The 72,089-nt window shown below is 39.2% G+C and overlaps 1 protein-coding gene across 1 annotated transcript; it reads left to right on the top strand.

The window, feature by feature from the left end:
* Positions 1 to 35,733: 35,733 nt before the first annotated feature.
* Positions 35,734 to 59,963, top strand: LOC131682048 (LIM domain-containing protein A-like). The gene is made up of 2 exons (XM_058963221.1): positions 35,734 to 36,014; positions 57,570 to 59,963. Exons 1-2 carry the CDS (start codon positions 35,988 to 35,990, stop codon positions 59,601 to 59,603), a joined length of 2,061 nt encoding a protein of 686 aa, XP_058819204.1. The 5' UTR covers positions 35,734 to 35,987; the 3' UTR covers positions 59,604 to 59,963.
* Positions 59,964 to 72,089: the final 12,126 nt, after the last annotated feature.

The raw sequence follows: 72,089 nt of genomic DNA, 5'->3' as shown, positions 1-72,089 counted from the left end.
AACTGAAGTGTGATTTCACACTTCAGGGCGGCTCAAAAATTTTTTTTTGCTTCTAACACTTGGATACCACCAAAAAGTCTTGAATTTGTAGAATGCGAGTCATTCCACGTCAGATTTACAACTACAATTTTAGTTCCCTCCCAGTTTTTTGCATTCTTTAGCTAAAAGTTATTGACACGAATTTCAGGCTTTGGCTGAATTTGATATGTTTTTCAAGTTATAAGTTTAGGAACTTTATAAAATATTTAATTAAATTTCATAAATTTAATAAAATTGAACATTTTTCAATCCTTGATAACTTAGAACCTATTAGATTAGTGGAAAAAAGCATTAAATACTAAAAGCTGCGTTTTCGCATGATCTCACCGGAATTTTTTTTAATATTTGTTTTTATGTAATTTAAATGTTAGAAGCAAAAAAATTTTATGGGCATCGCCGAAGAAATTTTTTTTTGGGCTTTTCAAATAATTTATGATTATATCGAGAAGATTGTGTGAAAATTTAAGAATGGAACTCGAAGTATTTTACGAGATATTTCAATTATAACAGGCCTATCACTGGGCGTTTAGTGTAAATTTACCTTGTTTTAAGTTCACAATTTCAATATCTCGCAAAGTATTTTGATATCCACTCCCAAATTTTTATATATTCTTTTTAACATGATTCTTAATATTGGTTAATAAGGGCACAGAGAAGAAGAGACGAAGTCGAAACGCAAACGCAAGTAATAAGAAGGATTTGTGCCCTTCAAGTGCAAAGACTGGTTTTTACCAAAAATTTTCGTCCTGGTGAGAAATTTTGTGTTTACCCAATTTTTCTCCTTAGGCTGAAATATAGCATAATGAATAATTCATGTTTTTATAGGATTATTAATGTTTTCGAAACCAGCATAGCGTAAAATCCAACCAAAACTCTTGTTTGAAATTTTTTCCATTTTTTTATTCCCACATCGGTATTTTTTATTTTGTTAAAATTTTATTGATCTATTTTTTCAAGTTGTAGATTGTATTTGTATTTCTACAATTGTATGATTCTGCCTTTTTATCTATTTGCATACTTTTATTTTATCCATCTTTTTACGTTCCTTACTTTTGCTTTTTTTCGATTGCTATCACTATAACTTACTTTAATTTATAGTTTTTTCTCTGTTATTAATTTTTATTCGAAATTTTTCGAAAAAAATCTGCTTTCTTTATTGTATTTTTCTTATTATTTCATATTTTAATACCCTGCTTTTTTATTTGTTTCTTTTGTCATTCCATCTAATTTTTAGAATTTGTCTATTTACTACATTTATTCTTGTCATAGCCTTTTTCTATTTCCTTTTTTTTATTTTTCATATTTTTGGATTTCCAAAGGCAATTTTACTTATTCAAATTCATTCAAATTTGTCTTATTGTTTAATTTTTTACCTTTCTCCTATTTTCTTCCTCATTTTGTAGTTTTTAGCTTTCCGTTTTTCCTAGTTTTATTTATTGCCATTGTTCATTTAATATAATTTTATTTATTTTTTATACTTTTTTCTTAAGATTTATTTTCGTTATTGTTATTTCTTCGTGTTTTCCATTTAACCTATTTTGAAAGTACTTTTTCTGTTGACCATCTTCTTGTACATTGAGTTTTTTTTATTTCCCTAAAAATATTTAATTTATCTTTTCTTTACACTATGCGCACTTTTTCTTAACTTTACATTTAGTTCGTTTTTTGAATTTTTTTTTTTCAAATTTCGTTTCTTGTGCTATTTGTATTCTTTAAATAATATCCATTTTATTAATTTTTTTCATGTTAATTTCTCCATTTTTGTTGGCTTTTCTAGTATTTTTTGTTTTCCATTTTGTTTGTTCCGTTTTTGTTCAATACTTCCAATTTTCTTTACTTTTTCGTCTTTTCACCATTTCAATTTTCTAGTTTTTCGAAATTTTCTAGTTCGTTCATTTTTTTTAATTTCTCTATGGTTATTTTATTCTTGTCCTTTATATATACTCCTCTAGTTTTATGTATTCTTAACGTTATACTTATTTTTTCTATCGCTTTGAATATGTGTTGTTTTTAATGTTAAATAAATTTTATTATTCTTGATTTATCAAGTTTTTCAGTTTTATGATTTTTTTTATATTATTTTATGTTTGTATTCTTTTTAGTAGTTTTTTTTCATTTTCATTGATTTTTAAATTTTTTCCTATTTTCTTATCGATTTTTCATTATTTTCAGCATTTGTTCAATAATGTTCGACTTTTTTAATTTTTGCAATATGTTTTACTAGTTTCCTGTTTTCCTTTCTCAATTTTGTATAGGTTTTGCTTTGGTTTTTCTCGATTAAACATTTTTGACAATTGACATTAATTTGTTTATTTGGTTGATTTTGTTATTTTTAGCACTTTTGTACATTCTTTTAATATTTAGTTTGCCTATTGTTTTTTATCTTTTGTTGTTGATCGCCGCTTAGATATTTATAATTTTTGTAATGACTACATTTTTAATCTTGCCATTTCCTTACTTTTATAAATACTATTGACAAAAATGGCACTTTTCAAAGTCACCAAAACTGTCGAAGAGGTAAAAACTCCCAAAGTATAAAAAAACTCTACGTTTTTTCTTCATTGGCACTACAAACAACTGGAGCAAAAAACTGGTACATAAACATAAAATTTCAGTGTACTATACATAATATCAGTGAACTCCAATGGATTTCAAACATTGACTTTTTTGTACTCAGACAATAGACAGTGGTGGGGGCCCGTACGTTGGACTGCAACTGGCACTGAGTTGTACTGAATATCCCAATATACATTTTTCATGTTCAATGTGACTAAATACATATTTATTTGCGAAAAATACGACTTGTAATTTCAAGAATGTGTCAAAAACAGTCCAGGGACTCTTTCAATGGTTTTGTGACCTTTTTTACCATATTCCTTAGGGAAAACTACACTTGCACTGGCTTGCTAAGTTTAATCAAAGGTTCGATTCCATTATAAACACTCAAAATCAGAACTTCTGCTGAATAAATAAATAAGTGAATATTGATGGTCCCACCTCACCCCCCACAAAGGTGTGAGCTGAACAATTTATCTATAAGATAATTAATATTTTAACCAGATAACAAAAAAAACTAACTGGTTCAATATTCAGACATAGCTTTTCGTTCAAAAGAACGTAGATACATTTCGAATATTCTGCCAACAACCAGGGTTCATCAAGAAAATTTCCTTTCCTGGAAGATACTTGGTAGAATCGGGAATTGAACCCAATAGGTTCCATTTCCGATAATTCTCTGTAAGACTTCTCCCGCCTGACCAAGACATCGGTACTATCTCCTGCTAAGGTGAGAAGTGACGAACCTAGTGGCAGTGCACAGTCCGAGTCCTATCCGAGAACATCCTAGATTAATCAGGAATTGTGACGTTACAATGCAGTTAAAACTGAAGCCACGCAGTAGACTGCATCCAGCTTACTGGATAAATGAGTCGTTCAGTACGCTGCACGTTGCTTGTCTAAGAGCCAGAAGGTAAGATCTTGTCTAAGAGCCAGAGAGTAAGATCGGAGAGTGAGAGAGAAGGGCAAGGCGACGTTTCGGGAAACTAGGGCAGCTTCGTAACGAGAGACTAAGCTTAGCAAGCCAGTTTGCCATAAGAAGCTATGCAGAGAAGTAGACGTCAATCACTGTAGGACGCGTACCGAGTCTTGTTGACGAAGATGAGAACTCGTCGGCGTCAAATGAAAGATAATCGTTCAGGTTCTCTTCCCGCTGCACGATCCAACTACTTGTTCACCAACACCGTACGACGAAGAAGAAGGAGCATACACAATAGTCGCTATCGAGAACTGGATGAACGAGGTCAAGCTACAGATAACCCACCAAAAGACGGAGAAGTTGTTGGTCAGAAACTGTAAAGCGGTTCAGTAAATGCAGATCGACATCGGAGGGCTCGTGATTGCATCGAAGCGTTCACTGAAGCAATTGGGAATGATAATCGATGACCGGTTGAGCTTCAACAACCACGTCGACTACGCCTGCGAAAAATTGGCGAAGGAAACGAACGCAATAGCGAAGATCATTCCAAACGTCGAAGGTCCGAGAAGCAGCACGAGACGTCTGCTATCTAGTGTTTCGTCGTCGATACTGCGATATGAATTCTTGCCTGGGGCGCGGCGCTGAAAATCCAGCGGAACTGCGAGAAGCTGAACAGGACGTTCCAGCAGATGGCAGCACGAGCGCCGAGCGCGTACAGAACAATACCGTTGGAGGTAGTATGCGTTATTGCCGAGATAATCACCATCTGCATTACCCTAGCGGAGGATATCAAGTGCTACAGTCGGAGAAACGTCAGAAACGTGAGGAAGATGGTGGGAGCAGGAATAAGACAATACGGAGAAGGGAAGGTGGAGCTATCAGCTCATCCCAGACCTGTCGACGTGGGTCAATAGAAAGCACGAAGAAGTGCACTTCATCATGACATAGCTCCTGTCGGGCCACTGCTGATTCAGGACGTCTCTTCATCGGTTCGGACACGCAACGTCACCATTGTGCCCGGAGTGTGAGAACGTCGAGGAGATACCGGAGCATGTGGTTTTTAAATGTCCGAAGCTCGAAGCGACGTGCGGGGAGCTACTTGAAACGGTAGGACCGGGCATCAACCCGGATAATATCGCCTACAGAATGACAAGCAATGGTGATGCAGATCATGACTGCCTTACAGCGGATATAGCGCGATGATCAGCGAGCAGCGCTTTCGGGAGAGCAATCACCGCCGGGAAACTCTCCGCAGGAGTAGGCTATATGCACCGCCGAGGATTTGTCGGATAGTCTGCGACAGACTACCGAGTATGGGTCGTCGGGACGCCAGCGAATAACAAGCCACGCTCCATTCGGAATCGAGGAATCGACTACGGCACCCTGCCGGTTCGCCCGATAGAAATATGGTGATAACTAAAAAAGAATCAGTATCGGAAGAAAAACGGGGAACTCTCCGTCAGCGTACTCTAGATTCAACACCGGGGACTAGACTGAATAGACCGCGATGAGACACCACCAGTCGCGGGTCGTCAGAGCACCAACCCTGCTCCACCGGAATCGCCGACCTCGGCATCTAGCTGATTGGTTCGGTTCCGGGAGAATTTCTCTCGCCGAGGGATTCTCCGTCGGAGTAGGCTAGGTCCACCGTCTGGGACTAGACCGAGTAGTTCGCGAACAAGTCGGGAGCTGAACGAGTAAGTGGTGCTGAATGGTGCGTGAAGGAAGTTGCGGTACTAAATGGCACAAGGGAGCTGACTCGTAACGCTGAATGGCACAAGGGAACCGATGGGAAATTAGACAATTTGAAGTTGGACGCCCAATTTGTCTTCGTAGGGGGAGAGCACTAAGTCTCGACCCACAGTCAGCTTTCCGACTGCCATGCAGAAATTGCCAGTCTGTGTGGATGGTGGAGAACTGGTGGTGTGTTGAGGAGTGGTGCTGTAACCTTACTTAAGGAACTAACTACTCCCCAAAGCAATGCCGTACAGGAGTGTCGGCGAGAAATCAGTTTCAGGGCAAGAGCAGTGGTTTTAGCGGGTCAGGTGGTGGCAGCCCAAACCCGTTCTCTGAGTAGCGTTTTGTACTTTTTTTCCTGAATTCGCAGGTCTCAAACTTACTCTAATACATAATATGGCTAAATTGTTTAGTTTCAGTAAAAACCTAACATTCGTGCTTAATTTGCATTCTAGATCACTGTGAAATGTTAAAAGGTTTAAAAAAGGCATTCGCCGAGTAAACGGATTCAGTTGTAGCCTGATAGATAGGCCAGTCCAATATTATGACATTCGTTTGATTCAACATTTGACGTACAAATGTATAGAATGAATCTGATTATCATTGATTCAATTGCCAACCCTTCATTTTTATTAAAATTCATTGAAAATATCTTCTCAAGGTTTCGCACAACCTTGCGATCACGCAACAAGCTAACAAAGAGAACATCAACGATCGTCATTTGATATTCCCATCGTCCACCCACTAGCAAACAACTTTATTGGAGTGAAAGCTCACCGTCCAGCGGCACGATGAGTTCAGAGCTTCCATCGTCTCGCCGCCGTCGATGCTCCATATCACGTACGCGTGAATCATAAAATTGCTTCGGCCACTCTACCTCTTTCAGCCCATTCTCCTATAAAATAGTGCTCAACGAAAAACACTGCTTCACAGCAACAACCATCGGCGCGCATCTGCCGACCCCGACTCTTCCATTCAGTTTGAACTGGACCGGCGTGTGCTTTCAGCCTTGGCCTTGGCCAGTGACTGTAGTGTGATCGCATTTCCGCTATGACATAACAGATATTGTTTACTACCAGCAAATATGAAACCAGCAAAAAGAGAGGAGGAAAAAACCGATCGTCTATAGGTAGCATGAGATAACAAGTTGATTCCACTTTTCCTTTTTATCGTTTATTCGATCGCGTCTTGCCCCCATCTACATCTGGAATCTGAGCGCATGTTTGGCGAATACACAATAACAATCAAAAGCAAAAGTGTAACGGTTGCTATCGGAAACCCGCTAGCCGGCTGCGCTGATTCGTCCTACTTTACTAAAACGGTTAGGTGGGAGGGAACACTGCCGAAGACCGTCTCAGCATTTAATTAACCCTTTTCGTACCACACTTTTTCATAGAAATAACTGTTTATATATCCTAAATTACTTTATTACCCATGGGAACCCAACGAATTAGGATCTGGCAGTCATTAAATCGACGTACCGAAAAATGTTTATTTTTACCATCATTTACCATTTTTTGCATCATTTATGGAATAGTAGCTCAAACCATTCTAATAACATTCAACGGCTATTGAACAATTCGGGAGGATTTCCGAATTAAATATAGATTTCCAGGTGACTCGACCTTGCGCCAAGCACAAGCATACTATTTAATTAGTTTCTGATAAAGCTCAATGCATAGGGTACTAAAACGAAATCCGGTCCAGATAATTTGTCTGAGTACTGCAAGGCAATATCTGCTCGAATTAACTCCGTTTATAGCAGTATATACTTACGAAAATGTATAGTAAATTGCGTTATCGACCAATATCGTTACGCTACATGCTGCACCGATGCATGCAGTATAATGTTAGGCGCATTAATGTTTCATTAGTACACTACAAACGAAAACGGCTAAGCTCGAATAAAAATTACCAATCTACACCCTATAAGATAGATCAAAATTATACATAACGACAGATTTTTGTAAAAAAGTACAGATTGGTACAAATTTTTTTAAATGACAGCAGGATAAAATAATTTAACCCTGCGATGCATTCCAGCATTCAGCAGGTAAACGTTGAGTTAGACCGCTGACAGTGTGATGGTGAGGTGGAGCTGGTACTGACTGAGCTTGAATTGAAGCTGACACTAGAATGCTGTATGCGAGATTACCAGCCCCATCTCGGCTTCTCGCCGCCACTCTGTAAGCGGACTTAGGTTGCAAACTAGAGATGGGCATTTTGGCCCTCTCTTGTATATTGAATCTTATTTCTAGTCTTAAGATAGCTGTAAACTTTTGTAAAAAAAAATATTTCAACATTGTAACCTCCTAGTTTTAAGATATCCAAAATGTAAAAACATAAGCATTTGGCACCGCCAAGCTAACGCATTTGTGCCTATCAAATAAACGAAATGAATAAAAAAAATAGAGATGGGCGGGTATGGAATTTTTCGTACCCGGACCCGACCAAAACCCGAACATTATTTTTGTAAGCATACCCGAACCCGACCCGTACCCGGATTTTATTAAAACACAAAACCCGAACTCGACCCGTACCCGGGTCTGTAAAAAAATCCGAACCGTACCCGACCCGAATCCGACCCGCACCCAAATTAAAATAAATTAAAAACAGTGTACGACCCGAACGCGATTTTCAATAAATAAAGAGTAGGGAAGACCGGTGCTAGTTGACGGAATTTTCATTTTTCATTTCATTTATTTAAGTAGATTGTGTACTATTGAAAAATATTATCATTCACGTAATAGAATAAAACTCACCGGAAATCACACAAACTCCACAAAATGGAATTTCGTTTATTACGTTCGAAAACGGTAACCCAAGATTTTTACAAAACAAAATCAAATGCAACATATGAAAACATATTTTGCATAATTTGTGGTAAAAACGAGAGATGTCTAATACAAACGAAGCCAAAGGAACTCTGCCGACTTACGCCTTCCGCAAACTTGGCCTGGGCTCTCTTATTACACTAGTTTACCAATTTTGGGGTGGTTGCAGTAAGCTAAGAAAAAAGGCGTTTTCTATGTCAATTTTGGGTCGCTGAGCGCGGAAATCATATCCATTTTCTTTTTCGTAGAATCGTTTTTGAGCTTTTTGAAAAACGTGTTTTTGGCACTTTTTGCAGTCGACCCACCATTCGAAAGGTGTTGAAGCGCCCATAACAAAGATATATAATATGTTCGGATTAAATATCAACAATTTGGGGTTAAGAGCGAACAAAGTAAAAAAAACCTGTTTTAATCCACCTAGCGGTGTAATTGTGCCTTTCTCATTTCTCTAAACTATGGCACGGAGGCTTTTTATGTTCAACATAGTTGTGGAAATGTCCATTACATTCTTAGTACCCTTTGCATTTATACACAATGGCTTGCCAGCCACGAACTTGATGAGTTACGTGTCGACGGTGAAACACTTGAAACAAAAAAATATCGTACTTCATTAGCCTAATCAGTATTAGATCAATGTTATCTGCTTCCTACTCATTTTGTCATGCGGGGATGGGTATGTGAGGAGGGCGAAAGTTCCATGAACGAACGACTCCCCAGCTTAAATTGGTATGCTTTGTGATATAGTGGTGGTTTAAAGATGATGGGGTTGAAGGGGAGGGGTATGAGGGCTGAGGGGTGATTTAAGGAGATTTTAAGAGAGGGGAGTGAACGGTAGAGGGGGGGGGGGTGTAACACCTCTCCTTAAACCATCAACTACGCCCCTGTTAAAATCCAGAAACCTTATGCGAGTCAAAAAAAAAAAATTGGCCCTCCGCCGGGATTATGTTGACGTTTATCAGAGTGATTGCCTAACCTTTCTATATGAGAAAGGCAAAAATGTGCCAAAATCCAAAAAAGTGAATAGTCGTCAATTTTTTTCGAGTTTGCATCAAATCTCGACGTTTCATGCACCTTGCAGACATTTAGCATCAAAAATAAAAATTCTATTTTTAATTTTTCCTATAGTTTAAATGAGAAATTTCTGTGTGGCCGCACTCTGAAACCCGTAATTCCGGAACCAGAATTCCGATCGATCCAAAATTCAATAGCAGCCGATGGGAAGGTTGCACCTTTCATTTGAGACTAAGTTTGGGCAAATCGGTCCAGCCATCTCTGAGAAAAATGAGTGACATTATTGGACACATACGCACATACATACACACACACATACACACACATACATACACACATACACACACACATACAGACTTTTTCGGATCTAGACGAACTGAGTCGAATGGGATATGACACTCGGCCCTCCGGGCCGGGATTAGGTTGACGTTTTTCAGAGTGATTGCATAACCTTTGTATATGGCCTGTGTTAAGCCAGACCGGACTGAGCGCCAAAAACATACTTTTCAGATATTTCATGTCAAAGTTCATCAGAATGCCAGGGATCAACTATGGTTGGAATCGAATTGAAAATAAGTTTTTAACTAAAACACTTCATATATTCAGAAAATTCAGTTCTGTTCTTGTATAAAAATAAATAGTTAAAAAGACGTGTTTGCGCTCAGTCCACTCTGGCTGAATTCATTTTCTAATATTGGAGTTCTAAGTGAAAACATGTTTGAAATTACACTTAATTGAAGGAAATTTTCTATCAATCACCGTCACTGTTGTTATAATAGTCGACATCTGCACAGTTTTCGCCGGATTTTAGAAATTTGTAAAATTCGTGATGAACAGGGGGTACGTACTTCAAAAAAGGTCAGCATACTTTGCGGATGAAATTGGGTGTCCTTCAAGATACAGTAACTGAAGAGGGACACTAAATGATGGTGGAGCTCCTCCCAATCTCTTTCAGAGGTCCAGTTCCATAAAGGATGCATCACTGTCGTGCGAGTATTTGAACATCAGTATACCTGGTTTTGATTTCTCAACACGAATCACTCTCATATTGAGCCAGTTGATTTTCTCCCTGCAAACGTCTTTTTTCGATTTGTAATCAATACCTCCAGTGGTTTCGTTGATATAAATTTGTTGGTATCCATTTTCGTGACGATGACCTTTTTTATTCTGTTTGCAATATCGAACTATATCGCAAAACTCATCATACGTGTACATATTGCTGATCTTTCGCATTTTGTTATCAATTTTACTAAAGTCACGATCGTTAGGAAGGTAGCTATGTCCACTATTGCAAAATTAATGCTCAATCACTTCAACTTGATATTCATCTGAAGCATCAAGAAGCATCATAATCAAGGCAAATTTTATGTTACGGTTCTGTCCACCACACGCGTCTGACCAAAAACCAGTATATTCGAGGACACATTCTCTTTCACTTGTTTCAATAGACAAGATCCTACTTCTTGAGCTACACGTAACACTAATCCTTCATGCCAGATGTACATAAACCCTTGTTGTGTAGATAGAGCATGTATGCCCAAATTAAATACCGGTAGTTGTCGTTTGTAATAGGCTTCGTTTGTCGTTAACTTTGGAAGCGGAAACGTTTTTTTGGAGGTCAAAAGATAGAACTTGACATTGCTTACTGTCTTTAGAACGTTGGGTTTTGGCTAGCTCGACTAAACTGTGGTGATGATCGATGGTATTCTTAAGTTCAGAAATTGTATCTTCATTCCTTTCTCCACTCGGTTTAGCATTCACAACACCAACTAAAAGTTTCAAGCTTTCCCCTCTGATCAGTAAATGTGCCAGACTCAGCCTTTTTCAGCGCACGATGAATCCTTGCACTGCTTAAACACAAGGTTTTCATAAACATAGCCATGCAAACCTGAACATCCAGAGACGACGTTTTAAGATAATATTCCCTGGAGTAGTATTTCTTCCACTTGTCAGGATCAGATATACTTCTCCGCTGCACAGTTTTAACCTTAACGGTGTTTGAAATAATGGTTGTTTGAGTCTCCCAAGAGTTATTATAGAACCTGCTCTCTTCGTTGTTCCAATGAAATGCGTTCTCGGCAATTGAAGCTACACTTGCAGCTGTAATTTTGGAACTTTTTGGATGGCACAATACATCCTTTGATGTTAATATAGCACTCTCCAGCATTCCTTCGATGCTTGTGGATATTTTTCTTCCACTTACTAGGTTCAGCATGCTTCCTCTTTTTAGGACGCTCACTAGGTCCAAACACTTCTTTTGAGTCACCCAGACCATCTTGATATTCTTCAGTTTCCCGATCGCAGTCAGACACATCATCATCACTGCTACAAGATTCAATCATAAAATATGTTTTGCATTTCGATTGTTAAATATACCAACAATAAGCGATATTTTTCGTTTTTCTTATTTTGCGATCAGCCAAAGTGAACTAAGAACCAAAAAGATCTTTGGTTCTATTATTTTCAACATAGCCCATAATCAAGTGCGGCTTTATGTATTTTGTCAAAACAAATCCATAAACGTTTGATTTTCACAGTTAAATGGAAGAGTACACCGTAATGAACTTATGAAATCATAATAAAATTTCTGATGGCTCTTGGTTCACTTTGTCTGAACTAAAAATGCAAAACATATAGAATGTTGAAGCACTTGTTTATATACTCATTTCAATTTTTCTGCCGCTCTAATACTTACAATCGTACTCTTCATCCGATGATGAGAGAATCCACGAACTTTCCGACACTGTAAAATCGGAAATGTCATCGGATATATCGCAGGATTCATTTTCCGAAAAATCGGAATAACTTTTGGCGTCCATGATAATTGGCGTTCGGTCCGGTTTGGTTGTTTTCAAATCAGTCACTCTCGTCATCTGCCAAACAAGAATTTCTTGTGTGTGTTTAAATTCTATCCAAATGCTTTTTAATGTATGTATGTGCGTGTTATTTGTGCACGATTTGATGCGATTGCGTCATTTTCACAGTTTTTCAAAAAATGGCGCTTGGTCCACTTTGGTTTAACACAGGCCATATGAGAAAGGCAAAAAAGTAATTTATTGTAAATTATTTATTTTTAGTAACAATTAAGAAATTTTTTTTTGACGTAGGACTACGTCTTTGTTTTCGATATGGGGGTGCACTCTGCAAATTCTACAAAAATGGTATGTAACGAAAAGTGGTCCAATTTTAAACGCATATAATTCAGCCATCTCACGATAAATTTTCAATTTTTTTGCACAAATCGCCCTGAAATACTTCTAAGAATAGCTTCCAATAGATAAACCCAGAGATTTTTGATATCATAGCATTAAAAAATTAAATAATATACAACCTTGTCAAGATATCGCGCATTAACACACAGAAGATAGCGCTTCCCAAGCCCTGTACGACGGATTGGTATACCTAGCGCGCAACGCTTCTATGAATGACGTCATCATCGACTATTTAAAGAACGGGCTTGGCCAGACACGCTCAGTTCCCTGTTGAACGGCTGGCGAAGCAGATCACTGCGCTCTGTTTTTTACAACCAGTGTAGCTGAGCTGGAAGTCCGTTACACTGGCTGCGGAGGGACGCTGCCCTGTGTCGTCCAACAGGCGACCGCTCCAACTGCTTCCTAAATGCCGCTGTAATGTTGCCAGTAAATTTTTGGTTTAATTAGCACATGTATTTGCTATTTGCGCTTGAAATTAAGTAATGTAGTGGTAGTAATAAGCTTCCCATTTTGGTTCAAACGCAAGGACAGTTTTTAAAACAGGATTTGATTAATTAGTTTAGCTCATCTAAGTAATTTTAAGCAATTTTTTCTGTAATTTAAAAGGAATTTTACGGAACTTGGTGAATTTGGCCCCACTTGCAACTGGTATAATCAACCTGCACAAAGTGTTGCATAACGCAGGGTTGTTTTTTGGAACAAAATTATGTGTTATCATTCAGCCCTTCGCTATGCAAAATCACGATATTATGACAGCTGGGCTAAGCGTGGCCGTTCCTTTCAATCGGGAAAGGCCGCGTAGAATTTTGGTGAAATGCGCTCATAGTGGTGGTACTAGTTGTCTCTTTTGTTCTACCCATCATCATCAGCGTTGACTCATTTTGCATTGTACGCTTGGGTTCAATGTTTGGGGCGAATGTGTTGGTAGGTAGGGGAACTGGCGGTAAAATGAACACGTTAAGCAAAGTCATTATTTTCTAACTAATAAGTGAATGAGATATTACAATCACCTTATGTTTCTTGTTAGACATGTTTTGTACATATCTGGTAAAAATACTTCGTCATAAACACATTTTTTCAAACATGATTCTTGATTTCTAAACCTGTCCAAAAATGAGACATGTTTATAGCGAGTGGGTAAAATGAACATGTGGCGGTGGTAAAATGAACAGCTTCTGGTGACCTGGAAAATGTCCTGTATGTATGCAATGCGCAGCGTTGGAAAGCATTTTCCGATCAATGTTAATATCCCAACAAATCATGACACATACACATGCAGGCAAAAAAAATTGTCACGGAAGAATTGAATTTTCATGACGTAATATTAACCATTTTACAATCCTGTGGCATCGAAACACATCTACAAACTTGGGGTTATCCATGGGTGTTTGAACTTTTAGGATCTGTTTGAGACCAACTAGAAAGCTTGTTCTACACATGAGATATGATTATATTGTCTAAAATTTGATTTTTCTTCACCGGTCCGGGTGTTTTTTCCCACACACTAAGTACTAAGAAAATAAATATTTTACATTAAGTAGTATAGTCCTACGTCTACAGTTCGTGCAACCCCATAGGGCTGCCCCTAGTAGTTTTTAAATCTTATGTGACAGAGAAACTCCTCACATAAATTTTAAGTCTAATACTACATTCACTCTACGAGTTAAAACGTGTTTTAATGCTATCTTGATGACATTTTTATTGTTGCTAATTATTATAACGTGTTTAAACTCTGTAGAGTGAACATAGTATAATATTAGCCTTTATATAAAATATTTCAGCCAATAATTCTCGAGATCATTTCACATTCAATGATGGAATGATGACATGTTTTGGTCGACAAAGGTATTCGAAGGGTCAGACCAAACGAACCTCAGGTATTATCAGGAATGCTGAAAACGCCCCGCCACACTTTGGCACGACGAGTGACAAAACCCCAAAAATTAATGTCTTGTAATTCTTTTGCAAATATTTATTTTGTTTTTCTCTCAGTTTGAATAAAAGTATCTCAAAATTTTACCAAAATCGGATGGGAACTGAATTTTTAACATGTCGTTGAAGTAGGTGTTGTCGAGGATTTCTGTTCAGAATTGTCCGTACCTTCAAACTTCAAATAGCGATATCCCTAGAACTATAGGGTCGATTGGAGTAGTTTTGAGTTCTTTGGAAAGAAGAATAAATATGCTTAACTATAAATGTAAGGTTTTTGTGCAGAAATGATTTATGTTTGTTTGTTAGCAGTAATTTATATTTATGCGTCTTCCAGTTTTTGAGATGGTCTCCCATGAGTCACTTATCATCAATCTGACTCAAAATTTAATGTAGTTGTATATATATATATATATATATATATATATATATATATATATATATATATATATATATATATATATATATATATATATATATATATATATATATATATATATATATATATATATATATATATATATATATATATATATATATATATATATATATATATATGCCCCATTTTGCGCATTTTTTGCGCCGAAGTTGTTATATCAATGTTTTTGAAAATATCCTTGTGGAGGAGCCCATTAGTTCATAAATCTTCTTACAAATTGGTTGCCTAAACCAGCCTAAACATCACAATACTGAAAAATTAGTGATTTGTACTAGTTTTGTCAACCATTTCTGCTATCCGATGTAATTGGCTACTATTATTAACGTGTATATTAACCCTTTAACAACCAACGCCTTCAAATGGGTTTACGTAAAAGTAGTCAAAGAAAACAATCTTGGAATTTCAAAACTGATAGCACAAATGGATTCAGTGACCCAAAATTAGTTAAAAACACAATTTTTAGTCACATAAACCAATTTTTATAATTTTGTCACAACTGGTAAATTTCGTGCGCAGGATTCGATGAACACGAGTTGAGATTGATTTCTATTTCCGTATATTTTTTACAAATATATTGATAACATCCTCGACTTTGTTAACCTTCTAAAACTCGCGTCATTATATCTAATAGAACACCCTTAAAAGCTCCAGCAAAATCACGTTTGAGCATCAGCGGCTGCTTTTTTTGGGAAGAAGGTTGAGCTTGTGCGTCAAGCCAATAGACGATTTGAAAAATGTTTTTTCAACATCGTTTTTAACGATGCTGAAGCAAAAGCTTTTTGATGGCTTTTCGTGACGTTGTGCATGGCTTTCTGAGATTATTCAATGCAACACATACGAAAACGTTCAAAAGGAAAAGCTTATTTTCAACCGAAAGTGTGATTGGGTGAAAATCACAAAGATCCTATGTTTACTTAGTGTCTTATAAAATTCGTGATGTGAGAACATTTTTTCCGAAACTATTTTACCGTAAAATCGGGGTTTATTTGAGCTTATATGAAACTTGCATTAGTTAATTTTCGATGAGATCATTTCTTCCACAAATCATCTAAACAAACATCAATTTTATTCTAAACACGTTCAACACCTGTCCGTCACGATTATTTTGTAATTTAGTGAGTGATCTTGCAATTAAGAAAGGTACAATTTATCAGCATATTTTGGATTAATTGGAATAATCTCGTGTACGCATATACATGTGAACATTGCTTCTCAATTAAACTTATCAATAAATTATGTAGTCATGCCAAATATTTTTGTCAATAAAGCCATAAAAAATCTACAATTTTTGGTGTTTGGTGGTTAATTTAGACTATTTTCCTTGAACAGAAGTTATTCACTACTTTCCCATGCACTTGTTTTTCTTTTTGAATGGTGGAAAGATGAAGGAAATTTACAGCATTTATATTTCAAAAATTCTGTAGAAACTTCACAAAAAGCGATAATTGTTTCTCTTTTTTATAGTACAGCAAAATTTTTCAAGCGAAATTTTCCAAATGATAAACTTCCAGCTCAATATCTATGGATTTTCGCTGGAAGTGCATCATTTCACTCGATACACGCTCCCCTATAGGACGGATGTATGTCAAAATGGAAAATTATAGCTGTTTTAATATTTTCTATGATCGCAACTCCGCCCAATAAAGATCGGAATCCCATAGAAAACGAGACAAATAGTAAATAGTAGTAGATTATTAAGATAGATTAAGATATTCACCACTGACCCACGTTTTTATCGCCTGCATAACGGTTAAGCACATCAAAATGAAGCTTGTTTGCATTCGACAAGTTTCAGGTCGTGTTAACAACATTGGCTCGTAGCAATGTGAATGTTGCTTAAAGCGCGTTCACTGTCATTTTTAACAACTATCCGAGCCAGGAAGCCAGCTTTTGTTGGCTTCACTCATTTTTCAAAGAAACGTCAAAACATTCACCCTCTTGGTTTGATGCAAACAAAAGAAATGTATAATATATCAATATATTCGTTTTTTAATTGCGAAACCAGCTGTGTAGGTAAAAGTACGGAATTTGTTGGATCAATCATATATGAATTGATTCGAACAAAAAAATGAAAAATCTTTTTTGACAAGAATTACTATAACTTATCGAATTTTCAACCGGTTTGAAAAAAATCAAATGATTCTAAAAGTCGAAAGAATGGTTTAGCATAAAATAAAATTTTGATATTTTTGTATAAATGCAATTATTTGGAAGAGTGGAATTTGAAAAATTGGCTTTTGGAAATCGGATTGAAAAAAAAATTTCTGACCATTAATACATTGGTAACACATCCCGCTGCGGTATAACCTGGACCGACTGAGGGAAACCAACGTCGCGACGACGTACGCGCAGTATCTTGAAGCAGCGCTGCCACCGGAGGAGGAGCTCATCGATGCTTCCCTTAAGGACTGCTGAACCAGGACTAAAGCAGTCATAAGCAGCACTGCGGAGAGCATCCTGGGATACGTACAGAGGAATCGACGGAACGATTGGTTCGATGGCGAGTGCCAAGAGATATTTGACGGCAGCACGCGTAGCGATGTTGCTTCAAGCCACTCGTCAGGCCGTGGAGTCATATCGACGGAAGCGAAAACAGCAGGACAAAAAGCGCCACCTGAAAGAGTCTGAGAGAGAGGAAATGGAGCTGCCCTATCGCTCTCAGGAAACGCGGGTGTTCTTCAAGAAGCTGAATGACTCTCGCAACGGTTTTGTGCCGTGGGCCGAAATGTGTAGAGATAAGGAAGGTGACATCTTGACGGACGAACGTGAGGTGGTCGAAAGGTGGAGGCAGTACTATAATGAACATCTGAATGGTGCGTTGGCGGACAATCGGGCGTTCGATGAGGAGGATTATGTCAGTGTCGCAGCTGACGGGAATGTACCGGCGCCCACTATGAATGGGATTAACGAGGCTATTCAACAGCTCAAGAACAACAAGGCAGCTGGTAAGGATGGTCTAGGAGCGGAACTCTTCAAGGTAGGTCCGGAGAAACTGGCGGAATGCATACACTGAATAATCGAAAGAATCTGGGACAGGGAACAGCTACCGGAGGAGTGGAAGGAGTGGATATACAAGAAAGGCGACAAATTGGACTGTGAAAACTACAGAGCGATCACAGTGACAAATGCTGCTTACAAAGTGCCATCCCAGATTCTGTTCCGGCGCCTATCACCGCTGGTAAATTGATTTGTCGGGAGTTATCAGGCCGGTTTCATCAACGGCAGATCAACAAACGACCAAATCTTTACTATACGGCAATTCCTCCAAAAATGCCGTGAATACCAGGTCCCGACACATCACCTGTTCACCCTTAAATGCATACTGTTGCTATTTGGCGACATACCGAATTCCATGATATAAAGCCTTAACAAGAGGTATATAACGTATCCATCCAGAAAAAATGAGTACCAAAGAGAAATGAGTTTCATACATTTAAGGGTTAAAGCCGCATATGACACGGTGGACCGTGTAGAGCTACGGAAAATGATGGACGAGAACGGCTTCCCTGGGAAGTTGACAAGACTGATTAAGGCTACGATGGATGGTGTAAGGTGTTGTGTCAAAATTTTGGGCGGCCTCTCGGGTCCGTTAGAAACATGCAGGGGGCTAAGACAAGGCGATGGGCTGTCATGCCTGCTGTCGAATATAGCGCTGGAATGTGTAATGCGAAGAGCAGGGTTCAACATGCGGGGCACGATTTTCACGAGGTCTGGACAGTTCGTGTGCTTCGCTGACGACGTGAACATAATCGGTAGAAACAAGAAGACGGTAGCAGATCTGTATACCCGACTGAAGCGAGAAGCAGCACGAGTAGGACTGAAGATAAATGTGTCTAAGACAAAGTACATGCCGGCTGGCGAACGCGATAGGGAACGCTTGGGCAGTAGTATTACGATCGACGGTGACGAGTTCGAGGTGGTTGACGAGTTCATCTATTTAGGCTCATTGGTGACTACGGACAATAACACCAGCCGGGAGATCAGAAGGCGTATTATCTGTGGAAGACGTGCTTACTATGGGCTCTACAAAACTTTGAGATCCAGGAAGCTTCACCACCGCACGAAATGCGCCATGTACAACACACTGATTAGACCGGTGGTTCTCTACGGGCACGAAACGTGGACAATGCTTGAGGAGGATCTACAAGCACTCGAAGTTTTCGAAAGAAGGGTGCTGAGAACGATCTTCGGTGGTGTGCAGGAGGATGGCGTGTGGAGAAGAAGGATAAACCACGAACTTGTGCGACTCTATGGTGAGCCAAGCATCCGGAAAGTAGCCCAAGCTGGAAGGGTACGGTGGGCGGGGCATGTTGTGAGGATGCCGGACAACAACCCCACCAAGTTGGTTTTCACCTCCAACCCGGCAGGTACAAGACGGAGCGGAGCGCAGCGTTCCCGGTGGCTGGACCAAGTGGAGCAGAACCTGGCGAGTATCGGGCACCTGAGAGGTTGAAGACAAGCAGCAACTGACCGAGTGACGTGGCGGAATATTGTCGAACAGATTAAATCATGATAATATGATGTAGAATAAGAAAATAATAATAATAATAACATTGGTAACACGCAACGCCACTGTTACAGCAGTTACTATGCGCATATTACACTTGCAAGTCATTATTATTCTATAACATAAAAAATATAAAATAAAAAATTTGAAACGGCGCAAATGAAAACGAGGTTCAAACATACCCCACGCCAACTTTGACTCCTGCTTCCACGAAGGCCAAATGCAAACTGGCTTTTCCTACTTTTACTATGAACTCTAAATTGAATTATGAATAGGGTCCCAGGTCAGTAAATACCGAATGCTGGTTTTCACACGGCTTCAAAGATGGCGTGGGGTACATTTGTACCGCAGCGCACTCCGTCCCAGTGACCTTGAGAATAGCATTCACAAATACCTTCCAAAGTTTCAGCACTTGCCCAGTTTGTAGTGTTTCTTTATGACTAACCGTCGGAGCGGAATCAAATAATTGCTCAATTCATACACTTATATTAACTACCACCAAATTGGTAATTGGCGCAACAGAAAATGTTCAATGAGATTTTACGCGAACTTCACTGTTTAAGTTTACTTTGTTTGTCACAATTAGTGTGCATGCTCACAATCATAAATGCAGAAATCGAAACAAAAATAAAAAAGAAAATAAAACTAACAATTGAAAGACCTTATCTTACTAATTAAAAAACTGTAAGTTACTCAATGCTTTTCGACCGGATAACACATCAACCGCAATGTTGACTAAAATATGTTGTTATGTAATCTCGTACACATGGGATGGTAGAAGCCGCAATGTGTACAGTTCACATTACTAGTAGTTGCCTTTAATTTGCTCGCGGCTCAATTCCACCACTTTTCACTGTTCATAAAGTCGCCATAAAGCATAGTACATTAAATATGGGGAAATGAGCGAAAACCATCATTTTCGCACTACTTTTTGTTCCTTCTTCCAACCTACTCGCCCGATAGACGAAGAAACTGCAACAATATCGAACAAAACACCCCCCATGCAAGCGACAGTCAGTGGTGAAGGGGCAGGTGTTCAACGAAATGGTGGTACCACAGGGTAGCGTATCCTGCTCAACCCGATCGTGTATGCTTGCTCATCATTATGCTGCCACGCGATACCGAGCGTCAGATTTTGACTGGACCGATGTCCGCACAGGGGCTGTAGATACTCGAAACGACGTAACCGATTGAACAAAGGCGGATGTTGTTTGGGAATAGTGAAGGCTAATTGAAAACGACGCGTGTGAGCAAAGCTCAGTTATTTTAAGAGGAAACACGGGTGTAAACTAAATATTAGGTATGGAAATTAGGGCATTTCTGCCAAATTATTTTGATTTTAATTTTCATCAATTCCAAAGACCAGAGGTTAATCGAAACAAAAGTTTGCATAATAAGACCACAGGTACTAAAACGTTCCTGCTTATCAGGATCATGATAAGTAAAAGCGTCACAACTTTTATCACCTGCTAAAGACACATTCGAACTGATTATTTGTTAGAGCCAACTCCACGAACGAAGCACTGAAAACCGGCAACCGGATCTTCCTGATTTCACTAATCACAAAGAACAGAACAGTCATAAAAGTTGCTTTTAACCGGAGGTCTGCAATAAAAATAAAATGTAAACACCATAAAGCTACAGTAGTGCATCGCAGCATGTAAATACGTAAATTAAATTTCCTTCTTTGTAATTAAATGCGGAAAATTACAGCACTGACTGACTTTCGTGTTTCTTTTATGCGTTTCGCGTTTCAGAGCTTTTCAATGTGGGTCCGATTGGGAGCACCCGGGTGTAATATAGTGATTTCTTTGTTGATTTATTTATTTCTACACCTTTCCGGTCGAAGCAAGCTGATATTATGCGATTGGTGGGATTATGGTTAATGAAGGGACATTTGCATTTTTACTACACATTAATTTCCGAGTGTAGCCTTTCATTCGTATCCCGTTATTGGACTTACTAAAGATTATAAGCCTTGCCATTAACTCATTTGGGTTTATATTGGATGGATGGTAAACTTGAACGGATGTTCTCCCCGGACAGGAAAGAGTCTATTTCATTTTTGGTATTGCTCAATGTTATATGAAATTATAACAAGTTTCTGGCAAAATGATGGGCAGATGTGAAAGAATCAACAACAATAAATTTTAATACATAAGTTTATTTTATTATCAATGTTATATGAACATTGCTCTAAATCTGCATTTCAGGTGTTCACGCTTTTTAGACGAATATTTGGCAATTCCATAATAAATTTTAATTAATGGCTAATACTATTCAAATTCAAGGCAGTCCGCAAAGTGAGTCACGTAAGTTTGAGAATAAATTGAAATAAATTTCAGACAAATTCTAAACATGTACTGACATTGTTGTACTGCAAATCCGAAATAAAGTAATGCGTGGCCTGGATTCCGATTTTGCTCGATAGGCATGTTTGACTTCATTGTTTGTGTAACTGTTCTATATAAACTGCGATTGTTTGCATAAAGTTGCAAACATTCGAATCATAGCTTATCCCACATCTTACCTATGGGAAGTAGGATAATAAGCCTATTTTAGCCCTTTATGAAAAGTTTTTCGTTGATTAATCGACTTTCAATTAATTTAGTTCCCAAGAAGTTGTTCTTGTTCCTCGGGAAAAACGGACCTACGAGAACAACCCTACCCCTGCGACAGTCGTGAGAGATGCCCCCCCCCCCCCACTATCATCACTCGACGGGCCTGCTCGGAACAGGGTTCTGGGCGGCGTTGACTCTCTTATTGACTAAATTTCTTTATAGCAGTGTTTTTCAACCAGGGGTGAATTCACCCCCAAGGGAAAATTGGACTGTTGAAGGGGGTGAATTATGCGGGATAAATTTTACATTGATATTATATATTTTTAGATTCCCGATGGATATTCCTCTTTGTAGGGTTTCAGTGTGTCAAGAATTGAGATGCTAACTGAGAAGGTTTTAAATTGGAAAATTATGCCATAATTTATAATTATCCCATTATGTGCCCCCCCTATCTTCTAGTGTTAGTTGATCAATCCATTCAAATCTGTAATCCTGGCCGTTAATTCCTGATGCCGGAAACTGAAAGTTTATATCTCCCCCCCCCCCCCCCTTCAGCCTTGTCCACCCACCCTCCCATGTCTCTGATACACAGATGTATGACTTCACCCCCTTCTCCCCTTGAATATCTTCCCAAAATTTATGTGCCCCCCTATCTTCTAGTTTTAGTTGAACAATATTTAATCTCGTTAAGAAATGCGCAACAGTACCACTACTTTAAAATAGTCCTAATTAATTCCCCTTAATCTTGAACCACTCTTTCTAGTTATCTCTAGTTAATAAGCTTGTAAAATGTTCCGCTTAGTTAATAATTATTTTTTCTACAATCTCCCTTCTAAAAATCATAAAGTGAATTACTATACAAAGAACACACAAATGACCCGTCCCCCAAATCTTACGAATATTATATTATACCCTCTTTTATATGTATAAGTTAGCTGTAGTTTTTTTTTAGTTTTATTATATAAAACAAAATAATATTGAAATGTGTATCCCCCTAGTTTTAAGAAATTCAAAATGTAAAACAATGAAAAAATGGCACCTTTAAGCTAACGCATACGTGCCTTATCAAATAAACAAATTGAAAAAAAAAAAATAATTATCCCATGTTCTGAAAATTAGATTTGAGCAACGCGTAACGGGCTTCTAGCTTACATCCTACAAACACAAATGCAAATACAAATACAAATATAAATATAAATATAAATATAAATATAAATATAAATATAAATATAAATATAAATATAAATATAAATATAAATATAAATATAAATATAAATATAAATATAAATATAAATATAAATATAAATATAAATATAAATATAAATATAAATATAAATATAAATATAAATATAAATATAAATATAAATATAAATATAAATATAAATATAAATATAAATATAAATATAAATATAAATATAAATATAAATATAAATATAAATATAAATATAAATATAAATATAAATATAAATATAAATATAAATATAAATATAAATATAAATATAAATATAAATATAAATATAAATATAAATATAAATATAAATATAAATATAAATATAAATATAAATATAAATATAAATATAAATATGAATATAAATATAAATATAAATATAAATATAAATATAAATATAAATATAAATATAAATATAAATATAAATATAAATATAAATATAAATATAAATATAAATATAAATATAAATATAAATATAAATATAAATATAAATATAAATATAAATATAAATATAAATATAAATATAAATATAAATATAAATATAAATATAAATATAAATATAAATACAAATGCATATACAAATACAAATGCAAATTCAAATCCAACTACAACTACAACTACAACTATAACTACAACTACAACTACAACTACAACTACAACTACAACTACAACTACAACTACAACTACAACTACAACTACAACTACAACTACAACTACAACTACAACTACAACTACAACTACAACTACAACTACAACTACAACTACAACTACAACTACAACTACAACTACAACTACAACTACAACTACAACTACAACTACAACTACAACTACAACTACAACTACAACTACAACTACAACTACAACTACAACTACAACTACAACTACAACTACAACTACAACTACAACTACAACTACAACTACAACTACAACTACAACTACAACTACAACTACAACTACAACTACAACTACAACTACAACTACAACTACAACTACAACTACAACTACAACTACAACTACAACTACAACTACAACTACAACTACAACTACAACTACAACTACAACTACAACTACAACTACAACTACAACTACAACTACAACTACAACTACAACTACAACTACAACTACAACTACAACTACAACTACAACTACAACTACAACTACAACTACAACTACAACTACAACTACAACTACAACTACAACTACAACTACAACTACAACTACAACTACAACTACAACTACAACTACAACTACAACTACAACTACAACTACAACTACAACTACAACTACAACTACAACTACAACTACAACTACAACTACAACTACAACTACAACTACAACTACAACTACAACTACAACTACAACTACAACTACAACTACAACTACAACTACAACTACAACTACAACTACAACTACAACTACAACTACAACTACAACTACAACTACAACTACAACTACAACTACAACTACAACTACAACTACAACTACAACTACAACTACAACTACAACTACAACTACAACTACAACTACAACTACAACTACAACTACAACTACAACTACAACTACAACTACAACTACAACTACAACTACAACTACAACTACAACTACAACTACAACTACAACTACAACTACAACTACAACTACAACTACAACTACAACCACAACTGCAACTACAACTACAACTACAACTACAACTACAAGTACAACAACTACAACTACAACTACAACTACAACAACTACAACTACAACTACAACAACTACAACTACAACTACATCAACTACAACTACAACAACTACAACTACAACAACTACAACTACAACAACTACAACTACAAATACAAATGAACAATATAATTCACATGCTATCTAAGGTAATCTCAATTTTGTATCTCGATACAGTACATTCCTGTAGCCTTCATATTTTCAACAAAATTGACATTTTCAACAACTTTGCTGAACACGCCAAGTCCCTTACTATTTTTGAGGAGTTAAATTTCCATAATTACTTCTGAGAGATTTAATCACCAAAATTATTACATCAAAAATGCTGGAAAGTTTCCTCGAGGTTGTCGAAACCCCAAAGTTGATGTTTTCGAAATTATGTGATCCTTACGGTTAGAAAAGCTTCCGAACATTTATTCCACTTTCAAAGTGCACTTTGTATTTTCACACCTCGACTTAAATGACATATTATAAAAGAAATTATAAAATGCATCTGCTAGGCTAATTTTGTTTCTGAGCATATTTAAACCTCAAACTTACATGAAATTGAAGCATTTTGTAAAAATCTTTCAATTAAACATAAGCAGCACTCCCGACTATCGGCTGTCCAGAGCTGAAATTGCTTTTTTTACAAATCGAGCATTTCAAAATTAAACACTTTAACTGATGTCTTCCGTTTTAATTTCACTATGATGAACAAAATGCAGAAATGCACTTTACTGTTACAGATACGTATTTAGGCTACGACTTGCAGCCTTCTTCAGTGTATTGTATCAGAATCCTGATCCTGAATTTAATGTAACATTCCTTTAAGTCGCTCAAAAACAGTGCTTTTGTTAAAAATTTCAAAATTAATTCGACAATTTATAAATCTATCATAAATTTTCGGCAATTGGATACCCAGAGCTATAAACATATGATAATACTTGTGAGAGTTATATAGATCGTATTATTTGTCAAGATAAATCCAAATTTGGGTAACTCTTTACACCTTTCCTACTAACGAAAACTCTTTCCCGTTGTGTACGTGAAGATGCAGAGGTATACACGGTCTGCACAACAACATTTGTTACACTAACATTCCTTTCCTTCCTCGAAGATTGTAAAGACGTGGCCGGCGCCGTTATTGGCATTTCAAAGTATAAAACTCTTGAAACGTGCACATTGAGGATGGATAGCTACTCTCATGCCCCATTGTTGATTCTCTGTGCAATTTCGCTTGATCTGATCAATCACGGAGTAGCAACTACGAATTGTATAGTCGCCATGCTCACGCTCAAGCTCATGCTCAATATTTATTCTCAAAAAAATAGTTACTACGAGAGTGCATCTAACTTTTGTAAATATTTTCCGTAAATATCGCGAACAAAAATAGCATAACCATTCTAGTACTATGTAATGGTGAGTACTTTGAAATAAAATCGATTTTGCATTTTAGTTAAAACAAATCGATGTTGTCCGAAAAGATAGGATAATATGTAGAAGTACGAAAACCTGTGTTCGTTTAATGTACGAAAAATAAATTCGTCCTTTCCAAAAATTTTGCGAACTATATACAAACAATTATTGAAAGAACGAATCATTTCGTTTCACTCATGAAAAATAGTTCGTCGTCGACGACAATTTCCATCGTCATGTTTTACCGCCGACACCGGTAGTTATGTTATGCTATGATGATTTATGTTCTTGTTTAACGACCATGCGGTAGACTTGGGTAGAACGCCCAACTCCTACCAGCAGAAGGCAAAGGATTCTTTCGATCTTGTTCATATGAGCTTGCCTAGTCCTAGCTTTCCGTTTTTAACTGATTCGCTCTAGAATACCTACCCTCTTTCGATTTCATTGCTTTAGTTTCTCTCAGTCTTAAATTTACCGAAGATAGCCAACAAAATTGATGCGGTAGAATCTTGCGGCAATTAAAACATAGTAGCAACTTATTGTTTAATGACCCAATTGTCACGAGGTTACAAAGTTTGCCATAAATTGTGCTTGTGTAGTTCAATAAGCTCAAACATTGAACGAACCCAATTTGGCAAATTCTCCAAATACGTTAATTTGAAGGTTGATGAAAAAATATTTGGTCAGACAGCATTTGTGCGGTTCTAGCGCCTCACCAAATTGTCGAGCTGATTGCTGAACATTGTCTGGATATCAGCTGCGCTCTAGTAACTTATTTACATCGATTAAATGCCGGCGAAATTACAGAGGGAAACGCAAAATTGGGTAACGATGAGCACTAATTGTACATGTAGTTCCAATCAAAACACGCATTCGGTGCATACGCATCGATTTTAGCCTTGTGTAGCTACATACCTACATACCTATGGGTAGTTTAATGTGGCCACCATTCGATCTGCTGTGATGTGCAAATGGGCGCTGCTTCAGCGAGGACAACCTGATGCCTTATGATCTATTCTAATTATACAAGAGCTGGCAAATTTACAATACACTCCATATTTATGCGTACGTAACTTATTTGATCGAATTTTTTCGCCTTATTTTCCGCTCGCTGCACCTAAACATGTGCCGAAAGGCATATTTATTTAATAGTTTTTTATGTTAAATTCGTTCAAACGTAGGCAAAATAGAATCAGTCGGCTAGTTATATCATAGTTAATCCATTCAATGAGCATTTAGTGGATTGCTCGAAGCGATAGTTCAAGTTTACAGAACACTCACTGGAAGATTTCATCGGAAAATCGACCTCATTTAGAAAATCAAACTGCTGTTTTGGGTTGGTAATCCATCTACGAGTCACGGTAGGATATAGTGACCTGATGACTAGAGTATCAACTCGGGAGGCTTATTTGTTTAAATAAATTGGCAAAAGTTTTTGTGACATTTACTGTTGATATATCCACACCAAAGTAATGCAATATAAAAGAGTTGTTTGTAATAAAAATATTTGTCATTACTTACTATTTTATATAGAAGTGCAACATAGTTTGTTAGAGATCATTGATGAATTTGAATCTATCCTGCAATTTTGATTTCATCGTATTAACTCTCATTTCGGATTTTTCTATTTTTTTATAATAGGTTTTAACCTTAAGGTCATTCGCCTCTTCGGGTTAGAAAAATCTCTAATCCTATGTGCGGGGTTGGGACTCGAACCCAGCTATCTACAAAGCAATCGATTTACCAACTACGCCATGCCCGCCCCCAAGGATTTTTTCTGAGTTCCATGATTTGTTCACAACTGAAAATACTCATTCATGCTCAAGAAAGGATTTACTCGAATTCAACATGGTTCGACTGCTAGAGCCCATCAAACTACCAACTATCAATTTTCATATGAGGCTGACAAAATCGGGTCAAAAAGCTGATACAATCGGAGGTAGGAGGCTCATAAAATCGGAGGCTGATGACATCGGATCTTCACTGCAATGCAAATAGATTTCAATATAATGCATTTTGTGGAAAATAGCAAAAGGAAAACAAGTTTTCGCTGGGACTCGTAAAAAGACTAATCCCAATCCTTTTCGTAGAACAACAGAAGTATTGGACGATCATTTCTCACCCCACATGTCTCGTTATCAGAGGTTGAATTTCGTTAAATTAAGTTCAATCTTAATAACAACTGGACTATTTAGTTGAATGTATACGATCATAAGTTATTAATTATGGGTGTGGATATCAACTGGGTTTACGTACCAAATATCTCTAATGCGATAGACCTATGGATGAGATGATGAAAAATTGTCGCACACTTCAGTTCGTTAAAGATCGGGTTCAAGAACTACGAAACAAGCCTACATCTGATTCGACAGATATTTTTGTGAAGTAACTAAGAAGACGGTTAAGTGTAACAGCTATTTAGGAAACCATTTGGGGAATCACTCACGTTCTAAGTCATGCCGTTTATGTGTAAACTCGGGCACTTCGTAAGATAAGACTGATTGGAAAAAATGCTCAAAATAACTCTAAAAAAGATATACTTGGAGTTGAGTAAGACAGGCACGTTAATTTTTTAAAAAAACACCTTCTCCACCAAATTTGTTTGAGAAGCAATAGAACAAGATGATGACAGAACTGAAGCAGGATCAATATGAATGTATTTGAATCATAAAAGACCAAATTACTAATAAAACAAGCAAGAGATGTAGTGTTTACAGACATGATCAAGTAGGCTAAGAAATGGATTGCTAATAAATCATCATTCAGTGAGGCACTCTCGGTCGTATTTGACGTCTTGAATCTGGGCTATTATAAGGAACTCGTCCACTGTTTGTTCCTGTGAAATTGAATCGGATGAATGTATCTGGTGCTGGGTTATCCAGATTTTCCGGAGTAATGGTCCAGTGTATGATTTGTAAATTGTAGTAATATCCTAGCAATATGGGTATATAAAATTCTTGAAATTGTCTCAGAAATCTGTTATTTATTGTTACGGGACCATACGGCAATTTTACCTCGGAATGCCCGCTCACGGCCCCACGGGAACCTGTCCGGACTGTCTGTTCCAAATGGTTATAAAACCATAAGATGCAGCCTGCTGATGCAATTCCAAGAATTTTGGTACCCATATTGTCAGTATTTCATTTGAAATTCACAAATAGTATCCCAGAAATTCACAAATAGCATACATGACAATTTGTTATGCTCTCTCACCGACTATACTAGTAAACTAGGGTGGAATGCCAAGGCGTGAAGTGACCCGTGCCGAGGGATGAGTGATCGAGGGGTCGAAAAAGATGCTCGATCTTTAACGGAGCCGGCATAGGTACCCAGACAGGGGCCTTCCCCTTCCCCTTCTATGGAGCAGCCAAGTCGCTCGAAGCGGCGGTTGAGTTCCCCTCGAAGGGTAAGGGCAAGGGCAAGCGCAAGACTACGTCGAACGCGAAACGCCCTAGGAAGTCACCAGGCGAGGGTACAAACACCAACACCATACGGCGTGTAACCGTCACGGCCAATAGCCGTTTGGTCGAGGTAAAACGGGGCGAAAATGACCCCGCCGGGCAAAGAGAAGGTGCCAGCAACTCGGCGCAACCGGAGCAACCCCTGGACGCTGGTCACCAAGAATAAGCCGACACCGACACCGGATGCACCGCGGCCTGCGAAAAAGGCCTAGGACAGAGGCGAGGCCTTGTGGTTAAAGACCGACAAGGACAAATTCGCCGACGTCCTAAAGTCGATGAGGGCGGCCGAAAGCCTCTCGGCCCTCGGGCAAGACGTGCGCAGCGTGAGACGCACCAATACAGGAGAAATGCTTTTGGTGCTGAAGCGAGGCGCTCAATCGGCGCTGTCTATAAGGCCTTGGCCCAAGAGGTCCTCGGTGAAGGCGCCCAGGTGAGGTCGTTAGGGGCGGAAATGGCTCTCCAGTGTAAGCAACTGGACGAGTTCACGACCGCAGACGATGTAGTCGCAGCCGTCAAGGAGCAATGCGACGTAACAATCGAGCGGGCGTCTGTGCGCTTGAGAGGGGGACCCTCCGGCAGTCAGAAGTAATCCCGTAATCATGCTATGGGCGGACCTTCGTGTCCCTTTGGTGAGGCAAATAAAAAGAACCCGTGAATGTCACACAGCTAAATCTTAACAATTGTGCAGCAGCCCAACAGCTGTTGTGGCAGTCGGTCTCGGAGTCGAGGACAGATGTCGCCCTCCTATCAGACCCGTACAACATCCCTGCCGGCAACGGCAATTGGGTGTCGGACGGGCCTGGGATGGTGGCAATCTGTACAACGGGATGGTTCCCGGTTCAAGAGGTAAAACATTCCTCTGCCGAGGGTGTTGCGATTGCCAAGATCAATGGTGTGTTCTATTGTAGCTGCTATGCCCCACCAAAGTGGCCCATAGAACAGTTCAACCAGATGATCGACAGGCTTTCGTCAGATCTAGTGGGCCGGAAACCGGTAGTTATAACGGGAGACTTTAACGCTTGGGCAATAGAGTGGGGCAGCCGCTGTACAAATAGCAGGGGCCAAGCGCTAATGGAGGTGCTTGCGAAACTCGATACTGTGCTAGCTAATAATGGCTCCGCTAGTACATTCCGTAGAAACGGGGTGGAAGCGTGGATTGACGTAACATTTGCCAGCCCGAGTCTGGCTCCAGGCATGGAATGGAGGGTAGACGAAGGCTACACCCATAGCGATCATTTAGCAATCCGCTTTAGGATCAACTATGGTGTGCAACATCCGAGGGCGGGAGATCCCTGTTAGGTACGCGGGTGGAAGTCCAATCACTTCGACAGCGAAGCTTTCACCGCGGCCCTGGGACTGGAGGCTAACACCGACAGTCTAAGCGGGGATGCGCTGGTAGCTGTTCTATCACGCGCGTGCGACGCCACTATGCCGAGAAAAACACTGCCATGAAACGGTAGATGCCCGGTATACTGGTGGAGTGCCGAGATTGCAGCTCTACGGTCAGCCTGCCTCAGAGCTAGACGTAGGATGCAAAGGGCTCGCACCGAGGATGCAAGAGAGAACCGCCGTGAAGTGTTTCGAGCTGTGAAATTCGCCCTTAACAAGACCATTAAAAGCAGCAAGAGAGCGTGTTTCGACAACCTGTGTGAGAGTGCCAACGCGAATCCGTGGGGTGACGCCTACAGAATCGTTATGGCCAAGACCAAAGGGGGCTCTTCACCCCCAGAACGGTCTCCGAACCGGTTGGCGACGGTTATTGAAGTACTCTTCCCGTCTCGAGCCACAAGCCCCTGGCCACCTGCACTACGAGACAGTGCGGGCACGGCCGAAATGGTGTCTCCGGTGTCGAATGAAGAACTACTCGCAGTGGCTAATTCCCTAGCAATGAAAATAGCTCCAGGGCTATCAACTCATCGATAAAGATTGCTGAGATAGCGATCCAACGTTTTCGTTGGATCGCTATCTCGGCACACAATCGATACTGTGCGTTAGTGGCGAGGCATTCGATACTGTGCGTTAGTGACACTTGACGTGAAGAACGCATTCAACAGCGCAAACTGGGATGCCATCGCGCTCTCGTTACACCGGCTTAGCCTACCGGTGGGTCTGTACTGGATTCTGGAAAGCTACTTCCAGAAGCGCGTACTGCTATACGAGATCGATGCCGGTCAGAAAAGGGTTCCGATTACCGCCGGAGTCCCGCAGGACTCGATCCTAGGCCCGGTGCTATGGAACCTCATGTATGACGGGGTTCTGAGACTGAAGTTCCCTCCTGGAATCAAGATCGTCGGCTTTGCCATGGTCAAGATCACTGAGGGTAACCAGTTACCTACAGAAACTGGAGAGCACCTACCGCATGATGTGCCTCAGAGTGATATCTGCCTACCGCACGGTATCACACGATGCATCCTGCGGGATAGCGAGCATGATGCCAGTCCGGCTGGTGATTCGGGAAGATGAGGAGTGCTTCGAGCTACGTAGAAATAGAGGAGCCCGCGAGCGCACCAGGGTGACCTCGGTCGCCAGATGGCAGCGTGAGTGGGATAACTCCTCGAAAGATAGGTGGACCCACTGGCTGATACCTAACATATCGAGCTGGGTGGGAAGACCCCATGGGGAAGTTTACTTCCATCTGAAACAATTCCTGTCAGGCCATGGCTGTTTCCGACAGTACCTCCACTTGTTCGGGCACGCGGAGGTCCCAGGCTGCCCTGACTACCCAGGTGTCGACGAAACTGCCGAGCACATACTATTTGTATGTCCTCGCTTCGACGTCGAATGAAGATCAATGCTTGACGTCTGTGGCTGGAACACAACCCCTGATACCCTTTTTCAGCGGATGTGTCAAGCGATGGAGAACAGGAACGCAGTCTCGACTGCAACCACCCAGATTGCCTGCAGGCTACAGGGAATCTGGCGCACTGAGCAACAGACGACGGGCACGACTAATTAGTGATTGGTTAGTTGGAGCGGAAAGGGCCGAGCGCAAAAAAAATTGAGTGAATATTCTGTTAATGCTGAGGCAGGTTTGGCGCAGCAACTGGCAACCGCGTATCCACCCCGAAGCAAGGCAGAAGAGCGAGTGTATAGGCGTATATGTGGATTACCTCATGCCAAGATGGGAGGGTCGTAGCGTATTATGTTGGGACTTAGCTATCGATGCCTCGTGGCGTGGCAGAGGAGTGAAAGGGTGAGCACCCAAGTCAGTCTCACACGGTATGTTAAGGGTGAGTACAAAAGTCAGCCTCACAAGGTATGAAAACGGTGAGCACCCAAGTAAGCCTCGCATGGTATGTCAGAAGTGGGGCCTAAGAAACATGTCCCACATGGGATGCCAGGGGGAGCGACAGGGGTATAATAGAGTGGTATGATCGAGAGTGAACCAGGTGATAGGGTGAGCATCCAAGCCTCACATGGTATGTTAGAGGCCAGCACAAAAGTATGCCTAGCAAGAAATGAAAAAGGTGAGCACACAAGTCAGCCTCATGTGGAGTGTTAGAGAGTGAATCAAGGTGCGACAGAGAGAGCACCCAAGTAAGCCTCATACAGGACGTATGAACGCGTGAGCGAGAGTGAATGAGTACATCAAGTACAGCCATCCTCCCAGAAGTAATACCGAGAGGTAGTCCCTGGGGGGAGCAATGGCGGAGCCCAATGGAGTTTAGTCGGTATTAATGGCAGCGTCACCATTCGAGCCCGACACGCCCCCAGTACACCCCGTGTGGTAGCTTGGCATCTACTAATAGCACGTGTACTGGGCTAGTTCGTAAATGTATTCTCCATTGTTAGAAAAAAAAAGGGTGGAAGGCCCAACCCCTTCCAGCAGGAGGCAAAAGATTTTTCTAATTTCCTTTCGATGATGCCCATAATAACCTCAAAATTTCCATTCTAAGCTTATAACTGACGGCGCCGATGGTTGGGTGGTTAGCGTGACCGCCACCCACCCCAGTTGGTCTGGGTTCAATCCCAGTCGAGGTCGTTGAGATTTTTCAGAGGTGAGAAAAATCTGAGGTCACGCCTTCCTTCGGAAGGGAAGTAAAGCCGTTGGTCCCCGGTCCATGAGTTGATGGGTCGATATCCAATCCAGATAGTGGGAGTGTCACCTCACTGGCGTCGGTGTTTGGCCTCGTAGCGGAAATAGGCCGACGGAAAATAAACAGAATTGGAAGAAGAAGAAGAAGCTTACAACTGATTCGCTGCAGAATACCCATCCGTCTTTCAATTCACGTATCTTTCGTTTCTCGATGCATCAAAAGAGCTTTTGGTATATTTGGTTCATTTGTTCGGCGTTCTGCTTGAACACAAACAGAAACAATCGTCCATAACCCTTACTGGAAAGACACTTCCAAGCGAGGACTTTCGCAGGGTATTTCACGGTACGTTGGATCAATCTAAGTGTGCGTGTGAGTTGGCGCGCGCTATGATCCAATATGCTCAGAAAGAAGCCTCATCTGTGAAGCCACCGATCCAATCACGATCATTCGTCACTTTGGCCCACGCGAAACGTTTTGTCAAGTGTTTCTCACCCAGTAATGGTTTCCGCAACGTTCCCCGATGTTTCATACATTTTCACGATTCGTTTCATGTGCTACTTGTACACTTTTCTTCATTATTTTTCGACTCCATCGCGGATCGCTAAGACTGATTTTTTTTTCTAAAATAGAGATACTTATCATTTCTTCAACCTTTTTCGACACTTCTATTCCGGCAGGTCATCAATGTTGCCTCCATATAACGGTTTATTCATCTCGTTACAAACGGTTTCGACCGTTGATTGCGTGAGAAATTTTTATTCCTTGCGATGACACAAAAATACAATAATACATTCATGATGTTGGACGACAATTTGAACAAGGTTGACTACGTTTGCAAAGTATGCGAGCCATGCATCAATGGATGAGTTGGATTTGCAATTTAACCTTAAGGTATCCGTCTTGTCCCGATTTACCCTATGAGAACGAGGCAGAGTATTTATTTCTTAAACATCAATCATTCACTATCATTATCGTGCTGTATCTCTTGATATCCTAGATAATTAGAAAATGTACTTTGTGCAACTAGAACGATCCGGAACCGGTACTCTAATATTTACAAACAATTCAAAATTGCACCCTTTAGCTTGGGCACAGAAAGCAAGAGTAAACTTCCTGATTGCATTGATCCGGATAAGGATCAGCAGATACCAGCAATAATGACCCAGTGATGGCAGCTTATCGCGACGAAGCCACCCGCCCGTCGATGAAAATATTAAACATTTTGATTGATTTGTTCTTTCACTACTCTACCAGTCCAATATTAGATAGTGGTAGGTAGGTTAGGAGTGTACATAACGATGAAAGGTGGCATGGTTTTGTTTTTTGTTGTGCTTCGGAAGACACGCACAGGCAAAGGGTGCATCAAACCGAATGGATTTACAGCAAAAGTTGCCCATGGGCACGTTATACATTGACCGAGGAGAAGCTAAGGGATTAATCCACTTATAAGAGTTAGATGGGGTTTAATGTTTCGCCACTTTTTAATTAAAAATTTCAAAAATTTGAAAGCATATATTTTTAGCGTGATAAAATTGTAAAAAAATTCGAACAAATTTAAAAAATTAAATTGATATGTCAACTCAGTCATCAAAAACCCACAATTAAAAAAATGTCAAAAACACCATTTATAAAATCCACAGACCTACACAAAAACTACAAAATTTTCTATGCGCAGAGAAATTTTCATATCAAGATTGTTTCTGAATGAATTTCTATAAAGAATAATAATTGAAAGTTTCAACTACACAAAATAATTTTGTGAACCTGTATAATAAAAATCACATCTTTCAAATCAGTATAACAGAAAGTTTAATTTTGTCATTTGTTATTTGATTACTATGACGCGAGCTGCAATTAGCAGACAGGCGAGATGGGACCATCATCCTCATCAACATAAGTGAAGCAATTTTTTGTACGAGTACAACACTATTCCAAATGGTATGCGCTATCGCAATCGGTTTTGCGAGCAGACCTCTAAAGTACTGGCGTGAAGCGGCATCGCCACTAGCCTAGCGCCCAACTCAGAGCCCTATTGTAGTGAAAGGGCAACTGCTATGCCGCCGCCGCCTCCGCTTACTACTGTTTTCGGTGAAAAGTGTATAAAAGAGCTACACCCGGGTGAAATTGCAAACAGTAGTCAGTGCAATTTCCGTCCAAACATTTCCTCGTGGGAGCGGGCAGTGGTCCATGTGACAAGGAAACATTATTAGAAACACGTCTATTGTGAAGATAATTTAGTACTGGATGCCTATACTGGACAAAGAAAGCATCTTCCCCGTGAACTAGAACATATTTTTGGGATACGACCCCGAGCAAGTGAACTGCGTGAAAAGACCAAATGGACTGAGCAGTGTACTATAGGTCATTTGTGGAGTTCGTGTTCTCGGTGGAGCCTTGAAAATGAGTCGACCGAAGATGTGGAAGATTGTAAGTTCTTGCGGCACTTGCAAAAGCCAATTGTATGCTAATGAAAATTTTAAATGTGTTAATAGTGCGGAACTGCAAGATCAATGCATAAGTGCAAACATGGACAATCTACACGCTACTGTGATTTGAAGGATGGATACTTGAAACGTATATTAGTGTATGAACTTAGTTGAAGTCACTGAAGCACGAATAATGGAGAACTTTGATCGGCCATGCATGAGTTAAGTGACAGTTTTAGTTTCGTCGTTGGTAGTATGTCAAATCATAATACATTCATTGGTTAATGAAGTATCAAATCTGAAAACGGCTGCGCAACGAGTGAAAACTTTATAATAGCAAAAAGGATGTACATATAAACTCCAAACCTTTACTTGGAACAATTGTAGCGTGAAATATATGTGAACGAACTATTTAGCATTAATTGAAATACCGGACAAAATGTTTCACCAACTTAATTTATTGGTTATGTTTGTTTAAGATACATAAAAATACCGTAGAATCAAGAAACCATGTGACACTTCTTAATAGCAGTTCTGACAACGCAGAAGAACAGAAATTGGCGTGCGAATAAGTTAGTTTTTTTGTTTCGTTTATTTGACATGGCTCGATGCGTGAACATAACGGAGCCAAGCGTCTTTAATTTATTTACGGGATGATGGGGTCACAGAGTTTGCTTTTGCTGATGGTTTAGTAGGTGCTACTGATTGGACAATAGTTTGTGCTGAAGTTTCTATATTTAATTTAGTTGTGATCATTATTTTTGTCTTGGGAACTTCCGCGCAGGTGTTTCCGTGTTGTTCTGATTGTTTACACCAAGTGGTCTGTGAATATACAGATTCAGGTTCCAGGGTAACAAAGGAAAAAAATCATCTTCGAAACACACAAGAATGAACACGCTGACATTCTCATACTCAACAAAGTGTTTCATGTTGTTAAGCGAAACAAAGTTTTTTGTTAAGTTCGGCTTGAACCTCCATTCGATACGGTCACACTTGATATTTCCTGGTTTACCTAGTTTTTCAACAGCAATAGTTTTTCTTAAGACTAGCTATATTTTTCTAAATACTACATATATGTTTTACCCAATCAGTTTTTTTCAAGACTAAAACGACTATAATGTATAATTCAGCCTAAAGAAATATTTATTTCTTTCAACAGGCTACTAGGGCATTGCAATTTTTTTTAATTCTCAAAGGCCCCCCCTCTCATATTGTGACAAATGTCAAAGGCAAAATTTCACATCATTTGGATAATTCTAGACTCCCGCCCACTTCGCTTGAAATTTTTGAAATTGGTGCTATGGGAAAATATGGAGGAAAAATATATTAAATACTATAACTTTTGAAGAAGCAATCAGAGATATTTCCGTTTCTAAAAAAATACGGGATCGTGGAGTACTGGGTCATTTAGGCCCCAAAATCCCCTATTTTTAATATTTTTACATTTCTTATAAAAGAAATGTATAGAATTCGCTCAAACTTTCAAGATTTTTTCCGAGGCCCGGAGGGCCGAGTCTTATATACCAATCGACTCAGCTCGACGATGTGGGACAATGTCTGTGTGTGTGTCTGTGTGTGTGTGTGTATGTAACGGACAAATTCTCATTCGTGTTTCTCAGCAATGGCTGAACCGATCTTATCCAAACCAATTTTAAATGAAAGAACTAAAAAAACAGTATGAACGCTATTAATTTGTTTTTGATTCTGATGTTTAGTTTCCAAGATATGAATGTTTGAATGCGTAAAAATGGCGTTTTTTGCAGTTTTTTTAAATTATCTGCCGAAATTGACTATATAGATTACCAATTTATATGTTTTAAGACAGCTTTAACGAATACCTTTCGAACAAGCTATAGATTGTTGAAATCGGACTATTATCAAAAGAGATATTTAACATTAAATGCGAACGAAAGATTTTTATCATTTCCCATTGCCAGAAATATGACCAAAAACATGTAATCTATTATTATCGCCAAAACGGCTTATTTTAGGTCAATAGTATCTTTGGAGAATTTAATGGAGGTAATATGCGCTTTCGTTTGGTATTGTGCTTTTGCTGATTAATCCCCCTATGAGTGAGATATTTTCACAAATTTTCTTGGAAGTGATTATATCGAAATGATGCCTTCAGCAAATTTGTAGCTCATACTTTTGCGAATAACTTTACTAAAGACTTTAAATATCTATTTTGAATACTTTAAAAGTTATGGCTTGTTGTTTGTTGATTACTCTTTGTCGCCTATTTATTGTTCAATATAGTAATAATCCATTGAAATAAACTAAACATTATTTCGATAAAACGAATTTTGTATTTCATTTTACTATTAACAACCGCTAGAAATAATCACCGAACGCTTCCAAGTTGTCTGGAAGGAACTTGATAACTTATCAGTACAAAAATGTTCATTTGTGCGAACCTTCTGACTGCAATTTTTCTAACTTATAACCATCGGATCGATCTGAAACATATCGGAAAATGAAAAGCGAAATAAATAACTCCAAGCAACGGCGTAGCCAAGAGAAGGTTTTGGGGTTTAACACCGTACTACACCCCCCCCCACCACACCAAAAAAATTATTGGATTGAAGTTGAAAATTTATTGATGCTGACTGATTTAATTCAATACAATAACAATTATCTGATCCGTAGATTGATAACCTGTTGTTGTAAACGTCATGAGGACTTTTGATAAATTGTCGGAATGGGGTCCTGATATGTTACTGATCTATTGGTCTTGATTTCACAGTTGTCTAATAGCATCAATATCAAATTCCTGCCTGAAAACATTCCAATAGAAAATTCCAGAGTTCTGTAATCAATCATAATTCTCAGATTTATTTTCAAATTGAGCTCGTTTTTGTAGAGATGTACTGTAATAAGGGTCTTTATTTAATAGGAAGCGAAGTTAAAATTGATTTAATGTCTATGAAACATAGAACTGCTCACCAAAAAAATGCATAACTTTCAACCAATCACTCTAAAAATCGACAATCATACCGGACCGGAGGGAGTATGCAGTGAGGGGTTGCTACTTTAAAATTAAAACTAGTTTAAAATTTCTTAACAAGTTGAAAATTTTCGGCGGGACCTGGACCTCCCAGATCTTTATCCATGATCCGCCGCTGGTTTCAAGCGATGTTTCAGTATCACATAGTATATCAAGATCGTGGCTGTCGATCCATTGTATGTATGTGCAAATCGTACTGAACATGTAATATTCATTTCCACCATTGTATTGAACATAACCAGCCATGGAATCGTAGTCTGGACAAACGAGACAAGCACAATTGCACCACTAGGTGGATTAAAACAGGTTTTTATTTTGGGAATGCGTCGAGTTGAGACGAAAACGTAATATGATTAATAACGAGTATAACACTTTTCCGAAAATAAAGAGAAATTTATGAAAAATGACGATTTCCATTCGACTCTAGCAGGTCCTGATCGATTTTGATGAGCATTTGATTTTTGTTGTATGACCAATTATATGTATAGGTCAAATGTTTTAAAAAAGTAATTTAAGGTCAAGATAGCATCATTTTGAAACCGCCAATTTCGGAGGTTTAGTATCTTCTATGAGTTTTACAAACATTAAACAGCGCATCATTTGATAAAATAATTTTGACGGTATATCGTCCAGGAAGTATTTATGGTGAATTTTCTCAGGTTAATATTTATGACTACAATAAAGTCTCAACAAATTCGCTAAAGACACGAACTCTGTTACTATTTTCTGAAAAATTAATTCTGCATAATTTTAAAACTTCAAAAATTACGATTTCGGAATTATGCCGTTTGGACAGTAAGATCGATTTGCACCAAACGGAATTTCTGGCTACGCCGCTGATTTCAAGTAAGTAGAAACAAAGTCGTTCTACACTCGTTCACAAGAAACTTTTTCGAATGCTGAATATCTATTATAATACATTGAAACCCCGATTTTATCAGCCAAATATGAACATATGTTTGATGGGCTCCAGCAGACGAACAAGACTGAATTCGAGTAAATCCTTTCTTGAGCATGTTTTCCTTATCATGAAGATGGAAATATGCAAAAATAAAAAGTTCATCATAATCAGAAATAGTTATCAGATTACATCAAGGAACGGGAAGCATATTTTAACAGCTTCAGTTTATTAAAAAGAAAAAAAAATGGCCCGATTTAGTCAACGTTCCCATTTTGTCAGCCTAAAATACGCCATGAGACTGATAAAAATGGGTCTTTATTGTATGTATTATTCACTGTGTTTCACATTAATAGGTACATTTCATTTTTGGAGATTTTTTTATTGCATCGAACTACAACAATTTTTAAGTAGTTTTCAAGGGGTTATTTTATAGGCTTCTTCCAAAATTTGGCGAACCTATTCCAATTAATTGGTATACTTAAGGGTTTATATGTTGCAGATAGAGAAAATACTGTATTTTCAGCTTTTTTCCTACACAATATTACGAAAGCTTATTAAACAATTTTTCCTAATAAGTTTGTGAAAATTATAAACTATTTGAAATTTTTTAATACTTTTATTTTTTATTTAACCGTGATTTTTTTTATAAATAGTGACCATCGCTTCTTAACGTAGTCTATTTTTCATGGCTTGCGGTGAGCACGATTTCTCGAATTGCTGAACTGAAAATTATGGAATAGAAATAAATTTTTAGTATTCTTTACAGATTTAACTCGCCGCGCAGATAGCTCTGAATTAGACCCGCTAGTGCCCTAAGACGATTTCGCTAGATTTTCAGAACACTGTGCACCCAGTGCATTAACGCAAGTGACGGAAGGTTATCGAAAAGATTCGTGAAAATGAAAATTTCAGTGATGATGATGATTTTCCCAAACGGTTCGTTTTCGAGAGGTTTTTATTTGTTCTTTGGCATTAGGATTAGCGATAATAATTCAAATGAAGGATACTACTGGGAAGTCACATTTAGAAAAAGTCGATGTCGAAGTAAAATTTGGAACTATGCACGCATGCACTTCAGAGATAGCGATATTAGGAGCTGCGATTTCATTTCAACGCTTTTTTGTGAAAAGAGCGATACTTACGAATGTAAACATAAGGCTTTTTTCATACATGCGAATGAGGGCTTTGAAACGCAACAAATTAACCTCAAAATTTGGATTCTACGATATTGCTTTCTTAAACTACAGCAAAAAATACAACGGGCGAAACTGTATTTTTGTTTGTTTATTTAAAGTTTCGCCCTCCACACTCTATGCAAACAAACAGGGCGATACTTGTTTTGCTAGCAGTTTAGAGGCGAAACTGTTATTTTAGTATTTTTTTAGGATTATCAAGTTGATACCAGCTGTAAATAGTAACAATGATCGCTATTGAAAAAACACGGACGAAATCGGTGGTGTAGAACGGTAGTTATTGTAAAAAAAACGTAAGGGCGATACTTCAATGCTGATAGGTGGGACCGAAAAAGTAAACAATCGCCAAAAAGGCGATTCTATCATTTTGTCAATTTCAATAGCAAAAACAAATTTTAATTTAATAATTTCAAATACTTTATGAAGTTTTGGGTTTCGATCACTGAATCATGCAATCTAGGATGTAAAAAACACAATAGTTTTTAAATAGGAAATAAAACCAAGTCTGGAAATATTCACTGTTGATTTTCTTTGAATGGTATCGCTAAGCGTTGATTTCTTAGTTCTCAGTCGCGTTGGAAATTTGAGTAAAGTATAAACTTCAAACGATTCAAAAAAAAATTCGATTTTTTGGCTCAGTACAATAAATAACCCCTTCAGGAAAATTCAGTTTTCCCACCAAAATTTAGATATTTTATTAACAGAGCATTAACAATAATTCGTTTGTATGTCTATTTTATGGGCCATTTTTTCGCTTTCCCATTGATTTGGTTTGAGATTTCTAGCACTGATGTTGTCCTATGCTGATTTGAGCGATTCTCTAAGTCCTGCGTTATCCCATGTAGTATGTGCATTCAAAAACATCGCGAAGCATCAAGTTCTAAATGTTCTCAAACGATATAATATCCGAAGAGAGTTATAAAAGTTATAAGAAATGTCTCATCACACTGTTAGGTGGATTAAAAACGTTTTTTGCTCCGCAATGCAAATCATACATATTTTGCAGTTTTTCTAATGTGAAAATATCTCAGAAATCGAACGGAACCTTTTTGACCTCTTTCCGAATACGAGAAGTTGGGGGGGGGGAGGGGTTGTAGGGCCTTTTGTCATTCATATTAAATTTTATCATTTTCTCTTGCATATATCTCTATTATTCTTCACTCAATTTTAATAAATTGTATCTTGTTGAACGTGGAAAATCCATAGGAACAAAATAAAAATAGCTTCGTTACCGGTAAAATACAGAAACATCAAATTATCTGATAAATAGTCTCGATTTCCCATTTTTATCATAAAATCGCACGTATTAACTCCATTTAATAACAAAATTCTTATTTAATTTACTACTTAGAGTATAAAATACGCTTGGGGATCACATGAGAAAAGTTTCTATCCTGGAAAAATAGGGTAAGTTGAGGTATTAGGACATTTAATGAAAAAATGTGATTTGTATAAGTTTATGTCAAAAAAATTTATGTTTCTGAATTTTACCGTTAACAAATCTATTTTAGCATTGAAAATGCTTCACTCTACTATATGGGGCTGGGGCTAGATGTAAAACTAAAATCTGATTTCGAACTGCGTCACGAAAATGTGGCATAATTTTAAACAACTGTATCGCTGTTAACTGTTAATGGATTTGCGTCATTTAAATACTAATAGATTCAGAGAAGTCCAACTTAAAAATTGTTTGCAACTAAAAATTGGTATTGCAACTGTACACTATTGAAAACTTCTTGTTATTGTAAAAACATTGGGAAAATGAAAGAAAACAAAGTTTTCGCTTACGTTTTGTTAATTATTGATGGATTTTCATGATTCGAACACAAATCAATTCAGAAAATTGCCAGTAAAAAATTGTTATCAAACTTATCAATGGATTTTATTAGCCAACTATTGAAAAATCCGTAAATGTGCAATGAATAGGGAAAACATATACAATTTTCACAAATTTGCGCAAAACTTTCCCTATCACGGACCTCACCTCGACATTCAAAAGCGTCCTACACAATTCCTCGCTTGATATAAAAGGAATGTTTTTCACCGAATTCCTTCATTACCATGCCTGCTCTGCTGGCAGAACCAGTTAGATTATCACTATTGTTGCTTGTAGGATAGTTGTTAGAACTTACATTTGATCACGAGCTACGGAAGGGAAACGTTTGTACGTGTTCCATTGGATTCTCGTAACGTATCCCAAAACATAGTTATTAGCAAACCGTCCTTATTAGGACAAATACATAATGGAATGGAATCCAATTAGAATAATCCTTTTATTACTTGTATTAAGTTTGTGCTTGGTAATTCTGTACCTTTACCAGTGAATCATAATATATGCAAATATTCTTCAAAATAATCTATCAACCCAATAGTTTTTCTAAACCTTTAAAGAAATCAGTGAATGTGACAACCCTGCCACTAAGTGAAAGCCACAAAGAATGATGAAAATATTTTTATTTCTCGCACAAAAGGATGGTCTTCCGTCTGCACCAATCCCAAAGCATAGTTATTAGCAAACTGTCCTTATTAGGACGAATATATAATGGAAAAAATGCGCCTTTAAGGGTTTATAATGCTGCATTTTATATGTAGCTGCCGTCGTGTCTTGTACACAACCCTTTAATTTTTTGTTGTATTTCTAAGAATTTTGCACGTTCAACAAGGTACTTTTTATGAAAATTGATTGAAGCATAATAGAGATATATGCACGAGCAGGCATGGGAAAAATCATTTCACGAAACGATCAATTTGAAATCATTCACCAACATGCTCTTACTGTGAAACCCGATCTCGGCAACCCTTCTTGTGCAGAGTTACGCGTTCGTGCGAAAGCGAGAAGCAAAACACAGAACTGAAAAAAAGTGACAGCGCCCGGCTGTGATTCATTCTCCATCGCATACGTAGTGTTTTGAATGAAAGCAGAAAGGATCGCAAATGAATGCATTCTTTCATTCACAAAGCTTCATTTCAAAACATTCACCGGATCGTTCTAATAAAAAAAACTTATTGTTCTTGTTTATAGACCTATGAAATTTTCACTTGGTGATCTCTTATTGCGTAAGTAGTTTGCAATGTGCTGGTGGAAAAAAAAAACTTAAAACGTTTCCGTGCATATCACAATATCAATTTCAAGTGGATTGTAGTGCAATCTACTTCTCAACATCGATTATAGTGTACATTTGCACTATAAAGTTGACCTAACCCAACCAGAGAATACAATGTCACATTCATTTGTGAACTAAAAGTTGATTCACTTGTGAATGTTTAAAGTACAATCTTCTGATTCAATCCGCGAATGAAGAACACAATCTTCTTCATTCAACATAGTACGTGTCATTCTTTTACTTGGCTGACATCTTCGGAAGTTCATCTCTACCTACGTTCAGTTGTGTTCTTTTGGAGAGTTTTAGTCGGATCATGAATGAACGACTGGCTGCAGTCAACGCAATGAGCGAATTCGCCAAGAATCATGCGAATGAATGATAATTACCATCCCTGTGCACGAGAAAATGATAAAATTTAATATGATTGACAAAAGGCCCTATAACCCAAACTTCTCGTATTCGGACAAAGGTTAGAAAGGTTCTGATCGATTTCTGAGATTTTTACACATTAGAAAAACTGCAAAATATGTATGATTTGCATCACAGAGAAGAAAAATTATTAAAAATAGGAGATTTTGGGGTCAAAATGACCCAGTACCCCACTTTCCCATATTTTTTCTAGAAACAGGAATATCTCCATTCAAATACTAAGGTTACTTCCTTTAAAAAGAGGTATGAATCGTAATTTTCTGATTGCTACTTGAAAAAGGTATAGCATTTAATATATTTTTCCTCCATATTTTCCCATAGTACCAATTTCAAAAATTTCAAGTCAAGTGGGCGGGAGCCTAGGATTGTCCAAATGATGTGAAATTTGGAATCTGAGCTAACTTTGATATTTGTCACAATATGAGATGGGGGCCTTTGAGAATCCAAAAAAAAATGCTATGCCCTACTGGGTACTCCCAGAAAAACCGTGTGCCGCGGTAACTTCTCCAACCGTAAACCCAACTGAATGTGTGTAGCAGCTCATTCGATGTTTTATCCGAATGTGAAACTGGAGAAATTTGTAAATTTCCTCGCATTGTGCGTAATGCCAATGAGTAGAATCACCAATTTTCTCCGCTGATGATTTCCGACTTCAAAGCCTTCGACGTTGTTTCCGGACGTGAATGCTTTGATTTTTTCAGATTGGTCGTAGAGAAGAATGTCGAGTTTCAGCAGGCAAATTATGATTTCTGTATCTCACGGAGAAGTTATACAGATTTCAAGACAGATAGACCATTCAAAGGTGTTGAATGGGGGAATGTTGAAGAGGGTCAAAGTTTGGCCGAAGTAACCAGCGTATTGAAAAATTTGCTTGGCTTAACTCCTTCACGAGTTAAGTTTATTTAATTCCTTTCAACCGTAATGATGTTAATAATTTGAAAGTATTGGAAATGGCACGTTTTATGTTCCACGTGCGGGTAAAGTGGGAATATTATAGACGACATGGGGGCAGAATTCAAAATCTGACCCAATGTCGTCGGAGCCAATGCTTTGGGCACGGCACTATAAATTATCTAGACTAGATTCTAAAAGTATGATTTGTGGTGATCAGTAGTTGATAAATCGATTGCCTTGTACGCAGCTCACCTGGGTACGATTCCCATCCCCGCACATAGGGTTAGAATTTTTTCTTCAGGAATTTTTCTAACCCGAAAAAGAAGCGAATGATCCTGAGGTTACAACCTCTATAATGAAAACAAAAAATGCGCCAATTGTCGTTGAAACAATAAATCGAATCTCTGAGCATGTCCTTTTCGAAGAAAAAAAAAATTCGCGCAAAAATCGCGCAAAATGCTCGCAGAAACTGCCAGCATCAATTTCGCTTTGCTCAACTTCTGCTAACTTTCTGCTACGGCACGGTGACTGGGTAGTCGTTAACATCAATCGCTCCAACTATTTTTTTAATTTTTGACGAAATTTGTGAAGTTTTATCATTGTTTATCGTATTAATCGAATGAGAATTTTGTTTTTACCGTTGTTATTGTGCAGTTTAAAAGTCTACTGTTTGTGTTTATGTTGCGACAACACTAGCGAAGAACGCAATCAAGTGAACTTCTGTGACTTAACCACCAAAACTTTCCACCGTACGTAGCTTATTAACAATGCCAGTTGTATTTTGGACAACAACAGCAGCGCAGCTCTTCGGCAAATTAATAATGTCACCAACGAGCATGGACGAACATTGGACCTCTGCTTTGTAAGTGCCCGGGACTACGGTCCGTACTGCTGCACTCCACCGAATCCTTTAGTCAAGCAGCTGCGTCATCATCCCCCACTACATTTTGTACTCGCTGGTAGCCTAGAAGTGAATTTTGAAGACGTTTAAAGCTCTATCGTGTACGATTTTAAAAACGCTGACTACGACAGCATCGTTAGCACGCTGTTGGATATAAACTGGGACGAAAATCTTAACAATGAAGAGGCGAACGAAGCTGCGATGACGTTTTCTAGTATTCATAACTACCTTAACGACCGCCATGTGTCAAAACGAACAATTAGTACCGACCAACACCCTCCCTGGCAATCAACCGTACATAGACGATTAAAAACTGCCAAACGAGCAACATTTAAAAAATTCTCGAAACATAAGACACTTGCATTACGAAATCACTACTTTCATTTCAACCATCCAATTTAACTCCTTCTCTATGACGAACCATCAACCGAATTTGTGTCGAAAATGCTGCCATTTTTGCAGCAAATTCCAAGCTGAAAAAATCTAGTTCCCCGGACTCAGATGGCGTTCCCTCGATTTTTGTCAGCGGTCTTCTTGAACTACTTCGGCGAATCTTCGAGCTATCACTCACTACTGGAACATTTCCTTTCTGCTGGAAAGCAGCGCGCATGTTTCCAGTTCATAAAAAGGAACATTGATAATTATCGGGGAATCTCATGTTTATGTGCCGTAACAAAACTATTCGAGTCTATTTAGACCCTATTTTCATTCACTGCAAACACTACATTGCAGACGACCAATACGGTTTTATGCCTAATCTATGGACCAATCTGCTCTCGTTCACAACATATGTAATGAATGGATTCGCTGACGGATTGCAAATCGATGCTATTAACCATGGTATTGCGATAGCGCAGCTGGACAAACTCGGCATTTATGAACAACTTCAGCGCTGGTTTCGTACCTACCTCGATGGAAGGCAAATCAGCATTAAGCACTGTCTATCTGCACCCTTCTTCGCTACAGCATCCCACAAGGAAGCCATCTCGGTCTAGTAATACTCCTCCTCTACTTTAATGATGTCAATATCAAATTACAAGGACCACACCTTTCTTTCGAGGATGATATAAATTTTTTATCTTCCTTGGCAAAACAGATTTCAGCTGCCGACCTACGAAAACCGGTGTCAGTTAATACAACTCGATACTCAAGATATTCGGAGGATCAGCTCTCGATCCCTGTTCGTCTGGGACTTACTGTCTTCCAGAGTGGATTGCCTTACAATCCTCGGCCACATGGTTCTTTAAGCTCGCGTTCGATCTTTACGCAATCACTCTCTTCTGCTAGTTCTGTTCGGGAGAACTAACTATGATCGCCAGAGCGCTGTTACCGAGCTCCAACGTTTTTAAACAGTTTGACGACGGCCTTTGACTTCAACCAGACGAGGAATACGACTAAAGCTAAAATATTATCTATTCTGAAATGCAATTAGTTCAAGCAACCACCATTAGGGCCAAGGGGTATGTTGGTGAAGGTACAACAAATAAAAATAAATAACAATAAACATATTCCTTTGTTAAAATTAAAACAAAACGAGGCAAGACCATCCCTAGTAACAATTGAGGTATTATAGTAGTTTTATAGCCACTGATAAAACTGAGATTGCATTGTAGCGTGCTATAAAACTTCAATTGCTACTTGGGATGGAAAGCATGGGCATAGAAACGGCTGGGCCCACCATATGTTGACTACTATCATTTTGATATATACTGTCTTCGAATCAATAATTTTCGTACAGACTGAAATACTATACTAACTTAAACCTATTTCCAATTTGAACATTTCTCTACTTAAATTAAAGTCAATATGATAAAAACGCTATTGAAGATCTGACAGCAAACATCTACCGGGTTATTCTGGCCGTACTGCGTGCGATGAGTACAGCGCCGAAAGAAGTCCATTCTCCGCAGAGACCTACCAGGAACGTTGAAGTCCAGCTTAGCGAGTAGCAGAGGGCAGTCAACGTTGTCAGCGAGAAGATCGAACACAAAAAGTCGCTGCAGAAAAACTCTCCTGTTTCGTAGCGTAGGCAGGTTGATAAGAGCACAACGATGCTCATACGGTGGTAGTTCAAATCGATTTCGCTAGGGAAGCCGTCGAAAAGCAGACTGATGTACAGTGCCTTCAGGCAGTAGACGTCGTTGAAATCTTGGGTGTTTCGTTTGATGAGTCCTAGTACTGCATAGGCTTTAGCAGTTACTGCATTGAAGTGTTCGATGAAACGTAGCTTACGGTCAAGTATAACACCAAGGTCCTTGATTGATGAAACTCGTTTTACTAGGGCAGCGCTCACTGCATACTCAAACGTAATTGGCGAGAGTATTCGTGTGAATGTGATTATGTTGCATTTCTGAATGTTTATAGTCATTCCGTTTCTATCAGACCAACTCATGATCCTATCTATGTCAATCTACCATCTACAACAATCTACAGGGGTTATTCTGATGCGATAAATTTTCAGATCATCTGCGTGCGATGTCAATTCGCTGCAAATGTCATTCACAAAGAGCACGAAGAGAAGAGGTCCAAGGTGACTCCCTTGAGGTACACCCGATGTGATGTCGAATGGATCTGAAAGTATAGTTCCAAGTCGCACAGATTCACGAGAAGATCCAATCCGTCAGCCAGTCCGGAAATCCGATTCGCCTCAACTTTTCAACAGCTAGCTGATGAGGAAGGCGATCGAAGGCTTTGAAGAAATCTACATACACTGCATCAATTTGTTGTCGTTTCTCTAATTTATCAATCAGCGTTGACACATAGCTCATTAGGTTCGTCGTTGTTGAGCGCTTTCTAACAAACCCATGCTGATCTATAGTGATGATGTGTTTTAATGCAGGGTAGAGAATATCTAACAGCATACTTTCAAAAACTCAGCTCAGAATTGAAATTCCCCTGTAATTTATGACGTCATGGACATTACCGGCTCCGTATGCCCCTCCTCGCTGCGGCGAGGTTGCACTAAGGCGCACAAGTGCCTTATCTGCACCGCTAAGAAGCAAGCCCATAAACATGCTATGGGCGGACCTTCGTGATCCTTCGGTGAGGCAAATAAGAAGAAGCCGTGAACGTCACACAGCTAAATCTTAACCGTTGTGCAGCAGCCCAACAGCTGCTGTGGCAGTCGGTCTCGGAGTCGAGGACAGATGTCCCCCTCTTATCAGACCCATACAGCATTCCTGCCGGCAACGGCAATTGGGTGTCGGACGGGTCTGGGAGATGGCAAACTGTACAACGGGACGGTTCCCGGTTCAAGAGGTAATACACTCCTCCACCGAGGGTGTTGTGATTGCCAAGATCAATGGTGTGTTCTATTGCAGCTGCTACGCCCCACCAAGGCGGCCAATAGAACAGTTCAACCAGATGATCGACAGGATCTCGTCGGACCTCGTGGGCCGGAAACCGGTAGTCATAGCGGGAGACTTTAACGGTTGAGCAGTGGAGCGGGGCAGCCGCTGTACAAATAGCAGGGGTCATGCGCTAATGGAGGCGCTTGCGAAACTCGATACTGTGCTAGCTAATGATGGCTCCGCTAGTACATTCCGTAGAAACGGGGTGGAAGCGTGGATTGACGTAACATTTGCCAGCCCGAGTCTGGCTCCAGGCATGGAATGGAGGGTAGACGAAGGCTACACCCATAACGATCATTTAGCAATCCGCTTTAGGATCAACTATGGTGTGCAGCATCCGAGGGCGGGAGATCCCTGTTAGGTACGCGGGTGGAAGTCCAATCACTTCGACAGCGAAGCTTTCACCGCGGCCCTGGGACTGGAGGCCAACACCGACAGTCTAAGCGGGGATACGCTGGTAGCTGTTCTATCACGCGCGTGCGACGCCACTATGCCGAGAAAAACACTGCCAAGAAACGGCAGATGCCCGGTATACTGGTGGAGTGCCGAGATTGCAGCCCTACGGTCAGCCTGCCTCAGAGCTAGACGTAGGATGCAAAGGGCTCGCACCGAGGATGCAAGAGAGAACCGCCGAGAAGTGTTTCGAGCTGCGAAATTGGCCCTTAACAAGGCCATTAAAAGCAGCAAGAGAGCGTGTTTCGACAACCTGTGTGAGAGTGCCAACGCGAATCCGTGGGGTGACGCCTACAGGATTGTGATGGTCAAGACCAAAGGGGGCTCCTCACCCCCAGAACGGTCTCCGGACCGGTTGGCAACGATTATCTAAGTACTCTTCCCGTCTCGAACCACAAGCCCCTGGTCACCTGCTCTACGAGACAGTGCGGGCACGGCCGAAATGTTGGCTCCAGTGGCGAATGAAGAACTACTCGCAGTGGCTAAATCCCTAGCAATGAACAAAGCTCCAGGGCCGGATGGAGTTCCAAACAACGCTCTCAAGGCAGCGATCATAGCGAACCCGAACATGTTCAGGCTAGCTATACAGAGATGCCTTGACGAGTGCCGTTTTCCCGACATATGGAAAAGGCAGAAGTTGGTACTTGCCGGCGGCAGGGAAGCCGCCGGGCGACCCATCGGCGACACACCAATTTACCTCATCGACACGACGGGCAAACTGCTTGAGAGGATAACCCCGTACTCAGAAGGCACGGACGACCTGTCAAGCAATCAGTTTGGTTTTCGAAAGGGTAAGTCCACGGTGGACGCTATCAACTCAGTGGTAAAGACCGCCGAGATAGCGATCCAAAGGAAAAGGCGAGGTATTCGATACTGTGCGTTAGTGACACTTGACGTGAAGAACGCATTCAATAGCGCAAGCTGGGATGCCATCGCGCTCTCGATGCACCGGCTTAGCCTACCGGTGGGCCTGTACCGGATCCTGGAAAGTTACTTCCAGAACCGCGTACTGCTATATGAGACCGATGCCGGTCAGAAAAGGGTTCCGATTACCGCCGGAGTCCCGCAGGGCTCGATCCTAGGCCCAGTGTTATGGAACCTCATGTATGACGGGGTTCTGAGACTGAAGTCCCTCCTGTGGTCAAGATCGTCGGCTTTGCCGACTACGTAGCCTTGGAGGTCTACGGGGAGTCAATTCCTGAGGTAGAACTAACCGCAGAACACGCGATTAGCACGGTGGAGGAATGGATGAGCGCGAGAGGCCTGGAGCTCGCTCATCATAAGACGGAGGTAGTTATCGTCAACAACCGCAAGTCGGCACAACATGGAGTTATCCATGTGGGCGAAGTCGCGATCACTTCACAGCGAAGTCTGAAGTCTCTCGGAGTCATTATAGACGACAAGCTGACCTTCGGCAGCCATGTCGACTATACATGCAAGAGAGCGTCGACTGCTGTTGCGGCTCTGTCGAGAATGATGTCCAACAGCTCAAAGGTGTGCGCCAGTAGACGTAGGTTACTGGCAGGCGTTGCCGTATCTATCCTCAGGTACGGCGGCCCGTCATGGTCAAGAGCACTGAGGGTAACCAGTTACCTACAGAAACTGGAGAGCACCTACCGCGTGATGTGCTTCAGAGTGATATCTGCCTACCGCACAGTATCACACGATGCATCCTGCGTGATAGCGAGCATGATGCCAGTCGAGCTGGTCATTCGGGAAGATGAGGAGTGCTTCGAGCTACGTGGAAATAGGGGAGCCCGCGAGCGCACCAGGTGACCTCAGTCGCCAGATGGCAGCGTGAGTGGGATAACTCCTCGAAAGGTAGGTGGACACACCGACTGATACCTAGCATATCGAGCTGGGTGGGAAGACCCCATGGGGAAGTTCACTTCCACCTGACACAATTCCTGTCAGGCCATGGCTGTTTCCGACAGTACCTCCACAGGTTCGGGCACGCGGAGGTCCCAGTCTGCCCGGACTGCCCAGGTGTAGACGAAACTGCCGAACACATACTGTTTGTATGTCATCGGTTCGACGTCGAAAGAAGAGCAATGCTTGACGTCTGTGGCTGGGACACAACCCCTGATACCCTTATTCAGCGGATGTGTCAATCGGTGGAGAAGTGGAACGCAGTCTCGGCTGCTACCATCCAGATTGCCTGTAGGCTACAGGTAATCTGGCGAACCGAGCAACAGACGACGGGCACGGCTAACTAGTGATTGGTTAGCTGGAGCGAAAAAGGCCAAGCGCAAAAAAGGGAGTGAATGGTCTGTTCATGCCGAGGCAGGTTTGGCGCAGCGACTGGCAACCGCGTAAGGGGTAAACCCCGAAGCAAGACAGAAGAGTGAGCGTATAGGCATATAAGTGGACTGCCTCATGCCAAAACGGGAGGGTCGTAGCGTAGTATGTTGGGACTTAGCTATCGATGCCTCATGGCGTGGCAGAGGAGTGAAAGGGTGAGCATCCAAGTTAGTCTCACACGGCATGTTAAGGGTGAGCACAAAGGTCAGCCTCACATGGTATGGTAGAGGCTAGCACAAAAGTAAGCCTAGCAAGGAATGAAAAAGGTGAGCACACAAGTCAGCATCGCATGGTATGTCAGAAGTGGGGCCTAAGAAAAATGTCCCACATGGGATGCCAGGGGGAGTGACAGAGGTACAATAGAGTGGCACGATCGAGAGTGAATCAGGTGATAGGGTGAGCACCCAAGTCAGCCTCACATGGTATGGGTGGGGCGAACACAAAAGTAAGCCTAGCAAGGAATGAGTAAGGTGAGCACACAAGTCAGCCTCGCAAGGAACGAAAAAGGTGAGCACAAAAGTCAGCCTCATGTGGGAGTGTTTGAGAGTGAATCAAGGTGCGATAGAGAGAGCACCCAAGTAAGCCTCATACAGGACGTATGAACGCGTGAATGAGAGTGAATGAGTACACTAAGTACAGCCAACCCCCAAAAGTAATACCGAGAGGTAGTTCCTGGGAGGAATGATGGCGGCGCCCAATGGAGTTTAGTCGGTATTAATGGCAGCGTCACCATTTTAGCCCGACACGCCTCCAGTGCACCCCGTGTGGTAGATTGGACCCTACCAATAGCACGTGTACTGGGCTAGGACGTAAAGGTCTTCCCCATTGTAAAAAAAAGAGGCACGTGTTGTTGAAAAATTAAGTCCAATTCACGATAAAACCTGTCCACAGCCTCGTCGAGAGTACCCAGTGATAATATTTTAACCCAATTGATGTTTGAGATTCTTGCATTTAGCTCGTCGTAATCGCATTGATTAAAATCATACCACACATCTAAATCGTTAATCACTGGTGAACCGTACAGAGTCTCAATGGTCAATACAAACGGATGATGATGACGATCCAATTTCATTAGCGGTTCTAGGATTTCAAAATCACTGGCACTACTTACAAAGGCTAAATCAAGTAATCTCCCATTGTTGATGATGATGATGATGGTCCCACCTCATACCCCCACAAAGGTGTGAGCTGAACGATTTATCTAGAAGATAATTAATATTTTAAATCATGACAAGACCAGTTAACAAAAAAACGGACTGGTTCAATTTACAGACATAGCCTTTCCTTCAAAAGAACGTGACCAGATATATTTCGAATATTCCATCAACAACTAGGGTCCATCAAGAAAATTTCCATTCCGGGAAGATACTTGATAGAATCGGGAATTGAACCCAATAGCTTCCATTTCTGATAATTCTCTGTAAGACTCCTCCCGCTTGACCAAGACATCGGTACTACCACCTGCTAAGGTGAGAAGTGACGAGCCTAGTGGCAGTGTCGTTCGTCAGGTAGTTTACTTGTTGTAAACCAGAAGCGATCATAGTTTCGATTAACAACAGCTCGTGCTCAGAGGATGCATTATTAGGGATAAAGCATCCGATTTCGTCATCAAGCGTGGCAACGGTAAATTATAATCACCGAGAACAACAACCCTAGTGCGATCATCAATGTGATTGAGCAGCATATCCACACAGGCGGCATGCTGCTCATATAAAACGAGCTCGGAATTTGGTGGTAGGTAAATCACACAAATAACGATAGATACGGTTCCAAATGTGACTCGAACGGCAATCTGCTCTAGAGAGTCAGCCCCATCGATAGCTACAATATTGCTTCGATTGTTTTTCTTTATACCTATCAAAACACCACCACCACGGCTGTGCCGGCTTGTGGAAGAATTTCGATCACAACGATATATTGCATACTCATCGGTCGGCTCAGTATTAAGTATATTGTCGTTGAGCCATGTTTCAGTAAACACCACAACGTCATAATCAGTAATCGAAAGTGCTCCAAAGAGTTGCCGGGTCTTGGAGCGGAGCCCTCTCGTGCTTTGATAGAAGATCGTGAATGGACGTTTAGTTTCGTTGTGTAAATTGTTCGTTTTCGGGCCGAGATCGGAGCTTTGTGGTGTGAATAAGGTGTTTAGAGCCGGACTAGTGTTACTGATAGGTGACAAAAAGGAAGCGAGCGCGGTTGTTGTCGCGGTTGTCGGTTGTGATTCATCCCAGTTGCGACGATTGAAACTGAAAAGTCTATCTGGTGTGGAAGTCAAATTCGCGGAAGATGATCTCCTTCTGCCAGGTGGACTTTAACAGCGATACGGATTTTAGCTGCATACCAACTCCAACTTTGAACGACACGAAGGAAAGTTCGTCAAGATTTTTGCCCTTGGGAACTAATTTTCGAACGTCAACAGTTTCGCTGGTGTTCAGGTTTCGCTGCACCAAACCGCGTATGTCCTCCTCTGTAGCATTTGGATTGAAGCCGGATAGGTAAAGCCAAAATAAATCTTCGTTCGTTTTCCGTACAGCCAGTTGGTATTACTGCGTTAGGATCGATATCTTTTGTACCTTCAGTGGAGTTTGAAACAAACTGATCAGAATCGCTATCAATCCTGGGACGTTTTCGCGTGTTACTGGAAGTACTATCCTTTCGGCCAGCTCGATCTTGAAGTACACTTGGAATGTGTTGCAAAATTTTGTTGATTTTATCGCTGTTTTGTTCCATCTCTTGTCTTAGCTCCATTATTGCTTTGTTTTGTTCAGCACTAATGGCCTCCATGGCATTGTTGGTGGATGAAATCGTTTGACGAAAAGTATCATTAGCCATCCATTTAGTACAAGAGTTACACATCCAGAATAGATTAGCGCATTTGGCGATCGAATCACGTATGGCGGCAGATTGTTTCACGCACTTTAGGTGGAAAGACGACTTACAGAATCCACTGCAAACGATTTCTTCCACTTTTTCAATTACACGAGTGCAGGCACAACAAACCGACGCAGCATCCATTGTAATGGTTACAGAGAAATTAAATTCGGAAAAATCGTTAAAGTTGCGGCTCGGAATAGGCGTACTCCAGGTATGTTGAGTGAAGCGATGATCGATGAGCAAGATTTAAATGTTGAATGTAGAAAACGGGGATTTTGAACACAAAAAAACACTGATTAGGAAACGAGTAAACCACACAAACAACAATGTTATTTACCTCGAACTGTCAGGTATTGATGTACAGTCGTTGACTACTATCAACGACTATACATCAATATAGGGATGCCACCCCCTGGTTAAAAATGATCGACCCCGCGTGAATTTAAAATTTCGTAATTTATTTCTCGCATCAATAAAAATGTTATATAATCAATTTCAAATTAATTTTAGAAGTTTAAAATAGTTTATATAAGAAAAAAAGCGAACAACGCAAAATTTCAAAACATTGCCTATCCATCCATGATACTATCCATTTTCGGGTCCTGCATGCTAAGAGGAAACTTTTTCAGTCCGGCGAGAGATGTTGCAAAAATGGCCAGGCTAGTGTTCATCTTCCTCTTTGTAGTATAACTGGAATGACTTATACGGAGCAAAACTTTCAATCGCCCATTTGATTTGATTGTTACAATTCTACGAGTAAATATCCAAGAGCCAGAACTACCTGAAAAGAACTCAGGGGCAGTCGTTAATGATGACTCCGTACTGTCTGGAAAGTGTGTGCCAAAAAGACAGTTGAATACTATATCTTCATCAGACGAGTATTCACCATTAGCAGTTCTAATCTAACTGACATGAAAGTCTTTCGATTTTGAAAGTAACTTCCCTAGTAACAATTGAGGTTTTATGGCACTCTTGAAGGCCTTCTTAAAACTTAGAATGCACTTCTAGTGTGCTATAAAACTCAAACTGCTACTTGGGTTATGTAATCTACTAGTCTCGTTGAGACTTGAAGCATTTGTGCAGAGGCTTTTCCAACCACTCCGCTCAGAGGATCGAAGGGCTTTTCGGTATGCTTTGCGAGCAAACTTTAAGGCCTCCGACCCGTCCCTGCGACTGTGATTCCAAGTTCTTCTACATAACTTTTTGAATCGAACAAGTTCGGTATTCCACCAAGGTGTTCCTCTAGAATCACGCATAACAAGCCTCTTGGTATGCTGCTACTATGAGTGGATTTGTTTTATCCACAACCTTATACACGTTACTTGAAGATTTAATCGTTGGAAGATACCCCTGAAACCTAATCGCCAAGCCCTCTTCATAAAGGTCCCAGTTCGTAGAATTGGGCTTCCGATATGTGACGATATTTAGCGAGACGTATAAATGATCAGACGATGTACTTATGATCAGATAGCGACGGTTCGAGCTCGTCTGGAACGAGCCAGTTTACCAACTCATGGGTAATACTGTTAAAGCAGAGAGTTACATGTAACACCTCTTCTCTGCAGTTCGTGCAATTTCCTACATAGTATGCCCCAACCAGCCTCAACTTATTTTTTGTATTGTGGAAGTTGGAAGATCCAGAAACTTGTGTGCCGTTCACATTTAGAATGGCTAGGTAGTTTTCAAAATTTTTGATGCAGTTCTGCGAGACCGGAATATGTCGGGTTGTATGTGGTGGGAATGTCACTTCATTTTAACAGAGATGGGTGGACTAATTTGCACATGCTTAGTTTGAAATAAAAAGTTTAATTACCTATCGGCAAATGTGGAAGTTCTTTGTGATTTAATTCCCGGTTTTTGAATAGGTAAAAATGATATTTTTGGTACAGAAATTTTCAAAATTCCAACAATAGATTTTAATCTTATTAATAAGTGCCAAGAATAAAACGATGTAATAGACATTTAGAATAGGCTAGCGTCCATAACCAATCATGAAATAGTGATTTGCATAAATGGGAAAGACACAATTGCATCACCAGGTGGATTGAAATAGGTTTAAGTGTTTTGTTTTCTAGTCAAGAGAAATTCAAAAAACTGGATATTATGGTTATACAATTTATTATAATTATTTTGTTATTTTTTCCCTTAGATTAATCTGCTTTTACTACTGACAACGAACGCCGTCTGCATTTTGGCTGCCGCATCGTACGACGACAATGTCATTGAGAAACAACACCGGGTCATCAATGAGATGAATCAAAACTTCAGCGCCTTGGAACAAGCCAGCGAAAAATTGATCGATCTTGGTACGTTCGTGGGAAGGCACAAGGTTCCACCGAAAACGGTTAAAATCACCAACACCGTAGCAGTGAAAGTTCCTGTACCATATCCTGTTAAGATTCCGCATCCGGTACCCATTCCAATTCCAGTCAACAAACCTGTCCCTGTTCCGGTGACAAAGATTGTTCTTGTGAAAGAAACATCTCCAACGAGTACAGTACCAAGCTACAGCACAACAGCACTCCAAAGTTTATCAGCTACACCAACGGCTACTGCATTTAGTAGCAGATCGTCCGGGCCAACGGCAAGATCTCAGTTTCTGTCAAATGAACAAGACACTTCCCAATCAGAATATAATGAGCGCTTCCAAGAATACGTGCGATCCTATCCAGTCCACTCCGTTTTCAATGTTGGGACGGATTACAATCCTTACATGGGAAACAGACTGGCCTTGACAAAACAAACTGTGTCTGCATCAGAGCCGCAACATTCGAAATATTATGAACCAGAACATGTTTACAGAGGCCGTAGCACTAACATTCACAGCTCTCATCCGATTCCATCATCCCAAAGTGATCAAGCCTCCCTTCATGCATATCATCAGTACGTTTCAACTGTTCAACCAGAAGAAGCACACTCGTCAGCTGACCGTGGCTACCATAGGGTTCGTTCAACTCCAGAAACAGAAGTTATTCCCCATTCCTACAAATATCCCAAATCAACGTATTTTTCGAAAAGCTATGATAAATACTCAACTCCAAAATTTCCCAGACCCACTCATTCACCTTTCCCCACCACTCCAACGTTTAGTACTAGCGAGCACTCAAATGACCACGAATATCGTTTCGAAGGGCAACATTATGAAGAACAACACCCCAAACCTGCTCCCACAGCACATCATTTTCAGACAGTGAAGGAATCATATCCGCACTACGAACATCCTGATTTTAAGCAATATCGCTACCAAAAACCTACTTCCGAAAGCCATGGTGATGAATACTCCGAGAAACAACACTATAAACAAGAGAAATACCAAGAACACTACGAAAAACCGACTGCAAGCAGTTACACTAGTGACCACCATGAAACAGAACATAGAGAATCTGATGGAACTGGTGATTCTGCCGCACATTATAGAGAAAATGAATATCAAGCCAATGCGGAACCATACGATGAACACGAGTCTCCTTCCCAGCAGTACGACTCTCACGATCAATATAGCAAGCAAATTCATGCTCCAGAAACTTACTCCCACACTGAAACCAGAGAACCTCACTATACTCCACAAGAATATAAAACATACTATGCCAACCCATCTCCGGTTTCCGAAGCCCTCAGTTATACAGAGGAAAGGGAACCATCCCGCGACACAGAGCACAAACAGCACTACGAAAAACCTGAAAGTTACCGACCTAAACCTCACAAAATACACAAAACTCGATACTCTTCGAAACCTAATACTATCGAGTACAACTTTCCCAGTGATTCCCACTTGCACCCGTCCTATTCCGAATCTCCTTCACCGAAACATAAATCCCACCACTATTACTCCTCAACTCCGGAACATCCCTCCTTTGATGAAAATCACGAATCCGAGGACAGGTACTACTACGTTTACCCGGAACACAGCCCAAGTCCTGCTTCGTCGTCACATGAACCCACCTACCACCATGCGGCAGCGAACGAAGAAAACTATCATCAGCAGTCCTACCACGAAGCACACCATCGACATGAGCGCGAATCGGGGGCGGACATGATGGCATCATCATCGACCGACCATGAAGCCTACGAGCGAGCTGTCGAACGCGATCATCGGAAGGCACATTCCGACAAAAATGTCGAGTACAGCCACGAGCACCTGCATCACCATCATCGACCAACCACGGACGGAAGGAAATATTAGCCCGCGGGGCAAACCAGTTTCCTGCCGACTGTGATTTAACCGACGTCTCGTACCTTATTATACATACCGTACGTCAATTGCACTATTTATTATTTTTATGCGTAAGCCGCTCAAACAAAAATGCGCTTCATATCTCGCCTTCTTCACCGTGTGACTTGTGAAGAAATTTGCCAGATTTTAGACTCGATATCGCTTTTTTCTTCGATAGGACATTACTAACGATTGTGGTGTGTAGTTTGGGAGAATAGGGCATCAACGCGCAATATGTACTGTTAACTAGTTGATTAGCCATGTGCGAGAATGTAATCACAAAGTGTACGAATTTAGTTCGACATGTAGTATAATAAAATTTTAATTTATCAGGAGCGTTGGTTTTATTGTCTTCAGTAGTGACTAACAAAACAATAAATAAATTCAAAAAACTGAAAATCGAATTATTAATTATCTAAATATTTAAACTTGCGATCGTAAGTTTGGGATTCTATTATGAAATAACTGTCATTCCTGACGAGGTTTGTCCAACTAGTGTCAACGTCTTGTCTATTTGCCTGCGAATTTCCGAATCAATCAGTCAGTAACATCTGTTAGCACTGATGTAAGTCAACTGCAAAAAGGTGAGTACAAAAGGTTCGCGCGCAACCCACCAGGTAGTCAAACCACCCTCCCAAAAGGTTTTGGTCTAAAATCCCTCTTGGGGTTTTGATGACATGCTTTACAGGATTTGGTGGAATCATTCTTTGGATTTTAGAGCAAAGTTTATCAGGTTTCTGAAGCAAAATTTTTCAAGATGGAATATTGTTCATGATTATGATTTGCTAAAAAATTATTGACAATTTCCAATGAAAGTCTGCTGAGGGAGCGGGTACAGACTAGTTGGTAAATCAACTATCTTGTACGCAGCTCACCAGGGTACGATTACGAAATTTTTCTGATTCGAAATAAGAGCCGAATGCTCCAAGATTAAAAACTCTATAATTAATTTTTTTTTGACGTAGGGCTACGTCATTGCACGGTGTGCCTAAAACCGTTATTTACAAATAAAAATAACCATCAATTTGGCATTTGAGAGATATGACGATGCGAGTTTCCATATCAACTTTTGAATAGGGCTAATAAACAAACTTTTGCTTTGCTGATTTCTCTTAATTTGTTATAATTTCAACACAGAAAACATTTGAAATTGATTCTACCAAGAGTAACGATGTTGATTCATGTGTATTTTCTATGAAATTCATCTTGACAGCGGAATAATGAGCGAAATAAGTTTGTTTACAAAAATCTCATTAGCCCTTTTGAATAATCAATATTGATTTTTATGACACTTTTCACAAGGCTACCACACAGGTTTAGTCTTCTCTTTATAAACAAAGAAATATTTGTTTACTTATTTGGTAGTTGGCATTAGAAAGACATAGTATTCAAGAATATTCCCTGTAAATTTGTGTTTTAGACATTCGAACAATACTAAAAGTGAGAATCTGATAGATAAGTTAATTGTCTACAACTTTGTTAACAATTGGAAATCGATCTGAAATCAAACGGAAAAGTTATTTAAGATTTGACGAAGTTATGTCTAAGTTGGTTTCGCAGGAGGCCTAGAGTTTATAAATTAATTTCCACGCATATATTTTATTTGCCAATAGTTGGGTTTAGTTGAACAGTGTATTCAGAGGAATTTGAGTGCTTGAAAAATCTCGACTTTTAGCTGAAAAATATAATTCCAAATTCCACCTTATATAGGGCACCATTGATGTCTTTAAAATAAGGAGATAGGTAAGTGTGAACCAAACTTGTACGATATTAATAACATATCTTTGACTCGTTTTTCGTTTCTTCGCTTGATCTCGGGGATAACTAATGTATTCTTGAAAAAATCTGCTCCCCAATGTTCCCCTTCTCTTATAAATCAAATTTGACTTAAATTCTAATATTTCGAATTCAATAAACTCCATCAGACATTTCGTGGCATTGTAATATTTGACGGGATTCATTGCAACTTCTTCGTCGACAATTCCTATTGAGCTACTCAAAATTAGGGTACTTGAAAAAAAACAAAAAAAAACTATATCTGCTTTAAGTTCCAGTATGCAATCTTTCCCGATAAATTCGAAGGGAACTTCCATTCATCAGAGAGTACTGTTTAGCTGTAAAGCTTTACTTACATTCATGTAAGATTTAGTTCTTGAAAAGAACACATGTCGCATATTTTAGGTTATGGTTGTCAGGGTCGGCGGATAGTGTGGATAGTATGGGTAGTATTACCCACTCGAAAATAACCGAGACGGGAAATACCCACTCGAAAGTTTGGAACAAACTAAAACCTGAAATTAACCGCACATTTGTCATGCGCATAAAATGCATGCGTCTGAAATTCTCGATGCACAATAATTTCATTTTTTTAGATGGGTAAATATAAAACCATACAAATGTCTTTTGGCTCACAATTTAAATTTCTTGAAAATATAATATAATATTCAGGATTTGTTTAAAATTTAAACTTTTTAGTAATACTAGTGGGAATATATTTTAACACACAATTTGCTATTTTTTAGCACAAACTATTATTTGATTAACAATTGAAACAAGGAGAAACTCTATTAGGCTTATTATAAGGAAGACAAAAGATATACACAAAAGGAATTGATTTCAACATCAGAGTAGAAGAGACCGTATCAGGGAAAGTGAAGAGAGGCCGGACATCAATGTTAGGGAAAAGTAGAAATTAAACTTGCAGATTTTTGGCATACGTTAGAATACTACAGGACATCATGAACCGGATCGCCGACTGCCCTCCTTGGATCCGCTGGGAACTCTGTAGCAGACAGCATATCAATTAAATGAGGAGAGATAACTAAATTAGTCTATCTATCGCGTTAAAAAATCTGTATACGAGAGACTTATAGGGAGATCGAGAATAGCTAGCACATCTCGGACTGGAACGAGGCCGAAGGGATTTGTTTAACGAAGATCTGGCGTTAGGGCACTAGGCGCATGTCCAGATAACATGTTTAATGTTGCGATAATTGTCATCATAAGCGCTGAGACTACTCTCCACGACTCCACTACACCGGAGATGCTCATCCAACGTATAATGACTGGATATGACCCGAGAAATCTTCCGAATGAAGTCACGAGCCTTATCCATCTCCCTGAACCAAGGCTTGTTTGTGCCTTTGGGATTCCTAACCTTCCGTTGTTCCACGAAATTTCAAGCATCCTCTGATAAGAAATACTGGAAAACTCGTTGAAGCTATGTCATCTTTCATGAATATCACCTTCTAATGCCTAACTGTACGCCTTTTCTCATTGCCATTCTAATCTAAGTGTCCGCCTTCTCATTATCCGGAACTAGCTAATACCCATCGCGCGTTGCGATTTTCAACAAAATAGGAGGAAAACACAAGTAGTTCCGAAGCGCCATCTGGCGGGCAGATAATCCCCAACCAATAGCACACAAACACAATCCATAACAAATGCCTACTATGTATAAATTTTTACGGCAATCGGTTAAGTCCATAAATCATATACATACAAACTTTGACTTTTATATATATACTAGCTAATACCCATCGCGCGTTGCTGCGACACTCTGCGAAATAGGAAGAAAACACAATATGTTCCAAAGCGCCATCTGGCGGGCAGATAATCTCCAACTAATATCACACAAACACGCCCCATACCAAATACCTACTGTGTGCAATTTTTTACGGAAATCGGTTAAGCCGTTTGGGAGTCTATAAATCATATACATACAAACTTTGACTTTTATATATATACTAGCTAATACCCATCGCGCGTTGCTGCGACACTCTGCGAAATAGGAAGAAAACACAATATGTTCCAAAGCGCCATCTGGCGGGCAGATAATCTCCAACTAATATCACACAAACACGCCCCATACCAAATACCTACTGTGTGCAATTTTTTACGGAAATCGGTTAAGCCGTTTGGGAGTCTATAAATCATATACATACAAACTTTGACTTTTATATATATATATATATATATATATATATATATATATATATATATATATATATATATATATATATATATATATATATATATATATATATATATATATATATATATATATATATATATATATATATATATATATATATATATATATATATATATATATATATATATATATATAGATAGATAGATAGATAGATAGTTAGATAGATAGATAGATGGAGTAATGCAAAATAATTCAAACTAAGGTAATCTGATATGATTTATCACATAAATAACTAAGAAACTTCCATGTTTTCCCTAAAAAATGCAAAAAGTGCATTCCATACTTCATCGAATGGAGAGCATCCTTGGAATTCTAATAATGTGGGCATGGTTGTAGATGGGTAAATATAAAACTATCAGATTTGTGGGGAGAATGTATGCAGCACAGTCTCTTTTATGATCACCCTCACCACTACTGCCATAATAATTAACATAGAAGCGTTGCATAGCTGTCATCATCTAACGAATGCTGCAGTGATATGCGCACTACAATGCTTAGCGCGAGCATCTTTGCTGCCATATAAATTTGTGTGTACCAGTGCAATCATTACGTTTAAATAAAGTATTATCATTTCATCGCGAAACATCAATTGTTTGAGTGTAGTCTATATGGAATGCTGTTGTCGCCCAAAAAGGATTCTTGGTTCCGTGCATTCCGATCAACGGTTGAATAGAATACACAACGTAGGACCTAGCCGCCAGATGAAACACTATTTCTCTTGTTAATCCTTCGACAAACCGGTGTCAATAACCGCGTTTCCAGCATTCATTAAGTTTTTCATTTGCGTTTGTAACGTTGGGTATATTCGGAAAAAATCGGACGATCCGACATTCAAACAGTCCTTATAAAACCTTTTCACGCACAATTCTGAGCGCGAAGAGAGACCGTCCACTGCTGTTTGCTCCGGATCTCGTTTCGTCTGACCTTTAATCGCAGTGTCGATAATCAAACCTGTTAAAACCTTGTATGCTTCCACCGGAGAAGTTCTTGTTTTGATTCGATTGTTTCGGATATAGTGGACGCGTAGCTGTTCCAATCACTAATTGAGGTCGAATACAATGATAAATTCAAGTAGTCATGATCATATTGAAATTGTCGCAAGTATCATGTAGTAAGATAGATCTGTCATCAACGTGAAGACAATCCTATGGCATACCGTGGGAGTTGAAGTCGTCTTGAACCAAACGAGGTGCTATGTATAGAAGAACAATGTCTGCCTTTGATTCGGACTTGACAACCGACAACTTCAATATCTGGTACCGAGGATTAACTCGGCCCTGGCGAATAATGGTAAAATTGTGGTAGATCTACGTCGGAAGACGGAAGTTAACCAAATGTTTCGTGTTAAACCTAGGAAAACCATGTGAATGAAATATAGGGACAATTGGGGTTTTTGATGTCCCGTGAAGAAATTCCTGTTAGTTTCTAAGATTTCCTAGACGAGGAGCCACTTACTTCGGTACTAGCACCAATCAAAGAACACTCGCAGGCATGTACGAGGCAGCTTAGGAGAGCAAATGATTTTTCTTTTTTTGAAAATTTATAGGCACATTAGAACATGTCCCCGGTGATTTTTCGTCACACCACCACACTGTCTCGAGGCACGCAACACAACTTCGTAGTGAAAAAACCAAAGCCACTTTTTCAAAGGCACCATCCCGCCCGGTTAATCATTTTTCCACCAACTATTTTGCATGATTTGAATCGTGATAATCTAATAAATCGACTGATATTCTTCTTTTAGCGTCTAATAAATGCTTTATAACGATAAATCGGCGGCAAAACTGAACACATTTTTTCCTAAGCATACTACCAAGCGTTCAATTCTAACACATGCTCAAAAAAGGTAACTTGAGCCTTAAAAGAGCAGATCCGGCGAAAGTCTTGATATGAGACTGATTAAAAGTAAGTTCTTATACTCCTCGATTTATGCTGAACGCATTTACTTGCAAACCAGCATTTTCACTGACTGAAGCGAAGGGTTCTGGAAAGTACCAACGCCATATTTCGAAATTAAGACCCCTGTCGGAGACAAAACATCAATCTCTACTTCCCAGGCGGGTACGTAGACAATATATTTCTTCGTAAACGGCAGAGTGTTGCTTAGCTGGTTTTCGCGATATATCGATGATTTTAAATGGGTTATATTCGGTCCGGAATTAGACCTTCTAGGAGCCTGTTGTATTAGATGAATATAATTTATATCGAAAAGGAGATTTATTCGCATTATTTTGCCATCGGATAAATATTCAAAAAATTAATGCAAAGAAATGTAAAAGAATAGAGTAATCGGTACTTAGCTGTGGAACATTTGTAGTATCATTAATCAACAAACACATTTTCGCTCAGTGTCGGTTACACAGCCCGTTAACAAAAGGTATTTCCAAATGGCCACCAGGTATTATCCGGAAATTTTTACTTTTACTAACATACACCATGTCTGAACTTTCGTCACAACGAGTAGAAATCACTCCGAATCTTACTGCACACTCGGGAAAAAAGTTTATCGCCGGCCCTGATGGTTGCTTAAGCTAACTATTATAAGTTCCTCCAAGAAGAAATGTTGGGACTAACCGTTTCTAGACGAACGCGAACAGCAGCATGTAACGATTGATTCGAAATTCCCCATTTAAGTATATTAGATTGGATTGGATGTTCGGCCATTTCCCATACATTATGCGAGAAGTCGTCACTAAATTGACTTTACTTAATGAGCGAAGATGGTCCAGTGCGAAGTTTTTTTTTTGACATTTGTTGTTGTGATCCATGCTGGACGAGTAATGATTTCGGAATCATTTCTCAAAGTGAATTATAACAGTTGAATTTGACGTCTTATCCTAGATTATGCGAAATGTATTCTTTTTGAAAAAAAAAATATGATTTGAGTACAAGAAAAAGCTTGCAGCTGTACCCTCAAATGCATGAAAATCTTCAAATTTGCCCCAAAAAAAATCTTGAACCTAAAACTCAGAGATTTTCGTTCACTGTCATTTATGTTACTATTATAATTATAATTTTCAAAAAGTTAAGCAGGGTTCTTAACCAAGCACTGCAATGAAATTCGTCAAATATGGCAATGGTGTCAAAAGATTCATCGAGTTTGTTCAAATCGAACGATTGAAGTTCATGATGAATTAATTTTGCTGTGAATCTAGCTTAGGCATAACTTCGTCAAATCTTAAAAACCTTTTCAGGATGATTCCAGGTCGATTTTAAGTTGTTAAAGTTGTAGACATTTGAATTATCTTTCAGATTCCCACTTTTAATGTTGTTGGAATGTCTAAAGCACTATCTAGAGGCAGAAATGTGAACTAGTTCCAATTTAACACCTAGGTATTCACGAAAAAATCTTCAAAAAACAATGTTGCTTTAGACCCCCCGAAGGATTATTATGAAATTGGCTGCAAATGAAAAGGGATAGTCCATTCTTTCATATTCTGAAGTTACAGAGATGCTGATTTTTTTTGCATAAAGTCGTTGAAAAAAGACACCGTGCGCTATATTTGCTGTCGAGGTACACGACGTAGTACTAAAAAAAGTAAAAGTACAGATTGTTTTACACGGTTAAAATAATTACACCCTGCGACGCATCCAAGTAAACAGCAGGCAAACGTTGAGTTAGGCAGCTGACAGAGTAATGGCGAGAATCTAAATTGGAGTTGGTACTGACCGAGCCTCAGCTCAAGCTGACATTAGAATGCGAGAAACCTGCTTCTAGCAAATCAAAGGAATGATGTCTGAATGTAAGCCGAGCGATTCTTCTCGGAGTGCCTACGTTTACTCTGACATGTTCCACTTGATTTGCTGCAAGCCTGTTTCTCGCATCCTATTGACATTATCAAAGTTTTAGAAATGCTCATAATGAAGAATTTTCTTGAAAAACTTGAGCTTGCAGAACCAAAGGTTAACAATTTATAAGGCGTTTTCTATGGCAGCCCCCTTAAATCTAGTTTTTTTAAATATAGCTTTTTTCATTGTGACTTTTCGTGCAAACGATGTTAAAAACAAATGGTTAGATATCAAAACTACATAATATTGTCAAAGACTGTATGTAAAAATATTCATTCGTTTCAAAGTTATTGAAAATTTTTACATTTTTTTACGCCAACTTCAACTAAAGGCTTATTTTGTACGCAATTTGTTGTTATAATGAAAATGTTGATAAAAGCTGTCAAACATTTTGTAGGTAATATGCAAAACTCCCAAAGAGAAAAAAAATTGGACAAAACCAAATTTGTTGTGCATTAGAAAACAAAACCTAACATAAAGTATGGTTTTGTAGTGTTTTGGATTCTCCTCGTCCGTAACTAACACCAACTTAATGTTAGTTCAATTCGGTTTTTCTTCTCGCTCAGTCCAGACGCTATTTGCAAAGGCAAAAAATGATTCCTTTTACCAAGTGTGTGAAACATGAACAAACAATGAGTGACAATAGAAAGTAAGAGTATGTCCCGTTGCGGGCAAACTGTGTTGCTACTCGAAATGTCCGGTAAGACCGTCAATTCGTGAAGTGGAGCAAATGTTGAAAGTGAACATGAAGCTCAACGTAGTTGTAGTTAAGGCGGTACATTCCATAATTTACGTCATGCGGTACTGATTATGTTCAAAAACATTAGTCAAGCAGAATCATTCGCTTCCCAGAACAATATGAAACACGTCGTCGAATGTAATGACATTTTATACAGTATCCCGACGTATGTAGATGTTGACAGTATTGTAATAAAGATACATGACAACGTACTAGCGATTCCGTTATCAAAAAAATAATGGCAAAATATTAGTGTTACGGAAGATACTTGGAGTAACTTCTTCCCAGGAATCCGGAACGGCGTTCGTGTGGTGAGAACGCGTCCAACAAAACATATTCCCTCTTAGTTGACTTTCACATCCACATCACCTCGAGGTGTTATTCTCAACGAACACTAATCACGTAGCCAGGGCAAATTCCTCTACGCCAGTATTGTGATCAGCCGCTACACCACGGAAAACCTTGCTCAGAGACCGGTATACAATCATTGTATGCTAAACAACAACCGGTTGTTAAACCAACGACTGCGGACCAGGCAGTAAACAACACCAAACCAACTGCCATTTCAAACAGCGAAGTAACAACGATTACACCAAATACCTCTAAACCAACAACCAACACCAGCAATATCAAATACCGACGACGAAGGATTTACAACAGCGACCCGTAAGTACAAGAAACAAACAAGAACATCGGACCGTGAACATCATGAATGCAGTACCGATGACGACATGCACGTGAATGCAAGAGAAGACGGACCGAATGACCCCAAGGTGTGGCAGACGGCGCACCTTATGTTTCACAAGCAAAGAAGAGGATCTCAACACGCAAGCTGCATCAATAAGACCCGATGTATACATGAAAGTTAATTTTAATTTTTACATATTGTAAAAATCATAAAAGACCCACGGCTCAGTTATGCTAACGCATAGAACCGTTTAAAATAACACTAGTTTACAGCATTTCTTAACTAAATAAGCTAGTGGTCATTTTCAATGTAAAATCGTGTGCTGAATCCGAAAATGAGGTCCAAAAAATGTACAGTAGAACGGTTTTCGAGTTACAGCGAAAAAATGAATTTTACCTTTAAATTTAAAAGTACGTTCAGTAAAATCCAAATATCTTCGGTTGTAGTGCATCGATATGAAGTATTATTATGTTGAATTAAAGGTAACTGAATGCGCTTCCGATCGTTAGGACATTTTGTTTTAGTGCGACTACAGGTTCTGACGTTATTTACGAATCTATTGAACTTTTTCTTAATTTTTCGTTGTTTTTTGAACAAAAATGAGCGTGTGGTCAATATTTTCAGCAAGATACAGCAATCCCAAAAATTATATTTTTATGGGAAAATAAAGCATGCTAATAACCAATGAAAATATGCACTTGTTAGTTTAAATCCGATGAAAATTGCGAAAGTTATTCAACTTTTTGTAAAATAGCAATTTTTGTGTTTCTCTGGGTCAACTTATTGAACCGTCTCGATTCCAATTTTTTCTAGGGCTTGTTTAATAATATATAAGGGACTTTCTGTCAGAATTCTGTTAAACAAGTAAATGGAATATTTTTTAAAGAATTTAATGTGAGGTAATATTCGAACTCGTTTATCCAAATGATTAAAGACTTCGGATAACAATAATTTCAGGCTCAGTGGAGTAGTGTCATCAAAAATTCAGCATTAAAAAATGCGCATAATATTTACATGTACATAATTGTATATGTACAAAACACATTGTAAACTGCACGCTCCACAATGCCTTGATACACACATCGGAAGCTGATGACTGTGCAAAATGCTAAATTCGTGCGTTAGCCTCATGAATGATGACTTATCTACCTATTTCGTCACGTTTTGTTCTACTAACAATTTATTTTACGTTAATAAAACGTCTAGAAGTTTATAATTTGAAAGTATATTGGATTCATATAGGCTTCTATGATGTACCGATTTTACTGTACTGAGTCACAAAACTTCAACATACTAAAATTCGCATTTTACAAAAAATTGAATAACTTTCACAATTTTCATCGGATTCAACAAGTGCTTATTTTCATTGGTTATTGCCAGGTTTTAATTTCCCATAAAAATATATTTTTTAGGATTGCTTTATCTTGCCGAAAATATTGATCACACACTCATTTTTCTTTAAAAAATGACAAAAAATTAAGAAAAAGTTCAATAGATTCGTAAATGACGTCAGAACCAGTAGTTGCTTTAAAACAAAATGTTCTAACGATCGAAAGTGCATTAAATTACCTTTAATTCAACATAATAATATTTCATATCGATGCAGTACAACCGAAGATATGTGGATTTTACTGAACATACTTTTAATTTTAAAGGTAAAATTCATTTTTTCACTTTAACTCGAAAACTGTTCTACTGTAAATTCTTTGGACCTCATTTTCGGATTCAGCACGCACTTTTACATTAAAAATGGTGTTCGAATATTGAAGTTCAGATTTTTATTTTTATTTTGTAAACTAGTGTAATCAAATAAACAAGGAAAAAACTTAATGCTAGTTAAATAAGTCCAAACTAGCAACAAATTGGCGCTAGTTGGCTACTAAAATCCAAAAAGTCACACGTCTTGCGCCAACAATAAACAACTGGCTGGTACCGAGCGATGTCCCATTAGTAAGCACAGGAGTTCTGTTTGCCGACGAGGTATCTGAACCGAAACCGTCATTTGGCATAAGAACCAAATGCTACGATATTTACAAGAGGGGTTAGAATTTTGTGACTAAATGCTACGAGGAGGTGGCAGGTGTGTAAAATCGCCGAAAAAAATCTACGTCATTTGTGTACGGCCCCAAAGGTTAGACAAAGCCCGCGTCAAAAGTCCAATCTAGGTAATATATATTTTTCATTGAGTGTGGAAAGTTATTCAACGCAGTTATCTTATCAAATTACGATTATTCAGCAAATTATATTTGCATATATAATCATGCCGCATTCAACTGAAGAATAATTATAAATTAAGGCTAATTGATCAAGTAAGTTTAATGTGTATAGAATCAGCTTTTTTGTTGATATGTATACGAAACTAACAGCTATTTGCTGTTTTTATTATTTTCACTTTTATGCATGATAAATTCCATATATAAATATCAAAGTGTCTAACTAAACAACGGAGACAGGCACTATCAAACAACATTCTTCGACCAGAGACAGGTACGCGAATTATGTGCAATTATCGAGCTTACGTAATCCGTAAAGTCCCACCAATGATGCATTTAGGTCTGGCCTCCAACCATCTGTCTGTCTTCGTACCACCTGTCATAACCAAACCTCTTATCAACGCACCACAAACAAGTGCATCGAATTATCATATCAAACACGTCACAATTTGCATCCATTACGCTATAGTGCCATGTAAACCGCTAAACGGAAAACTTTGCAACCAACCAGCCATATAAGCAAATTTTCTGTGCAAGTCATTGGCGTGTTTGTACTTTAATCAAAGTTCCTTGGGTGCGCAAATCGTTCACTGGGTAAACAGTACCATGGCAGCCCGAGCGGCGGGAAGTAGGTAACATCCTTTCAAACGGGACTGTGCCGCGCCCCACTGCACTGATGACTAGCATACCTATCTACCTAGGACCAGTGTAGATACGCACTCGACCAGCCCATAGCCCTATGCTGTGCGTGCGATCGAAAGTGCAAGTGAAAAACAATTATGTTTCGATTATGCCTCTTTGCGATTCAAATCCGAGCACCTTATCGATACAGGCGTATAACTTGATCGCAGAGGACTTCAACTGTTGTTGATTTACGCGTCCAAATAGGGTTGATCAAGGTGATGCGAATCAAACGTGGGGAGTTTGAGTTTCGCGTTCATGAAATGAGTTTATTGAAAAGTCCCAGATTGTATTAGTAGGAAAATAAAACCGATTGAAACCAATGAAACCGATTGAATGAATAATATAAACA

Source organism: Topomyia yanbarensis, chromosome 2 (assembly GCF_030247195.1).
Source record: "Topomyia yanbarensis strain Yona2022 chromosome 2, ASM3024719v1, whole genome shotgun sequence".
NCBI classification, from domain to species: domain Eukaryota; kingdom Metazoa; phylum Arthropoda; class Insecta; order Diptera; family Culicidae; genus Topomyia; species Topomyia yanbarensis.
The sequence above is the reverse complement of the archived record's forward strand: the minus strand, read 5'-3'. Positions and strand labels throughout refer to the sequence as shown.

Excerpts from the sequence above, each read along its gene's own strand:
- LOC131682048 (XM_058963221.1), top strand. The coding sequence starts at position 35,988 with ATGAGTCGACCGAAGATGTGGAAGATT. Across the intron at positions 36,015-57,569 it reads GACCGAAGATGTGGAAGATT|ATTAATCTGCTTTTACTACT; the intron begins GTAAGTTCTTGC and ends TTTTTCCCTTAG.